Genomic DNA, 72,089 nt, shown 5'->3' with positions numbered 1-72,089 from the left:
ACAGACTTAGATTATGCAGGTGACTTAGACAATCGAAGGTCTACGTCAGGGTATGTCTTTACATTGGCTGGTGGAGCGGTATCATGGAGTTCTAGATTACAAGATTGTGTTACTCAGTCTACTACAGAGGCTGAATATGTTGCAGCATCAGAGGCATGCAAAGAATCAATTTGGCTTAATCGACTAGTAACAGATTTGGGAATCAAAGAAGAGATGCCTGTGTTATATTGTGATAGTCAAAGTGCTATACAATTGGCTCGCAATCCAGTTTATCACTCAAAGACAAAGCATGTGGATGTGAAGTATCATTTCATCAGGGAAATGCTCGAGGATAAGCAACTTCAGCTTGTCAAAGTTCACACCACAGAAAATCCTGCTCATCTACTTACAAAAAGACTTCCCTCAGAGAGCTTTGCGCATTTTCGCAAGCAGTTAGGTGTAGGGTAGTACATCACTTCTCTACATCTCTTGTATATTAGCTTGTATAGTAGCTTCTCTCACACTTAAAGTACCACATTGGACTTTAAGTGGGAGGTTGTTGGGGTATAAAGCCCAATGTGGTCGCCCAGGTAAGTGGGCGGGCCGCCAGGTATGTACACATATTCTTTTGTAAAAACCTAATAAGAACTCACTATGCTCTACACATTACAGTAGAGCGAGTTCACCATATCGTCGTGCTCTTCTTCTCGCACTCTCTCTCGCGTCGCACTTCTGCTCGTACTCCTTCACTCTGCCCCAAACCATCCATGGTAGTAAGCATAGTAGATACACTTCATTCACACACTAATCTTTAAACAATAGAGATAGCTTCTTTAAATAAGTCTAGCTTGCACAAGTGGTGGACCTTCAAACAACCTTGGACTAAAACCTTTATAACACAATGGTTAGTAGGTTGATCAAGTGGTGGAGCTCTGCCCCAAATCATCTAGGGTAGTAAACAAAGTAGCTACACTCCATTCACACATTGACCTTGAAACAATAGAGACAACTTCTTTCAATGGAGCTAGCTTGAACAGGTGGTGGACCTTCAAACAATCTTGGGTTAAAACCTCCATAAAACAATGGATAGTAGGGTGGAAGGGTGGTGGACCTTTTCCCCAAACCATCCATGGTTGTAAACAAAGTAGATACACTCCATTTACACATTGACTTTGAAACAATAGAGATAGATTTTTTCAATAGATCTATCTTGGATAGGTGGTGGACCTTCAAACCAACATGGGCTAAAACCTCCAGAATACAATGGATAGTAGGTTGGAAAGATGGTAGACGTCTGTCCCAAACCATCCATGGTAGTAAGCCTAGTAGCTAGACTCCATTTGCACATTGACCTTCAAACAATAGAGGTAGGAATTTTCAATAGAGCTAGCTTTGAGAGGTGATGGACCTCAAACCACCTAGGGCTAAAACCTCCATAAAACAATGGATATCAGTTTGGACAAGTGGTGGACCTCTACACCAAACCATCCATGGTACTAAACATAATAGCTACACTCCATTCACACTTTGACCTTCAAACAAAAGAGATAGGAATATTCAATAGAGCTAGCTTGAATAGGTGATGGACAAACCACCATGGGCTAAAACCTCATAACACAATGGTTAGTAGGTTGGACAAGTGGTGGACATCTTACCCCAAACCATCTACATGATCAGACTAGAGACATGACTATTAAATAGAGCTAGCTTGGATAGACGGTGGACCTTCAAACAACCTTGGGCTAAAACCTCCATAACACAATAGATAGTAGGTTGGACAAGTGGTGGACCTTTGCCCCAAACCATCCATGGCAGTAAAGAAAGTAGCAACACTCCATTCACACATTGACCTTGAAACAATAGAGATAGATTCTTTTAAAGAAGCTAGCTTGGACAGGTGGTGGACCTTCAAACAATCTTAGGCTAAAACCTCCATAACACAATGGATAGTAGGTTGGACAAGTGGTGGACCTTTGCTCCAAACTGTTGTTGGTAGTAAACAAAGTAGCTACACTCCATTCACACATTGAATTTGAAACAAAAGAGATAGCTTTCTTCAATAGATCTAGCTTGTATAGATGGTGGACCTTCAAACAAACCTGGGCTAAAACCTCCAGAACACAATGGAAAGTAGGTTGGACAAGTGGTGAACCTCTACCCCAAACCATTCATGGTAGTGAACATAGTGGCTAAAATCCATTCATAAATTGACCTTCAAGCAATAGAGATAGATTTTTTCAAATAGAGCTAGCTTGGACAGGTGGTGGACCTTCAAACCACGTTGGACTTAAACCTCCATAATACAATGGATTGTAGGTTGGACAAGTAGTGGATCTCTACTTAAAACCATCCTTGGTAGTAAACATAGTAGCTACATTCATTCACACATTGACCTTCAAACAATAGAGATAGCTTCTTTCAATAGATGTAGCTTGGATAGGTGGTGAACCTTCAAACCACCTTGGGCTAAAACCTCCTTAACACAATGGACAGTAGGTTGGAAAAGAGTTGATCCTCTAGCCAAAACCATCCATGCTATCAAAATAGAGATAGAACTATTCAATAGAGCGAGCTTGGATAGGTGGTGGAACTTCAAACCACATAGGGCTAGAACCTGCATAACACAATGGCTAGTAGGTTGAACAAGTGATGGTCCTCTGCCAAAACCATCCATGGTAGTAAACAAGGTAGTTACACTCCATTCATACATTGACCTTCAAACAATAGAGATAACTTCTTTCAATAGAGCTAACTTGGACAGGTGATGGGCCTTCAAACCACCATGGGCTAGAACCTCTATAGCACAATGGTTAGTAGGTTGGACAAGTGGTGGACCTCTACCCCAAACCATCCACGTGATCAAAATAGAGATAGGACTATTCAATAGAGCTGCTTGGACAGGTGGTGGACCTTCAAAAAAACTTGGGCTAAAATCTTAATAAATAGTAGGTTGGAGAATTGGTGGGTCCCTGCCCAAACCATCCATGGTAGTAAAAAAGGTAGCTACACTCCATTCACACATTGACCTTGAAACAGTAGAGATAGCTTCTTTCAAAGGAGCTAGCTTGGACACGTGGTGGAGCTTCAAACAATCTTGGACTAAAACCTCCATAACACAATGGATAGTAGGTTGGACAAGTGGTGGAACTTTGTCCCAAACCGTCAATGGTAGTAAACATAGTAGCTCTACTCCATTCACACATTGACATTCAAACAATAGAGATAGCTTCTTTCAATAGATCTATCTTGGACAGGTGGTGGACCTTCAAACCACATTGGGCTAAAACCTCAATAACACAATGGATAGTAGGTTTGACTGTGCTAGACCTCTACCCCAAAACATCCACCTCATCAGACTAAAGATAGGACTATTCAATAGAGCTAGCTTGGACATGTGATGGGCCTTCAAACCACCATGGGCTAAAACCTCCATAACACAATGGTTAGTAGGTTGGACAAGTGGTGGACCTCTACCCCAAATCATCCACATGATCAAACTAGAGATAGGACTATTGAATAGAGCTAGCTTGGACAGGTGCTGGACCTTCAAACAACCTTGGGCTAAAACTTCAATAGCACATTAGATAGTAGGTTGGACAAGTGGTGGACCTCTGCCCAAACCATCCATGGTAGTAAAAAAAGTAGCTACACTCCATTCACACATTAACTTTGAAACAATAGAGATAGCTTATTTCAAGGAAGCTAGCTTGGATAGGTGGTGGACCTTCAAACAATCTTGGGCTAAAACCTCCATAACACAATGGATAGTAGGTTGGAGACGTGGTGGAGCCTTGCCCCAAACCATCCATGGTAGTAAACAAAGTAGCTACACTCCATTCATACACTGACTTTGAAACAATGGAGATAACTTTATTCAATAGATCTATCTTGGGCTAAAACCTCTAGAACACAATGGAAAGTAGGTTGGACAAGTGGTGGACCTCTATCCCAAACCATCCATGGTAGTAAACATAGTAGCTACACTGCATTCACAAATTGACCTTCAAACAATAGAGTTAGATTTTTTCAATAGAGCTAGCTTGGATAGGTGGTGAACCTTCAAACCACCTTGGACTTAAACCTCCATAACACAATGGATAGTAGGTTGGACAAGTGGTGGAGCTCTACCCCAAACCATCCATGGTAGTAAACATAGTAGCTACATTCCATTCACAAATTGACCTTCAAACAATAGAGATAGATTTTCTCAATAGATCTATCTTGGATAGGTGGTGGACCTTCAAACCGCTGTGAGCGGGATGAAAACACACAGAGCGCCTCTATAACGACCCGACACACACTCTTGGGAAGATACACACACACACTATGGGGCACCACTCGGCTTAGACAACACACCTGGACGAGACAGGGAACACACCTCTAGAGTGAGAGGAGAGAGACTATCCACTTGCCCACTCCACACAGACACACACCCACACCCAAAAAACTCAGCTCAAAAGAAGAGAATTTCTGATGTTTAGATACAATTGAGCTTGGGCCAACACCAATGGGGCAAATAGATCACACAATATGGGTAAAATAAGCCAGATACAATCACAAACTAGAGCAGAAACTTCGCTCTTAGGAGAAACTTACACAGGAAAACAGCACGAAAAGAGTGAGGAATTTGGCAAAATGGACAGCGCCATCGCTTCCGGAACGGCCCAAAACCCCAGTCTACAATGTCAAAGTGCTCAAATCCGACCTCGGATGAGCAGTTTACGGCCAAAACAGGCTCCAAAATGAGCAAAAACACACCTGCGGCTGTTCCTCCTCTCTTCTCCACGTTTTTTCTGGTCTTCTCTCATTTTTTTCAGTTCCCACACTTAGCTTTTTTAGTTGGGCACGCTTGGCCTTTTAGATGACCTCAAACGGACCCCGAACAGGCCAAAAACTGATCTCGCAGTGCATAGTTGTCACCTTTTTGAATCATCCGCACACCTGGCACTCAGCTTTTTTCCAATAATGCATCTCGCCACCACGTGAAGTGGCCCCAAAAAGTGGTCCTAATGATGACTTTTTTGCGTAACTCTCACCAGAAAACACCCACGTTGTGTCGGTCCTCATCCGCGTGCAAATATTGACCTCGTTCGCCCTCCTGACACCACTAGATGCCATCTGACGCACCTGCTGACCTCACGTCGTCGGCCTACGGATAGCTTCCTCGACAAGTTTTATGCGCTACCAACTTCACTTTATTGTAGAAAAAACACACTAGTACTGATAATAGTGAAAATCGTTGCACTATGTACACCCTGTCCTACCTGTACACACGTGGGCCCCACGTAACCACCTGGCTCTGGAAAATGGGCAATTCTTTATTTGATGCACCATGCATGTATATGTACATATGCGCAATCCCTTGCTCCAAAAAACTCCTGACATAATTTGCCCATCCCCTAGCCTGCTAGATCATTCATGATCATCAGCAGCAAAGAGAGATATGAGACTCGCCGCATCACAGGTCTCCTCATCCCTCACCAACACTGCTTGATCCACAGACAGCTCATCTTGCTCCACCATCATCAATCTAGCATGATACAATTTAAGACGCAACCCATTTACCCTTGACTTATGTAGAACACCATCCAGGTTAGCCAGCTGATATGTGCCATTTGGAAAACACTCCACTACCTTGAAAGGGCCTTCCCACTTAATTTGAAACTTCTTTTGGAAGGTGTTGTCCAGCTTACTATTGTAGTGCAAAACCAAGTCATGTTTCTTGATACCCTTACTTTTAACCTTTTCATTTATCTTTGCCAAAGCCTTATCCTGCATCTGCCCATAATGCTCCAATGCGCTCATCCTATCCAACTGGACCTCTTGTAACTACAAGAGCCTCTCTTTGAATGCATCACTAGGCGACCCAAGCAACTTCTCTAACATCTTGACCGTAGGCAACTCTACCTCCACAGGCAATAGTGCTTCCTTTCCATACACCAAATGAAATGGAGTAAACCCTGTACCTGTCTTCACCGAAGTGCGGTAAGCCCATAATGCACTAGGCAATTCCAAATCCCAATTCTTTCCTTGGTTCTCTGTCACTTTAGAAAGAATTTGTACCAACTCACCATTGAATCTTTCATTTAAGCCATTACACTGCGGGTAATAAGGAGTGGTATGCTGATGCCTAATCTTCATCTTCGCGCATAAAAAGTCTAGTAGTTTAGCTCTAAATCCTGGCCCCTTATCTGAAAGTAGCTCCAATGGCACCCCAAACTTGCAACATATTTCATCATACACAAACTTTTCCACATCCTTTGCAGTGATCTGTTTTACTGCTATAGCCTCTGCCCATCTAGAAAGATAGTCCACTGCCGTCAAAATATAGCTTTTGCCCCTACTTGAGATAGGTAACGGGCCTATTGCATCAATCCCCCACTTTTCAAACACATCAAACGCCATAATATTTTTTCGTAGCTCTGGCTTCAACACTCTTTTCCCAAATGCTTGACACCTATTGCAAGACCTACACCAATGGTGAACATCCTTGTGCAAACTAGGCCATACATACCCCTCTTGCAAAATCTTATGCAAGGTGATCTTTAGAGCAAAATGGCCACCACATGCGCCTTCATGATTCTCTTCCAACACTCTGTAAAGCTCCTCCCGCCAAGGTACACGTCTCAACACGAGATCAGCCCCTTTCATGTATAAGACATCACCAATCAATTTGTACCTGTATGCTCTACGCACAAAGCCATACTTCTTAGACTTCTGAATCTCCTTTGGAATGATTCCTGCTAGCAAAAACTCCTCTTCTTGAGCCAAAATTTCCCGGCCATGATAAAGAGGTAAATTGGTCCTCAACACGAATAGCTCCCCAATCATGCCTTGAGCTGCTTCATGTGCCTCTCCATTTAGAGCACGTTCAATATGTCTGATGCTCCATGCTTCAAACTTTTTCAACAGACCTTTAATTCTGAAACACATTTCCTTCAATGCGGTGTTCTTGCTCTTCCACACACCCAGCACTTGCTTCACAACTAACAAGGTTCACCTTTTATGCTCAACCTTCAAACCCCATGCTTCAAACAAATGTGTAATCCGGCTTCCAATGTAGCATATTCAACCTAATTGTTACTATGCGCATCCAATTTGAACCCTCTCTTGCATACTAGCTTCCCCTCTGGATCATAAAGTGCTATACCCCCTGAAGCTGCATCGTGGCTCTTTCTGTATGAATCATCAAAGAACAACACATGTGCATTGCTGATCTGTGGCACTTCTTCAACTACCTTTCTCACCACCTCTTCCTTAACAATAAGGGGATTCTCCTTGTAGGTCAACAAATCAGCTAGGGTAGCCCTTGTACTATCTTCCACTAGAAAAGAGAACTCAAACTCTTGCAGCTCAATTACCCATTTCTTCACCACATTTGACATGTTAGTACCATTAATTAATTGTGGCAAAAAGGCATAACTCGTCAAGAAAACAAAAGGTTGTGGTAGCAAGTAATGACGAAATCGTCGACAAGCAAATATTACACTGGCCATCACTAGCTCTACTTCCGATAACTTTCTCTCCGCTACCAACTTCACTCGGCTTGCACAATACACTGGCCTCATATAATGGCTGCCCTTCCCCTTTTGCAATAGCATGGCTCCAATGGCATCATCCCCTACTGATGGATTTACATAAAAAACTTTCTCCCAATCAAGAGCCTGCATGGCTGACAACCCCCCTAACACCTCTTGAAACACTTCTTCACAATTGTCATCCCATTGCAATGTATCATGCTTTGCCACTTGTTGTAATGGATAAAGAAGCTGCGAAGACAATGGAATAAACCGTGCCATGTACTTCACTTTGTGTATAAAGGTTGCCAATTGCTTCGTACTCATAGGTGATGGAAGAAGAATAATAGACTTCACCTTATCTGGATCAGCCTTAATGCCATTTTCGGACACCATATGGCCCAATAATTTCACCCTTGGCTGCGCTATATGACATTTCTTTGGATTTATTTGTCCTCCACATTTATCATATCGAGCGAATACCATCTGCAGCTTCTCATGGTGATCAGCCCTACTGCTATAGACACAGAAGTCATCCATAAAAGCTTTAACACAACTACCTATGAATGGTTCCAACACCCAATTCGCTCTCTCTTGATAGAAGGAAGGTCCATTTGACAACCCAAATGGCAATACTGTGTAGCAATAGCAGCCCCATGGCGTAATAAAAGTTGTCTTTGTGCGGTCTTTAAGAGCAATCTTCAATTGAAAATAGCCTGAAAAACCATCACACACACTGTACCTCTCATAACCTGCCACTGAATCCAAGATCTGATCAATGAATGGAAGAGGATATGGGTTCTTCTTAGTGGCTGCATTTAAGGGTTTAAAATCTACACAGATCCTCCACTTCCCATCCTTCTTTGGACTGACTACTACTGGACTCACCCATTCTGTGGTCTCCACTGGAACTATGAACCCTGCCTTCAATAACTTGTCCACCTCTTCTCGCAAGGCTTCCATTTGCTCTTGACCCATCCTTCTTAGCCTTTGCCGCACTGGCTTAGCACCTTCTTTCAGCTCTATATGCATCTCTTCACCCTTGAACCCTCTGATCTCTTCATATGAAGTAATGAACAAATCAGGAAAACTAGCCAGCATATGCAAATATATATCCTTCTCCATAGTTGAGAGGTCTCCACTAATCATTTGCGTCATTAATTCCTGCTTCTTTGACAACTCAACTTTGGTTTGCATCAACCCTTCAATCACTTCATAAGGCCCTTCACTTTCATCTTCAACTTCCTTCGCAAATGCGACTAAACCACACTCCTGGATTTCTTTATCCATCAAAAGAAATGCAACATCAGCATCCTCATCACTGCTGGTAGTGCTATCACTGTCCTTATCTGTCACCGTGGAAGAGTCTTCATCACTAGACTCATCCTCATCTTCATAAAGCTCCTCTAATCGTTTCCTTGTGTCCATATTATAAAGCTTCTTGGTACCTGTCTTTCCATAGAGGCTAATCGTACCATGTCGCCAATCCTGAACAGCTCCCACTGCACGTAACCATGGTCTGCCCAGTATAATAGGATATGCTCCCAACCCTGCTGGCATCACATGAAAATCAACCACTGCCTTTGCATCATATGCCTCCACTTCTAAGCTCTTTACAACACCCAAGCATTTTACTTTTTGATGGTTTGCCAATCTGATCCGAAACCCTGACACCCCAGCCACTGTGAGACCCATCTTCTCAACGCATGAGTGTGTTATGACGCATATTTGGGCTCCGCCATCCACATAACCTTGTCCCAAATTTTTCCTTTTATGCCACACATCTACTATTGGACAAATGTCTGGTAGCTCATCCATTGCCAACACCTTTACTGAACCTCTCTCTGGCTCTTTCTCCATGGGGTTAACCATCCTCTTCCACTGTCGCTTTAGCTTAGGCACCATCTCTATAAGCTGCCCAAAAGTAACATCTGCCTTCCTGCTCGTCAGATCCTCCTTCAAGTCATACCTTAATTGCCCATCCCCTAGTGGAAAATCTGAAACATGAAACTTTCAACGAGCTCTCGTTTTCCTCTTGGCCTTGACATCCTCGCCTTCATGGCTCTTTCCTTTCTTCTTACTAGGACCTGAGGCACTTCTTCCTCCCTTATCCTCTGTGGTCCTCTTCCCAATAGGCATCACTAATGTATCCTCTAGCTTTGATGCCTTCTCCAAGGTGACTACACTTAGCACTTTTGTCTTTCCCTTTTCCTCCTGGGTCAGTCCACCGGTTCCTTCGTCTCCCTTAATTTCGATGCCATAATCATTTGACCTAGTTAGCACCTGTCTTGGCAATGGATACATGTCTCCCCCCATCCTTGGTGGCTTATCACATTGCGGGCTGATGTGACCCAACTCTCCACAATTGTAACAGGTGGGCGTCTGCCTCCAAAACCTACCATTGCTTTGTCCAACACCATTCCTAGGTCTTTCTTCACCTCCTGGCTGATTTGCATACCTCCCTCGACCTCGATTATTTCCCACTTGACCTAGCATGTTTAGACTGAGATTCTTCATCAAATCTACCATTTGCCTCATGTCTTGCCTTAGCCCATCATCTTGCACTGCTGTAGTGACCACTGCTGGCATAACTTGAGTAGTAACAGGAACCACTGGTTCATGATGAACCCCTGACATGCGCCCTTGTAAAGACTCTATAGGCTGAAATTCAGACCTCATTGGCAAAGACTCCACCCCTAACTGGCTCATTTTCCTCAGCTTCCACTCTTTGTTCCTTGCTACCTCTAGTGCATCTTCATATGTCCTAGGCTTCTTTAACTCCACTCTCCAACGTAAATTCTCCCAAAGACCAGCCAAGAACCTGTCCTTCTTCATCATGTCAGGCGGGGGTACCTGTGGTGCTAAGGCCTTGCACATTCACTCCCATGCCAATGAAAACTTACGTATGTACGCATCTACTAGCTCACCTTCCTTTTGAACCAAACCTTGTACTTCTTGCCACACTTTGTCAGGATCTTCTATTTTCACAAACTCCACTTCCAACCCATGCCGTAGATTGTCCCAACTCAATCTTATAGGTGGATCAGCCACATGCAACTCCTCTTCAAATGCTTTGGACCAAACTCGTGCATCACTCTTCAAACAAATTTGGAGAAGGTGTAACATTTGCGCAGGGTCATGAATCTGGTTGCTAATGCAGGCAACCTCCATCTTTTCCAAAAAAATTCCACATCTTCATCACTTCTTCCATGAAACTCCGGATAAGAGAAAGCCATGTCTACCCAAATTATGATTCTTTGAGACCCCCTTCGAACACACGTGCAAGAACCCAAAACTTTTCACTACCCAATCCCCAGAAAATTCAATGGAGCTCAACTTTAGATAAGGACAAACACATGCGCATCAAATGAGTTTTCATAGTTAATCATCGGAATCACAACAGGCAAAGGACATTCCAGGATCTCTCTCAATCTTCTTGGCCCAAACATAAAGACTATGCGCTGCTGAAAAAAGATCTTCCTGGACACATGAACATTAATCTGGATTCTTTGAGTTAAATGAAAAGGAGTGAACTGAGGTCCATTTTGATCATCCATTAAAGCCAACCATGAAGCTCCCAAGAAAGCACACCTGTCTTATCCTCTGATTTTGCCAAAATTTCAGCAGCATAACAACATAAATGGCTCAAAATACCAAAAAACCAGCCATCATAACTTGGGAAAATTTCGACAGAGTTTCCCCAGAAGTAGAGCAGTAGGAACCCAAAATATAGACTGTCTATGTATGCATAAACTGTCAACAATAGAACCCGAGCATCAAGTAGGACTCACTAGTACATAGCCTATGGCCAGGTCACAAAAAGGGTGCTCCAGCTACCTGTATCACCGAAAGGATCTCTACATTTGAGAATCCCCCAGTTCAATAAAAACCTCACGCTATCGACCCTCACACGAAGGCTAATGCAAATCGCACATAGTCAAGTCTCAGAAATGACTATCTTCCAGACCAAGTCTCAGAAATGGCTGGGACTACCAAATACAACCAAGTATGGCTCCACAAATGCGTACAATGGCAGTTTCCACAAGTAACGTACAATCCAGCAGACAATACGCTCAAATAGGCGCCAAGTGATGCATTCCCACAACAACTGCAAGTGACATCACTGCTAGTATATCACTGTACTCCAGCTACCTGTACCTGTGTGAATCACCTGTACCTGTACCTGTCCCTGTAACTTGTAACCTATAACCTGTAACCTGTAATCTACAACCTGCAACCTGTAATCCCGAAGCTCGAAGCTCGAAGCTCGACGCAGAAGGTACTCGAAGAAGATCCTCCGTGGGGGCGCCAAAAGAATGTGAGCGGGATGAAAACACACAGAGCGCCTCTATAACGACTCGACACACACTCTTGGGAAGATACACACACACACTATGGGGCACCACTCGGCTTAGACAACACACCTGGCCGAGACAGGGAACACACCTCTAGAGTGAGAGGAGAGAGACTATCCACTTGCCCACTCCACACAGACACACACACACACACCCAAAAAACTCAGCTCAAAAGAGGAGAATTTCTGATGTTTAGATACAATTGAGCTTGGGCCAACACCAATGGGGCAAATAGCTCACACAATATGGGTAAAATAAGCCAGATACAATCACAAACTAGAGCAGAAACTTCCCTCTTAGGAGAAACTTACACAGAAAAACAGCAAGAAAAGAGTGAGGAATTTAGCAAAATGGACAGCGCCATCGCTTCCGGAACGGCCCAAAACCCCAGTCTACAATGTCAAAGTGCTCAAATCCGACCTCGGATGAGCAGTTTACGGCCAAAACAGGCTCCAAAATGAGCAAAAACACACCTGCGGCTGTTCCTCCTCTCTTCTCCACGTTTTTTCTTGTCTTCTCTCAGTTTTTTCAGTTCCCACACTTAGCTTTTCTAGTTGGGCACCCTTGGCCTTTTAGATGACCTCAAACGGACCCCGAACAAGCCAAAAACTGATCTCGCAGTGCATAGTTGTCACCTTTTTGCATCATCCGCACACCTGGCACTCAGCTGTTTTCCAATAATGCATCTCGCCACCACATGAATTGGCCCCAAAAAGTGGTCCTAATGATGACCTTTCTGCGTAACTCTCACCAGAAAACACCCACGTTGTGTCGGTCCTCATCCGCGTGCAAATATTGACCTCGTTCGCCCTCCTGACGCCACTAGATGCCATCTGACGCACCTGCTGACCTCACGTCGTCGGCCCGCGGATAGCTTCCTCGAGAAGTTTTACGCGCTACCAACTTCACTTTATTGTAGAAAAAACACACTAGTACTGATAATAGTGAAAATCGTTGCACTATGTACAGCCTGTGCTACCTGTACACACGTGGGCCCCACGTAACCACCTGGCTCTGGAAAATGGGAAATTCTTTATTTGATGCACCATGCATGTATATGTACATATGCGCAATCCCTTGCTCCAAAAAACTCCTGACACCGCCTTCAGCTAAAACCTCCATAGCACAATGGATAGTAGATTTGACAAGTGGTGGACCTCTAGCCAAAACCATCCACTCTATCAGAGTAGAGATAGGACTATTCAATAGAGCGAGCTTGGACAGGTGGTGGACCTCCAAACCACATAGGGCTAAAACCTACATAACACAATGGCCAGTAGGTTGGACAAGGGATGGTCCTCTTCCCAAACTATCCATGGTAGTAAACATAGTAGCTACACTCCATTCACACTTTGACCTTGAAACAATAGAGATAGCTTCTTTCAATAGATCTAGCTTGGACAGGTGGTGGACATTCAAACCCTTTGGCTAAAACCTCAATAACACAATGGATAGTAGGTTGGAAAAGTGTTGGACCTCTACCCCAAATCATCCACATGATCAGACTAGAGATATGAGTATTCAATACAGCTAGCTTGGATAGGTGGTGGACTCCCAAAATAACTTGGACTAAAACCTTCATTACACAATGGTTAGTAGTTTGGACAAGTGGTGGACCTCTTCCCCAAACCATCCATGGTAGTAAACATAGTAGCTACACTCCATTCACAGATTTACCTTCAAACCACATAGGGATAAAACCTCCATAACACAATGGATAGTAGGTTGGACAAGCAGTGGATCTCTACCCCAAACCATCCATGGTAGTAAACATAGTAGCTACACTCCATTCACACATTGACCTTCAAAGAATAAAGATAGATTCTTTCAATAGAGCTAGCTTAGACAAGTGGTGGACCTTCAAACCACCTTGGACTAAAAAATGTATAACACAAGGTATAGTAGGTTGGACAAGTGGTGGAAGTTTGTCCCAGACCATCCATGTTAGTAAACATAATAGCTACACTGCATTCACATATTGTTTATATTGTAACAAGTCTCTCATAATACAAATGCCTATTGGAGGAGGGACTGGCTCCACATAAATCCCATCCTCAACTGTTGTCATGTTTTATAAATTCTATCTCTTGAAAAAGTATTGTTCATTCCAAGTTAACTAATTGCTATGCCTATGTTGTTATCTTCAATTATGTTCACCCACTATGCTCACAAAGTAATTTCTCAAAAGTGCTCTCATTAATTTCCACTATTCTCAAGTTAATAGGCCAATTCCATATTGGTATCAGAGCATTTGGTTTCTCTTTTATTTCTTAAGAAGAGAGGTCCTTAAGTAGCCTATAAATGGTTGATTTTGTTAATTATATTAGGGTAAGTGGAACTGGGATCTATTATTGGTTTTGTTGAGCCCACTATGTGGGATATGGTGCACACCTAGGGAGCTTTGGACTTAATAATGGAATCTTTTAGACTTTCCTACGGCTTAACCATTATTGAGCCATAAGAATTCCAAAAGGAGCTAACCCTCGGCAACTCTGCTATGTTAGACCTACTCCACTACTCTCTATAATAACCACTTTGAGCCATGGGTGTAGATACTTAAGAGCCAATTTTGAACGACTTAGAGGAGTGGGAACTAAAGTTTTAAATTGCCAAAGCATACACTAAGTACATACATAAATTTTGTGAACATGGCTGACAATAATCAAGAGAGTAGAATGAACATTGATATTTTTTATTTTGCACATGAAGGTGCTAATGATGATGGCCCCATGTTTGTGAATTATCTCGTTACTAGGTTGTAGCAAGCTATGGGCAACCCTGCCTTGCAAGCCAAAGCTACACAACAACTTCGCGCTTATGGGATTTCCCTTCCTTTCCACGAGAAGAGAGAGCTTAGGAGGCGTCTTGAAGAGACCCCCGAAAGAAGAGTCTCTCCCATTCGAGAGGAGGAATCCAAAGAGCAAGAAATCAATGAAACTTGAAGTTCCTCTGAATATGTGGCTCCACAAAGACGGAGGTCTAGACAATCTCCCACTCCTCCTAAGAGGAAAATATCAACACACAGTCCTTATCCTCATCATTATGAAAGGGAAGAGAGGAAACAAAGGAAGAAAAGGGCTAGAAAGAGGTCACCCTCTTATCCTTCTTCTTCACCTTCCTCCTCTTCCGACTAAAGCTATGGCTATTCTCCTAGAGAATACAAGGGGGGAGGACATCGCAAATCATTCCCTGCATGGCGAACGTCACAAAAGCTAAAGAAGTTCAAGGAGGGAGGAAAGAGTATCCCTTTTATCACCTATGATGGCACCTTTGGTGCTAGCAACAAAGTGTTGGCATTCATCCAGCAATTTGATGCATCCTTTGGGGACGAGGTTTTTACAGAGTCCTCCAAGCTACACCATGTAGCTATGCACTTTCAAAAGTCATCTCGTCAATGGTGGGCTAGCCTTCCTCGAAAGGACAAAGCTCCAAAGACATGGAAAACTCTACGAGTTTCCATCACAAAGGAATTCCTTGCAAGCAATGCAAAGGACAAAGTGCTTACCGAATGGCACAGTTTGAAGCTTCTCTCTCATGAGTCTATCGACAAGTATGTAGACAAGTTTTGGGATTCAAAAGATAGACTTCGCCAAGCAAAGGCATCAATTATTTGCTGGATTACTTGAAGATATGGCCGAATACATCAATTCTCAATGGCCTGGTACTATTAGCAAAGTAATCCATCACACCACAGTTGCTTCATGCATCAATTTCTATAAAGGGGCTAGATGGAATGTCAAGCCCATGGAAAACAAAGACAAAAATGATGCAAAGGGGAAAACCAATGTTCAAAATTCTTCCCAAGGCACTTCCAACAACAACAACAACAACAACAATGGGTACAAGGAGAAGGGATTTTACAAAGGCAAAAACAAACTCTCTTCTGAAGATCTTGAAGCTTTTAGCAAGGACCATAAGTGTTTCAAGTGTGGGGAGCAAGAACATGGCTATCATTCTTGCCCAAAGAAGAATGCTCGCAATGAGACTCCTAGGGTTTCCACCATCAAAGCTCCAAAAGAGGATTCTCATTGCAAAGGTTCATCACTTTCCTATGCTTGGGGAAACATAACAGAGCATGATGCCTTCATCTTGTTTGACCCTGGCTCTACTCACAACTTCATATCAACGGAGTTGGCCACCAATTTGGGCATTCAAGCTTTCAAGACGGGAGATAGGATAACGGCTGACATAGCTTTCAAGGGACAAAAAGCCTCCATTACTCCCTTGATTGGGAAATTGAGGCTTCATGTCCAAAGCTATGTCGACAAAGAATACTTTTTCATCTCTTGTCTCCAACATGAGGATGCTATCCTAGGGGCTCCATGGTTTGATAACATGGATGCCAATATGAAGTTCCCTGAAAGGAGAATCTACTTCACCTATAGGGGAAAGAACATGTATATAGATGCTAGTGAGCATGGTTGCACTATTCCACTTTTAAATCCTCTTGCTTTTGATAAGTCAATGAAGAGCTCAATTTTTGCGTACATGATTTTTTTCAAAGAGTTTCTAAAAGATCCTAATGTTTCATCAAATGTAAATGGTAGGAATGAAGAAAAGTTAGACTTGTCTAATTTTCTAAAAGTATTCCAAGATGTGTTCATCGATGATATACCTAAGGACTTACCTCCAAAACAAGGGGATGATGACCATCACATTGAGCTCCTTCCAGAAAGCTCACCTCCTAACAAGCCTCTTTATTGAGTCTCACAAGCTCAACAAGAGGAGACCATGAGACAAAAACAAGAATTGGTAGACAAAGGGATGGTGAGGCCTAGTTCCTCTCCCTTTTGTTCTCCAGTCCTTTTAGTGCAAAAGAAAGATGTTACATACCGTATGTGTGTGGACTATCGAGCACTACACCATATCACTATCAAAAACAGATTTCCTGTGCCTTGGATAAAAGATCTGTTTGATAAGTTACAAGGCTCTACCTACTTCAGTAGGATTGACCTCAAAAGTGGCTATCATCAAATAAGGATAGTGGATGAAGATATCCTAAAGACCGTGTTAAGTTCGCACCACGTTTGGTCTTTATGAATATCTAGTCATGCCTTTTGGCTTGACTAATACACCAGCTACGTTCAATCATCTAATGGAGAAATTTTTTAGATCTTATCGTAAATTCACTTGAGTGTTCTTTGATGATATCATCATCTACTTCAAGTCTTTGGAGAACATAAGCAACATCTCCAAGTGATTTTGCAAGCATTGAGGGAGAATAAGCTTTTTCTCAACCAAAAGAAAAGCGAATTTTTCCTTCAAGAGATTCAATACCTAGGTCATATTATCTCTCAAGATGGTATCCATATGGATCCATCAAAGTTAGAGGTAATAAAATCATGGCCTAAACTAGAGAATCTACATGAGCTAAGAAGATTTATTGGTATGTGCGCATACTATAGACGCTTCATAGCAAACTTCTCTCAAGTAGCAGGACCACTACATGACTTAATCAAGAAGAACGTTAAGTATGTATGGACTGCTAAGGAGAAAAATTCTTTTGAAAAGCTCAAGCAAAAGCTTACCTCTCAACCAGTCCTCATGCTTCGTGATCTCTCAAAACCATTTGAGGTCCAATGTGATGCTTGTGGTGATTGCCTTGGAAAAGTTTTGCTTCAAGAAGGGCATGCCATAGCATATGAGAGACGAAGGCTCAATACGGATGAACGAGTCTTGGGCATTTATGAGAAAGAGCTTTTATTTTTTCTACATGTCCTAGACACATGGAAGCACTACCTATTGGGGACTCCATTTATTCTACAAACCGACCACCAAAGTCTCAAGTAATTTATGACGCAAACCAAGCTTTCCAACAAACAAATGAGGTGGGAAAGTTTTCTTTCGCAATTTAATTTCCATATTGCTCACATAGTTGTTAAACACAATCAAGTGTCCGATGCACTTTCAGGACGACCAAAAGTTAATATGGGGCCTATAGCTACTCACAATGCTCTATCCTCTATGATAGATGAGTATGCTACCGACCCAGACATTAGAGACATAATGTCAGCCCTTGCTTTGGGGAAGAAAGGGAAGCCATTCATCTTGCATGATGGTTATCTTCTCCACGGCAATAGGCTATGTGTTACACATTCCCTTTGTGAGAAAGTTATTTATGAATCCCATGCTCCTCCCTACATGGGGCATAGAGGTATTCAACCTACTCCTCAAGGAGTAGAGACGTATGTCTATTGGCCTACCATGAAAGTGGACATACAAGAGTATGCATGTTTCAAAATGTGTAGTATGCCAAAAGACCAAGTATGATAGAGGGAAGAAACCTGGATTACTCCAGCCATTTCCTATCCCAAATTCACCATGGGAGAGTATATCCATGGATTTCATCTTTGGATTGCCCAAGTCTATCCATGGGAATATGAGAATATGGACAATAGTCGACAAGTTTAGCAAGCAAGCACACTTTATTCCTGTCAAAAAGACTATTAAGGCACACCAAATGGCAACTCTCTTGATATCACAAATTTTCAAACATCATGGATTACCAACATCCATCGTGTTAGATAGAGATCCTAGAATGATGAGTGATTTCTGGAAAGGTCTCTTTGAAAATCTAGGAACAAGATTGAATTTCTGTTCGGCCTATCACCCACAAACGGATGGCCAAAGTGAGATAGCCAATCTTATGATACTCGATTTACTCAAGACTTATGTTACCAAAGTATATCAACACTCACAATGGGAAAAATACTTACCTCTTGTAGAGCATGCCTACAATAATACATACTTCTACAGGAAAAGCACCTTTTGAGATCATTGAGGGAATACCTAAAAGTCCCTTGCTACTCAAAGTACATGGGAAGATCTTCACCGCCGATGAGTATAGCCGTGACCTACAAGAATCTTTTTAAAAGATTAAGGAGGCTATATCCATCTCTCAACAAAGGCAAAAAGCTACTGCTGACAAGAACAAAAGGGCCTTAACATTCAAGAAAATGGTTGGGTCTTACTCAAGTTTCCTAAGGCTCAATTAAGGCAAACGACGGGCAAAAATCCTACGGGCCATGAAAAGTATTATGCTAAGCTAGCAAAAGGATACTATGGCCCTTTCCAAATCTTGAAGCCCATCAGTGAGACGGCCTACCAACTCATGTTGCCCAGCCATTGGCTCATACACAATGCTTCTCATGTGATCCTACTCAAGACCTACAAAGGAGAGCCACCAAGTGAACCAATTATTGAAGACCCTCCCAAAGTTGAAGACCAAGAAGATGTGCTGCAACCCGAAGCTATCCTTCGGCATGAAGACAAGGTACTACGACATGGTAAGATTATCCAATGGTATCTTATTAAGTTAAAAAATTATCCTTTTGAAGATGCTAGATAGATGAAAGGAACATAGATTAAGGATAGTATGAACCTTGTCAATGCTTACAGTGCTACATTAGAGTAAGCAAATGTACAAATTTCTTTTAAATGACCCATGTTTTTGTCTTATAAGACTAGTTCTCTTTTTAATTGTGCACAAACTTAAATAGTATGCATGCTTAGAATCATGTTTGTGATGACGACATCTCTCAAACACTAAGTATAATTTTCCACTCTACTTGCGGAGTATAATAGACTAAAGAGCACACATGCTTGCACCAGCTATGTCTCCCAAGCACCAAATGGATTAGTCATCCATCTTGGAAAGATATCGTAGGGTAAAAAGAGATCCTCTACCCGGTATGTAAGATTGACTAATGACTAAGGCTTTCTCTCTTCTACCAAATAGTGGAGGACGACTATGATTTCGAGAGAGAGGTAATGTCATAAAATATAATATCTAACCAACCCAAATGATTTTCTCATATTAAACTAATCACTTAATGTGGGAGAATAAACGGGAACAAGGGTTAAGATATAGACATGTGCTTATAGATCTATTTCAACACGGGGCCAATGATAAAGGGACCCAAATGAGAGAAGGTATATCAAATAGCAAGGCTAACCAATGGAGCATAAGACCTTAGGGTTAGCTTCATTGAAGACCTCCAATAATGTGTATAAAATTCCTTTGACCTTAGGTATGCTAGGGTTGAGCTTGAGGTGGGAACCCAACCAAGATCGAGGTGCTTGTCTTGCTTGAGGTACTTGTCGTGCTTGATTAAGGTTCTTGAGGTGCTTGTCCTGCTGGATGATTAAGGTGATTGAGGTGCTTGTCTTGCTGAATGACTAAGGTGCATGTTGTGCTTGCTTGATATGCTTGTGGGAACACCCCCAAGCTAGAAGTGCTTTGTCATGCTTGATGAGTAAGGTGCTTGAGCACCTAAAGTCAAAAGAATCCCTACATTAGAGGGGGCGAGCCCATATTGTAGGCGCTAGTGAGAGAACAGACACACACACACACACACACACACACACACACATACACACTCTCAAGGTAACCCCAAGCCTTAAGAGGCAGCAAGGACATATGTCAAGTTCCTACCCATGTTACCTCCATGAGGTGCTTGAATCCTATTGGCTAGGCTTAAAAGGGGTCCAGTGATAAATTACTTGATTTATCTAATTGTTTTTTCATTTATCAAGTCTTCTCTCTCAAAGGGGAAAGGGGGACACTTGTCCCAAGACTACCCCTATTGCTAGAAATGACCCAAGCTTGTGATTGGCTAGGCTTGGCATGAGCCAATGAGCATCAAGCATGAGCTAGAAGAGGGGGTCGACTAAAGCAAGAAGAGGCCTTAAGGGCTTGCAGGGCATACTCACCCCCCCCCCCCCCCCCCCCCCCCCCCCCCCCCCCCCCCCACACACACACACACACACACACACTCTCATTATGCAATGTTCAAAGTGCAAGAGCTCCCTCTCCTTCTCCAAGCAAGTAGAGGTTGAGAGTCTACACCAACACTCTTGGCTATGGAGTGCAAATCCAACCAAGAGCCATGCTTGAATGCTTAAGCTTTCCATCTTCTCCTTCTTCATTACTATGCTATTATGTATGCTAGCAAGAGTTATGATAACTGAGGAGCTAATTCTTTCTCCTATGAAATGTTTCTCCTTCCTTTTCCCTACCCTCATTCCCTGCTGGCTCTCTCCAACTTCGAAGGTGTTTGAGGTTTTGGGAGTGAGGCTTGGGATAGTTAAAGCTTTCTTCAAAGTTTATGTTATTTTTGTGATGCATGAGTCTTTCCATCTTCATTGCATCACCTAGGTCACAAGGAACACAAAGATTGCATTGTAACAAGTCTCTCTTAATGGGAGAAATCATAATACAAATGCCTATTGGAGGGGGGACTGGCTCCACATAAATTCGGTCCTCAACTGTTGTCATGTTCTCTAAATTCTTTCTCTTGCAAAAGTATTGTTCATGCCAAGTTAACTAATTGCTATTCCTATGTTGTTATCTTCAATTATGTTCACCCGCTATGCTCACAAAGTAATTTCTCAAAAGTACTTTATTAATTTCCGCTACTCTCAAGTTAATAGGCCAATTCCATTACATTGGTTCTCTTGGTGGTTCTCCTTTGTAAGACTTAAGTAGGCTCACATGAAAATCATTGTGTATGAGACAATGATTGGGAGACTTTAGTTGATAGGCCATCTCATTGATTGGTTTTAGGATTTGAAAAGGATCATAGTATCTTTTTGCTAGCTTAGCATAATACTTTTGGTGGCCCATAGGATTTTTGCATGTCGTTTGTCATCATGGGGATAGACTATATGACTAGATGGGCAGAGGCTTGCTTCACTAGAATAATCATTGCCAAATATGTGGTTGACTTCATGTTTGAATGCATCTGTTGCAGGTTTGATACATCCTTGGAAATCTTATCGGATAGAGGGCCTAGGTTTTGAGCAGATCTAGTAGGAGAACTGATGGACAAACGAAATATCAACCATAGGCACTCTACTCCTTATGATCCTCAATGTAATAGGCTGGTGGATAAGGTGAATGGCTTTATTTGTAAAATTATCACTAAGCAAGTGCACGTACACCCAAAGGCCTGGAACAAACACTTAGATGAAGCAATCTGGGCCTACAAGACATCTTTGGGGTACACTCCTTTTCACTTATGGCTCGTCTTCCCATAGCAGTAGAGCTAGCAAGTCTGAGTGTTCTAAGGGCCTACCATGAGAATGACCAAGAGAAGAAGGTGGAGCAGCGAATTATTGACCTAGAGTGGCTAGAACTAGACAGAGAATCTGCAATTCAACACTATGCTGCACATACGGAAAATCATCGAAGGAAGTCCAATCGCCAGCTGATAAAGAAGGACATCATGGAAGGTTCTCTGGTGCTATGATATGACAACCGCTTTGATCATTGGAAGGATGATAAGTTTTTGCTAAAATGAAAAGGACCATTTATGGTGGTACAAATGTTTGCAAATGGCAGTTATAGGCTAGGAGACTTGGATGGGAAGATGCATCATACCCTAGTAAATGGATGGCAGCTACAATTGCAGATTGGTTGAGGAGTGTGCTGACACTTTTCTATAAATTACTGATGACCATTCAGATTGGGACATAGACTAGGGACATGAATGTCTCTAGCCATCAGGGGAGGGCTATATGATGCGCGCTTTTCACTACCCCCCCAAAAAACTACCCCTTGTACATAGCTAGGCTAATAGACACCTCTGTTTACCCCTTTGCTCCATGTAGCTCCAAGCATGATTTTGGACACGGCCATCGCCACACCTTGGGGCAATACATGGATACTTGTACGGTTCACCCACCACAGGGAGCTTGATAGTGTTTCTGGTTGAAAGGTCAACACGGACACAATATGACATTGGGAAGTTGTCCATGGATGATGCTGGGCTGCGAGTGGCTATGGTGGCTGTTGCTTTGCAGAGCTCATGGCGAGCAAGGCAAGGTGCAGGACGAAAGCAAGAGAGAGAGAGAGAGAGAGAATTCGGTACAGTAAGCCAGAGAAAAAAACGCTATTTTTTATTGATATTTTCTTTCTAAAAACCTTACAGCATATATAACTTAGGCCATGCAAACTAGAAGTGCTTTGCATGACTTTAGGAGGTATTTCCCATGGACAGTACTGGGCTTGAAGAACCTAACAATCCCCCCCTCAAGCCCGAACTAGACAGACCCTCTCATGATACCTCGAGTTTTTGGTATACTCAACAACTGTGAGTTTTATGTTCTCTCACAACCAAGGATTTTTGGTGTATCCATAACCTGGTGCTATGATATTAGAACCCCCCCTTGAATAGATAGGGTGTAGGTCAAAAAATTAGCTACCAAAAATGGAGTTTTTGGTTCACTGCCAAACCTTGGGTTTAAGGTGTATCCAGTAACCTCATGAGAAGTGATAACAAAAATGGGACTTGAGAACAAAATCTGATAATTTGGGAGGTCCTATCACTCATGTGTGGCAGTGTCTAGAGCCCGTACAATTTATTTTGACTAAAAAACATGGAGAAAGTTTAACTAAAGAACATCATTATGAACAGAATATATTGTAGGCTTGGTGTCTTCCTCAATCATATGAACTTGATTTTTACCTTTTTGAAAACATCTGTTTGATGGACGATTTGTTTTACCACACTGAACACAAGGATTCTTCTTGAAACAGTCTTTTGTCTGATGATTGTTGCACCCACAAATGGCAGAAGATCTGGTTCCACTGAATGGTCGAGATGAAGCTGAGGTAGCAGCACATTTAGTGACTGCATATGCACTGGAAGTATCAGAAGAACTGATGGGGGATACTGCATCAGAGACTGTATATGCACTGAGAAAAACAGTAAAATAAGTACTAGGTACCCTGCGTTCTTCTTCCTCTAATGAATTGATGATACCATCCAAGGAGGGCAGCGGATCTTTCTCCTTTAAAACAGTAAAAATCTTATGAAATTTGTCAGTCAAACTTTTTAACAAAATGGCTATGAGAGCTTCTTCCGGTACTGAGGCTTTGACATAAACAAGTTGAGTTTTAATACTCTTCAATCTATTAGCTAAAGCTGCAAAGTTTTCATGTTCACGCATGCGAAGAGAATACAATTCCATTTTTAAACTCATTTTGGAATACTTAGCTTTGGCGCCGAAAAAGCTTCTCTAACTCTATCCATGCAGCACTTGAAGAATCAACATCATCCAAATAATGAATAAAGTCGTCTTCTAAGGAAGTTAGAGTGATACCAAAAGCTTGTTCGTCTTTCCTCTGTTGCTCGGCAGAGAGGGCTCGAGTTACTATAGCTGTAGTGCCTGCTTCGTCGGTTGTGAGTGGCTTGACCATGTTTCATAGGTTTTTAAGCATCAATTAACCTTTAACTTTAATTTGCCAGGTGTGAAAGCCAGTTCCATTAAATTTGTCGATCTTTGACGCCATGTTAAAGTCTTTCAAAAGCGTTTTTGACCTTGTGAAAACACCTTCAAAATCGCAATTGACTGTGTTGGAACCGTGCCTTCAAGTATTTATGAGTCAATAGGTTATTGATCCGAGCACGGACACATGTCTCGAGAGTGTAATTGGCCTACTTATGTGTGAACCTTAGCTTTAATAGGAAAATTTTAATCAAAACATAAGTGAAATAACGTGCTGCAACAGGTGGTTGGCTCTCTGGAACACCGAGTGATTACACAGGTCATGCAAGCTTCGAAAGCTTCGACCTTGTCTGGGTTGTGAGTGTGATGTAGGGGTTATTACCCATGCGGGCTTTAGTTGCCTGAGGGTCGATGGATTGATATCGAGCCTCCTGAACTCTGCATCATTTCAAAAAATCTCGCCAACGCCAAGCTCTCCTATGTGCCGCCTTGAGCATAAACCCAAGGAGCTCGGATACCAGGTGTTGGGCTGCGAACTTCTATGGTGGTTGTTGCTCTGCAGAGCTCATGGCAAGCAAGGCTAGGTGCAGGACAAGAGCGAGAGAGAGAGAGTGTTCGGTACAGTAAGCCAGAGAAAAAAAACACTATTTTTGATTGATGTTTGCTTTCTAAAAACCTTACAACATATATACAAACTAGAAGTGCTTTGCATGCCTTTAGGAGGTATTTCCCATGGACACTACTGGGCTTGAAGAACCTAAGAGATGAGGGGGGTTGCAGGACCTTGGACCATGGATACTAACCCCAAATGGGGAGCTTTATAAAATAAATACATTATGAAAAAACGTTTTTTTCTTACAGGAAGGTGGATGCCACCAACCCCCTCCTTGCTCTCGTGCTGAGAAGGGGTCACCACCCTAGACACCTCCCTTTCTCCCTCTTGCTCCACTCTCCCTCTCTCTCTCGTCCATTATCAGAAGCAAATGATGCTCTCTCTCTCTCTCTCTCTCTCTTTGCAGTTCAGCAAGGCGACAACCTTCTCTCTCTCCCTCCCTTGGACGAGTTCGATTGCATGCTTGAGAAGCTACACACACACCCCATCATCCTCCACTCAGCGCCCCTCAGTCTCTCTCATTTTTGTTCCCTCACATACTCCCTCTCTCTCTCTCTTTCCCAATAGTCCAGCAAGAGGATAGCCTCTCTTTCTCTCTCTCCTTGGCGGCATGAGCCAGGCTCGCTACACACACACACTCATCCCCTCCCCCCCCCTCTCTCATGTATTATTGCTATAACTGGCTCCCGCTCTTGCTCTCATCTATTATCAGCGTGGCGATTTTGTTCTCTCTCTCTCTCTCTCTCGTTAATTATTTGAGAAAAATCTTCTCTCTCTCTCTCTCTCTTTGGCGACAAGTAGGACCCCCTCTTTCAAACGCCCGTTCCCTCCCTCTGCATTAGAGCACGTTCCTTCTCCCAAACGCCCCTCCCTCCCTCTGCATTAGAGCACCCGAATCGCTCTTTCTCTGTGTTGAGCATTAGAAAGACATCAGCTCTCTTCTCTCTCTAGCATAAAACTTCAACTCTCTCTCGCTCTTTTTTTCTCTGTTCGAACCCCCCTGGCCGACAGACACACATACACCTCCCATCCTACGCCATGCACACTCACTCCCTCAGTCTCTCGTTGGGTCTCTCTCTCTTGACAGTTTCAGAGAAGGAAAATTCAACTTTTTTTGTCTGATTCACACAATTACACTAGCCTACATGCACACATGATTTTACGACACAACCCCCCTCACCACACTCTCATATCCACACACTCTCATCGCTTCTCATATTAATTGCATGCCCACATCACACACACTACGCACTCACTATTCACCTATACACATGCACTAAGAGCTGGGCCGCGCCCAAGGGGAGTGGGGGGAGTAGGAGGAGGACGTTTACCATTTTCAAGAATTCCAAAAATGTTTGCACAAAACTTGAACGATGTCGATAACCCTGCTATCACTTTGAAAAAGGGGGGGGCTTAAGCAAAGATTACGGGAGAGCTCCTTCCTCCTTCATCGCAGGGTTACAGGAGCCAATCAGAACAAGGCATGTGCGCTCGTGTTTTCTGCGCTCATCTTCTCAGTGCTGAAATGAAATAGGGTGCGACCCTGTGCATCCCCCTCCCCCCATTGCCCCCACTGGCACGGGTGCAACCCGGCTTTAAATGCACAAAATAATGATGGCATGGACGACATCGAATGGATACAAGCGACATTAGGATCATGCAAAGGGCATACCAAAAGAGAACGACGAAGCCGATTTCTCTCAATCAATCATTGATTCATGGGAGCTAATGTTCACAACAGCAAAAGTCAGCATTTGGAACACGTGGATGAAATGCCAAGTGCCATGACAGGGCCAAGGGCGTATCCTAGCTAGCAACAGTCATTTGTTTTCCTAGCAGTCAATCAAATGACAGGTAAATCAACACCCACCTTTTTGTGCCTACTCTCTTGTAATTCAAACATAAAAACTGTATATTCTCTCCCTCTCTCTAGTTGTGGTGGCCACCCACACACTAGGGGGAGCATCTAGCCGCACCTCCTTTCCGAAGGCACCTTGGTCATTAGCCTAGACCATGGCAAAGACAAGGGGAAGTCAAAGGTGAGTGAAGCTGATACGATGCCAATCAAAAGGGTAAGGAGACACAAATGTGATGAGATGGATGCCTCAGAGAAGGAAAAGGTGCCTCAAGAAGGATCATCACAAGCTCCCAAGGATGCAAAGAAAAGGAAAAACAGGTCTAGGAGACAAATTGTATGGGAGGATTTTCCACTTGGAGTGGGATCTTTACCATATGACCTTGTGGCAGATGTTAGTAAGCAAGGGCCAAAGATCACTTGGCAGAAACTCCTTCATCTCTCACCTAAGATGAGGAGGCCGGCTTGGTCCAAGATGGTGATCACTTGGAGAGCTAAAGGGAAGTCCGTTGGGGCCATCAGTGCCCATGGAATCAAGGATATTGTACCAGTAGTAGATGTTGAGATCAAGGACTAGTGGATCTCTAATGCTTATGTGGATGGAGGAGCAAAAATCTATGTAATGAAAGAAAAGCTTATACACAGACTTGGATTATAAGTGAATGAGCACACTTTCTTGCAGGCAAAGATGGCAAACAATGTTCATGTTGCATGCGTATGCAAGGTAAATGGACTGAGGGTGTCGGTTTTTGGGGTGAGTGTGTCAATAGATGCATATGTGATCTCTACAAGGGGGAGGGCTACCTGTTAATCCTGGGGAGTCCTTGGCTCATGGTAGTGAAGGCTAGACAAGAGTGGGAAATGAGAGCATTAGAGTTGTGGCTCAAAAGAAAGTTTGGTGGGAAGCAGAAAAAGATTGTGTATGACATGAAGTTAGGTAGGCAACAAAATCTAGAGCTAGAGTCCTCTGCGGATGAGTGGAGTACGAGTGATTACTCCTCATCTGATGAGCAAACATCCGAGGATGAGGCAAGCTCTTTAGCGGTGATGGGTATACTGCTGCGAGATCTAGAGGAGGAGAAGAGCCAAGACATCCAAGGTGAAATAGATGCAAAAGGACTAGATACCATGCTAGCCAAGGACTTGTCTCAAGAGGAAACATTCCTTAAAGAGACACACTAGCATTTTCATCACAAATTATAAGCACATCAAAGGAGTCACAGTGACACAACATTGCATTCAACTTAAAGAAGGTAGTAAACCAGTCGTGCATAAGCTAAGGAGGCTTGGAGTGGTCCAACAAGACACACTGCTAAAGGAGGTGAAGAGGCTCCTTAAAGTAGGGTTTATTTATCCCGTAGAGGATTTAGAATGGGTATCCCCAGTCGTGGTAACCCCTAAGAAGAATGGTAAGTGGAGAGTGTGTGTATGGATTACAAGCCACTAAATGCTGCCACAAAGAGGGATCATTTTTCCCTCCATTTTCAAGATGAGATCTTGAATGAGGTAGCAGGTCATGAGAGGTACAGTGTGTGTGACGGGTATTCGGGGTAATTTTAAATAATGATTGCAAATGAAGATCAGCAGTTGACCACTTTTATTACACCTTGGGGATGTTTTGCATATAGGGTCATGCCATTTGGCCTAACTAATGCCCTGGCCACCTTCCAATGGTTCATCAATTTGGTTTTTTCAGCCCTATTTTGGTAAGTCTATTAGAGTTTTCATTGATGATTTTTGCATCCATAGCTCTAGAACATTACACTTGAGCAAGATAGATGAAGGGTTTACATGACTAGCTCAGTTGGGAGGGCAACTCAACAAGGATAAGTGCCACATTGGGGAATACATGTAACTCTTTTGGGTCATGTAGTGTCCAAGAAAGGGATAGAAGCTGATCCCGAGAAAGTGAAGTCACTCCTTGCTCTGCCTTCACCTTAAAACATGAAACAATTGGTATCATTTCTGCAAAAGATACGCTATTTGAGTCGCTTCTTTCATCTCCTTTCACAGGCAATCTATCCACTGCAACAACTCACGAGGCAAGCTACCTTGGTATGGGATGGGAATAGTGAGATGTGTTTTGAGGAGGTTAAGAAAATTTGGGGATCTTTACAAATTACCTACTTTCTTGCAACCTTGTTGGGAGGAGACCTTCTATGTCAACCCTAGCCTTGGCTGCGAGGCATTGGGGGCAGTTTTGATGCAAAAGGACCCAAAGACACTCTTGATGAGACCTGTGTATTTTGTAAGTAGAGTTATGATTGTAGTTGAGAAGGGCTTCACCTCTACAGAACAATTGGTCTTGGCATTTAAATTACGGTGGAAAAGTTTAGGGCTTACTTGTTACCGGAAAGGTTTGTTGTGCTTACTACTGAGGATGTTTTCCCATATGCTTTGCAACACATGGAACTATCCCTAAGGATAGAAAAATTTTGAAATCTCGATTCATGTCCATATGTACAAATTTACAAAAAAAGGGGTGTCAAAAATCCACCCAACATACTTTGCCACACCCCAGCGTGCTAGATCATTCATGATCAGAACCACAAATGAGATCCTATAAACCGCATGAGGGAGTATTCATTTCATCTTCATCATTAGCCACACGATAAAAAAATTCCTTAAAAGAAGGCTCATCCTCAATTACACTCATCAACCTTGCAATATACTTCTTCAACCTGTAGCCATTCACACCATCTAAGTAAACAAGCTGATTTTGTGCCATTTAATAACCTTGCCACTTGATTTGGAAATTCTTTTGTCGAAAAGTGTTATCAAGATTACTATTGTAACAAAGCGCCATGCCACCCTTCTTGATGTCTTTGTCCTTCACCTTCTCATTTGCCTTTGCTTGATTGTTCTTCAGAACTTGCTCATATTTCTCAAAAGCCAGCAACCTATACAATTGTACACGTTGAAAATATAGAAGCCTCCCCTTGAATGCATCATTAGGATCTTGTTCAAGCTTTAGAATCAACTTTAATAAAGCTGGTATCTCCACCTCAATAGGAAGTAATGCCTCTTTGCAAAAAACTAGATGGAAGGGAGAGAAACCAATACCTGATTTAATGGAAGTCCTGTGTAACATTTAATCGCTTAGTAACTTGTGTGTAGCAAAAAATAACATGAACATAATGAACATTTCATTAGAATAAGTTCCTAATAAATATAACATGAGTGCTTGGGTGGAGAGAGAAACAAAAAGCATAACACCTAGTTAGATAGGCATGAACAATACTTCAAAAGAGAGAGAAATTAAGCATTTGACAACAGTTGAGGGCCGGATTGGATTTACATGGAGCCAGTCCCCCCTCCAAAAGCTTTGTATTATAGGTTCCCCCATCAAGGGATACATTTTACAATACTATTTTTTGTGTTCCTTCAATCACTAGCTAGTGCAATGAAGATGGAAGCTTCAAGCACTCAACAAACACTTATAAAACACAACATCAATTCCTTCACAGTCTCAGACCCAAGACCTCACACACCTTTGAAGATGGTGAGAGCTAGCGGGGTATGAGAGTAGATTGAGAGGAAGAAGGAGAATTATTACGAGAAAGATGTACATTTCCTCAGATAATCACTCATATTAGCATAGCATAGCTTAGTAATTAGCATGATAGAGGAGATAAGCATGCATTGAAACTTGGCTCTTGGTTGGTTTGCATCACAAAGCAAAGAGTTGTTGGTGTAGGCATCCCTTCCCACAAGCTTGGAGTAGGTGATAAGCTTTCCATTAAAGCTTGAGAAGGAGAGAGAGAGTCTTTTTGCTTCACACATGATCTAGTGTCAGTGTGTAAGTGATAATCCTTGAGAAATTTATCCCCCTCTCTCTCTTGGTCGACCCCTCATGCTTTTCCTCTTGTTGGCTTCCCATTGGACCTCTCCAGGTTTAACCAATGAAAATTAAGTAGCATAAATGACAGCCTTCTGACATGTGCCCCCCTTTTCCCTTTTGTGAGAGCTTTAGCTAATTAATTAATGCAACTAGACTCTCATTGTACCCCTTTGTCTCCTGGGCAATAGGAATCAAGCAAGCCATTGGACTGCTGAATGCTCATTGGACCCCTTGGGAGACTGTCGAATAGTCTTCTAGAGAGCTTAATTCTTATTGGTTCTTTTATCAAGTGCTTTTAAATAGATTAAACTAGATTGGAATTGGAGTTGATCTCTTGAGACAGCTAATTCCAATGTTAGAAGATTTGGGCTACTGATGATGTGTTAGTTTAGACAGTCGACTAGTCAGAGAATCAGAAACTGAAATGGAATTTATCTATTGGAATGAGAATCAGACTCTGTACTGAGAATAATGTTCAGATTCAGATTCAGAGTACTGGACACAGAGTAAGTGTAACTGGAATATCTGCCGTGATTGGAATTACAGATAAAAGATTACAGTGAGCATGATATGATTTACAGAGAGAGAGTACAACCGACAACAACTGCCAACGATTGAAAACTCAAGTACAAATGCCGCCGAAATGCTAACCCGAATGCCAACCAAATGCTAACCCGATTACAATGTAACAGGCCCTATTTATACACCTTGGGTTTACCATAGTAGTAGTAATTACTAACTAATTTTCTGCCCATCTCATAAGAGAACGTTCCCACTTAGTGAAACTGTTTTAGCCATCTACATCCTTCCCTCCTTTATTTAATTTTGGCAAGATTCCAAAAAATTTGAAAAATTCCCCTGTCTTATTATGATTTGAGACTAAAAAATCCACCGTCTGGTTCTGATGTTGGGGATTGAACTTGACCAATGATAGAGTGGCCATACAAAGATTGCGAGAGGCAGCTAAAAAGGCCAAGGTATTGCAAGAGGCAGTTGAAAAGGCGAAGGTATATCTCTCATCGTCTACACAAACTGATATCAACCTTCTGAGATGGAACTACCCAGTCGCCACTAAATTCTGAGATGGAACTATCCAGTATCCTTCCATTGGACCATCTTTTGTTTGCCCTTTGACCTAGATGGTGTCTGAGAAGTCCCAGTACCAGCATTCTCCTTCTGAATCAGTTGGTAAATGGTCTCCTACTCAAGCTGATCTCGTCTTTCTGTGGTCATCTCTACTTCATAAGGAGTGAGGGAATGATAAGTTTTGGTGTCAGGATCATAGAGTGTGAGTCTGCCTTTGGTGATCCTGGTTCTGGCTAGCTTATGACACTGCAAAGCAGTATGAATCCATCCTTCTGGAAGAGGCTGATTAGTTTTGACCCTAGATTCAAAAAGAATCTCAGCCATCTCCCTATACTGTGGTGCCAGGCCCGCCTTAGCTGTAATATCTTTTTCAGGAAATTTAAAAGATTCGATAGTAAGTTGCAGCAGATAATTAGTGATCTTGGTCAGGCGCCTGATCTGAATCTTCCACTGACCCATACACATCCAGATCCTATGCATCTCCTCTTTCAGTGCCTGAATATCATTGAGTTGGAGAGCATCATTGAACAACGTTTGCCAAGTTTTCCATTCCACAGTCGATCTCTCATACCAATCCTGGAGCTCATCAATTATCTTGAAGTATGTAAGTTGATCAATTGGTTCTGGATGTTGAGGATAAAGTGCTGGAAAGAATCTTGTCAGCTCCGTCTGTCTTGCTGGAAAGGCATACAAGAGAACTGGAGAATCAGACACAAATTCTAAAAAATTGAGAACAGCCTGGTTCTCTTACTGCATCATCTTTCTGGTGATTCTCACTAGCTGGAACAATTTGCGGAGAGTAGTTGCCTGTGCTCCAACTGACATTCTAGTCTGAGGTCCTTTACTAGTGGCTATCTGATCCTCAAGAATGGCCCTTACCCTCAGATCCAAGACTCCTCTGGCAATTTGCATCTGCACCAAAACCTCCTTTAAATGTTCGCTAACATCCTTCATATATTTGTAAGTTGGTTTGTTTCCCAACAGAAGTTCTAATTCAAGGGCAAGAGAGTGACAATCTGCAGTAGACTGTCTTTGCAAGTGTGGGCTGGTGACTCTCTCTTTAGCAGTGATTATCCATTCAGGAACCCTTTCCAACAGCTGGACTGTGCTGGGATGCGCAGGTAAACGGCAAGTTTCTTGATCATGAAAAGCCGCTGATTTCCAATGCTCCACCATTTCCCTGGCCCCAACATATAGTCTCTGAAATCGTTCCAGAGAGACAAGAGATCATCATCCTCCAGATATTGTCTGGTTATGGAAGCCTGCTGATGTCTCAATTGCTTGTTCAGGGTAATAAGCTATAAGGAATGCTGATGATCAGCAGCTGATCCCTCATCGTGCACTTTTCTTTTCCCTTTAGCCTCCCTAATGAGCTGGGACTGATTAGCTGGCTGATTCCCAGTGTGACTGGGCTGCTGTTCTTCAGACTGCTATCCACCCAACTTCTGCCCTTCACTCTGGCCTTTATTATGGCCTGGCTAGCCTGGCTGTGACTCACCTCCATCAATTGGCCCTATAGCACCATTACCAGGTCCTGGAGGTGGAGATGGCGGTGGGGCATCATCATCATCATTTGTATGCCCTTCTTCTTGGTCATCCTCCTCCTTATCAGCTCCTTCGTCCTTATCTTCTTCTTCCTTGTCTTCTTCTGCTTCATCCAAGGAATTTTTCTGCTCAATATAATCCAGTATTTCTTGATTCATCAGAGCATTATTATACTCAGTCACTTTGTCCTATAAATCACTCTCCATACTCTCCATCAAAGACTTCAAATTTTCTAAATCAAAGACAGCATTGCCTGCTCGGTTTAAAATTTCATCCAGGCTGTTATAAATGTATCTGTCAGTGAGGGAAGCCTTCAGAGCTGTATGGCGAATAAACAAGGACTTGAATTCAAATCTCTTCATTTTCAGCATTGTTTCAGCCCGTTCTGCAGCTCTGAGCGCTTCATTCCTTTGATTCTTGATGATCATTATCTCAGACTCCGCCTTAGCTAGCTTTTTGTTTAAGAGCTCAATAGCCCTATTTGAATAAGATTCAAGTAGCCTATGTTGTATATTCTGCTCATCTCGTGCTATCTTGAGCTTCTGAATCTGGTCTTCAGCTTCCTTCAAGTCAGCTTTAGCCTTTTTCACTTCATCTTCTTACCCTGCAGCATCCAACATTTGTCCCATACAGTTGACAATAGTATTCCAAGAAGACTGGATGAGGATTGAACATTTGTCCTTTACTGTAGCTGGGTCAGAATGAGTAGGCTCATATACTGTCACTGGAGCCATATAAGGTAAAGCTGCATAATCAGCTTTCCGTAGAAGAAGATGCCCTTTCAGTTGATGGGTCTGCATTTGCTGCAACTTGTCCTATTTTACCAGGTGTAAAATTTGTTCAGTATTTGGAATAGATACACCACCCAGTAAAGTTGAAGAAGCTAGGCCTTTGACTTTGTCCACTTGGCCTTTGCCTTTGTCCTCCGCCGACTACTCTGTTACCTTCTCAAAAATTGCTGCCTTTGCCTGATCTTTGCCAGAACCAGTAGCAACTGCACTATGTCTTACTGACTTGTTAAGCACAGTATTTTGAGCAGGTTCCTTCTCAGTTTGTCTCACTATAGCCTTTTCAGTATTCACAATCTTGATCTGACTTTCTATTTGCTTCAGAAACGCACTGCTCTTCGTCAATGTAGTCTTTGGCTTTTCTTTTCAGGCGAGTTGGAGTAGTTTGACTGTCCGTGGCTTCTTCATCTGAGGACAGATCAATGTTCTTGGACTCTAAAATCGGCTTCTCACTCCAAGCCTTTTTTACTTGCTCATGAGCATCTGCAGTAGTGACCCAATACAAAATTTGCCAAACATACCAAGCTTTAAAAACATTCTGGGATTTTAACTTGGCAATTTTTTGGAGCACATTGTGTGATAGGATTTGACAAAGGTTAATAGAGACCTTTGAATCCAATGTCTTGGCCAACAACATAGCAAAGAGTTTCTCAGATACATACGTTGGATTATTTTTAAGGCTCACTGCTTCAGCCACAAACCTGTAAGCAGTAGAACCTTCCGCTCTTGCTACTGGAATACCTTGACCACGAGCCTTGCGCTTACGCTTAGCCGCTTCATCCTCCTTCATGACTATACTTATCTGATGTGGGGTTGCCACAGATGGTTTGGGCTCATTGGGCATCTGGAATGCAAAATCTATGGCCTCTAGGTTAACCGACACTTTTTTACCATTCACCATGTCACTGCTATCTTCAGCGTCAAAAGAATCAAGAACTTGCTTTATGATGTCTGCGTCGAAACTGATTCTTGTGGCTTGCAGAACAACTCGGAGATCCCATAGTTGCAGCAAAGCTATTGCTTCGTCGGTGAATACATAGCGCTGAATCTTATTGTACGGAATGATGGGAAGGCTTTCCTTTGCAGCAGTAACTATGGCTTGGGTTTCCTCAAGAGACTCCTGCATCTTGTCTGAGCGTTTCCTTCTACCCATACACTGTGAAGACGACGAAACAGGTGAAGGAGAAGAAGACTTACTTGATGCGTCAAAGCCGTACCCTGGTGTCGCTGGCAAAGCTAGTTGACAGTCAACTATCTGTTCAGAGGATGAGGTCTGCGACTGTAGCGAAGAAACCTCGGATCTTGGTGATGGCGAATGAATAACGCGAGGAAATCGTCGCGCAAGGGATTTGTGAGAAAAAATGCCCACTCTCCTGACTGTTATACGTGTTCGCGCCATAAAAGCTCCACCACTCGCCGCTCCTAGACTTGTGTGCATCGCTGCTGTCGTGGCAAACATGCATTGGACAAGACTGCTACCCATCCTTGAAATGATTACTACTAGCGTGCCATTTGACCGTTGGGTGCTTAAAAATTGAAAAGTGTGTTCCCACTGATACTGATTCTAAGATCAGTCTGGTTGATTCTATTGGTACTGGTTCTGAAATTGGAACTCGTTGCACATGTAAAAGCCCAAAAATATACGATTCTGGTATCTCTTGATATGAAGTTCCCAATTCCTTAGTACCTTGTTCTTGCCCAGTCTCTCTAGCTTCTGAATAGTAAATCTTGATCTTTGCACTATTATATACTCCTGGCAACAATAATCCAGATAAATCTTTTAGTCTTGCTGTACCATTGGAGAAGACCCAATCTACCTCAAATGGTCCTGCCTAGGCAATCTTCAGGTTTGGCTTCTTCAGACCCAGTCTAGAATGATAGAGAAGCACCAAATCTCCTTTCTAAAATTCTTGGACCTTAATTCGGCGATCATGCCAGTGCTTCCTTTGTTGTTGACCAATTTCTTGTTCCAGCATAGCCCGTTGCCTGAGTTCATCTAACTGCATCAGTTCATCTAGGCGCTTTTTCAGATTGTGGTTGAAGTCTAATCCATACTTCACAGCCATTCTCAGACTTGGGATAACAAATTCCATAGGAACCACAGCTTCAACACCATACACCATTCTGAATGGTGTCAACCCAGTAGTGACCTTGTAAGCTGTCCTATATGCCCATAGAGCAGTCTGGAGTTTCAAATCCCACTAGTCTGGTTTCTTCTGCACCACCTTAGTGAGAATAGTCTTGATTGTCTTGTTGCTACTTTCAGCCTGTCCATTGCATCTGGGATAATATGGAGTAGATTTCAGATGCTTGACTGAAAGCATATCTAGTCGAATTTTCATAGTGTCATTGATAAAAATGTGTGCCTTGGTCTGACACAATCTCTACTGGACATCCATATCGGCAGACAATATTCTCAAATAGAAACCTTGCAACTGACTTGGCTGTGTTGTCAGGAAGACCTTTAACTTCCACCCACTTAGTGACATAACAAGTAGCCATTACTATGTACTTGTTCTTCCTGGGGGTAACCTTCTTAAAAGGTCCCATAAAATCTAATCCCCATTTCATGAACACGCCCACTGGTTGTACTGGTGTCAAAGGAGTCATATCTGCAGCTGTTGGTCGACCCATTCTTTGGCATATGTCACAAGTTTTACAAAAACTTCTAGCATCAGCAATCAGTGTTTGCCACCACAGACTAGCTTGCAGAATCTTCTTGTAGGTTACTTCGTTGGAAAAATGTCCACCAGATTCACCATTATGTGCTTCTGAAATCACTTGCATTCTTCCTTCCACAGGCACACAACACCAAAGTATACCATCAACACCCAGTCGATAAGGTGATCCTCCGATGATAGTAAATTTCAAGCTTTTTATGACCAGAGCTTTCTTCTGGTTTTGCTTCCAGTCCTCTGGAAAGGCACCTTGAGAAAGAAACTGATAAACATCATACCATTCAGGATCAACTGATTCCTGCCTCTAGCTGGAATAAGTCAGCATCCACTGGTTCATCCCTCAAGGATGATTCTAAATAAACTTCCGTACTTCTTGACAGAAAATCAGCTTGTTAAACACACTGAATTTTTTCATTGGCCATTTCTATTCCATTTCGGGAAACCACATGTCCCAATAGCTGTCCCTTCCAGACTAGGAAAACAGATTTGAATGGATTCAAACAAATCCGTTGCTCCTGACAGCGTTTGAAAACTATTTCTAGGAATAGAAGGTGCTCTTCCTCAAATGAATATACAGTAAAGTCGTCCATAAAGATAGCGAGGAACCGATGAAGGAATTCATTAAACATTTCCATTATACACCGCTGAAAGGTAGTTGGTGCATTGCACAGGCGGAAAGGCATCACTAGATACATGAAATCTCCCCACTCGGTGATGAAAGTGGTCATCGCTCTATCTTCAAGAGCGATTTTTAACTAGTTATAGACACTGTAACCATCCATAAAGCTATACATTTCATATCATGCGATCTCATCAAGCAACATGTCAGTAAAAGGCAATGGAAATGGATCTTTGATAGTTTGGGTGTTGAGTTTCCTATAGTCAACATAGACTCTGAATTTTCCGTTTTTCTTGGGAACTACGACTATGGGAAATAGCCAATCGCTACTGGCCACCTTTGTGATGAACCCAGCTTTGAGAAGATTATCAATCTCCTCTTTGACCTTCTTAGCATAGTTGGGGTTCATTATGTATCTTTGTAGTCGTACTAGCCTAGCATCTGGATTCAACGGTATTCGGTGCTGACATACTTCAGGATCCACTCCCTTCAGGTCTGTGTGTTCCTAGGCAAACACATCTTTGTAGTTTTGGAACATCCTGCGTGTCTTTTCCTTCATTGCCGGGTTGAGATGCTTGTTAACCTTGATCATCCTAGGACTATCCTCCGATCCTAGGCTCCATTCCTCCACTTCTTGGTCATCTAGAAGCAACCAATTAGGCCCGCCTCCTTTTCATTTGGTTGACTCTTCAGCATAATCCAATGATGGCCCATTCAGTTCTGAATCAGCATTCTGATTCACTATGTGTTCTTTAGAACATACTGGCTCCTCTACCATACCAGTATCAGCTGATTCCACCAACCTCCCAGTTAACTGAACTGCTCTTTCCCCTGTGTTGATTTTAGTAAACTGATCAGGTAATTGATTTTTCTGCTTGTCAGCGTGCTCTTTATTCAGTAAGGCTGCATTCAAGTCAATCTCTGCTAAAGGGAATATGTTCATGGACGCTAACATTCGTTCGATCTTCTTGGCCCTGTACTTCTGGCATAACTCCTTCGGCCTCAGTTCTTTTCTCCAGCTCCTAGTATTGTTCGTCTAGATCTGAATTCTGCCGTTGACCCCTTCTATGGTTAAGGTGTTATTTGCATAGTCATGAACAACATGTGCTGTTCTCAACCATGGGCGCCCTAGCAACATCCCATATGCCCCTTGCACATCCAAAACTAAGAAGCTGGTTTTAAATTTTTCCCTGCCTACTCTTATCTGCATATTTTCAATCATGCCCATAGCTTGTACCACTCTGTGATCTGCCATTCACACTTTAAATGGTGCTCGCTTTAAATTCGTGATAGCCATTCTCTGCTGGAGATGAACTCCCATTATGTTGACTCCTGCTCCTCCATCCAAGATAACACTTGAGAGAGGTTCCCATTGCTTCCTAACCTTGTAGTCCACCTGAATGAGCGGAACTTTATAATCTCGGACGGCCGTCAAGTCCACTATTCTGGCCTCCACCTCAGCTTTCCTGCGCTGTCTGATGAAGTTTGCCACTTCTGGCAAGGTTTTTCTGATATCCTCCAACTCTACAGTCAACTTCTGAATTCTATAAAAAATTTTAACATGGATTTCTTCTCTCTCTTGGTCAGACTGATTGTCAAAGCTTGAAGGACTGGTATCTTCAGACTGCAATTCCTCTTTTGCAGTGCTTCCAATCCTTCCATCAACTCTCAATCCATCAGCCACTCCTTGTACCGCAGCCAGCATGGTCTCAGGTATGGCCGGTATTAACTGATATTTATCAGTTAATTGGGCTGGTATCCTCTAAATGACTCGAGCTTCAAAAATTTCTGGCTGCTCTGGCAGCTTCTTGGCCAAATTGTCTGTGATTTTGGCCGCTAGTTCCCTCTGCTCTTGCCATTCATCTACCACCTTCTCTTTACCTTTGGCCTTCCAAATTTCTCTTTGTTGAGCCCACTTACTGCTGTCAGTATAGTGACTGATGTTTCTGAAGTATCCGAAATTTCTTCAATCACTAGACCTTTGCTTCTTGTGACTACCCGTACTGGGACTGGATCTGGTGCCTTAGCCTCAGTAGCAGTAGGTACAGGTGCATATGGGCATTGGGCTACGAAATGGCCGTACTTCCCACAAGTGTAGCAATTCATGCTCCAACTCTGGAAGTTGCCACACCCTCTGCCTCGGCCCATACCTATTTGGAATCGGCCACATCCTTGACCAGTACCACTGATACCTGGCCTCTCCTCTTGAGATACTTTGGCAGGTTCTACTTTCACTGGTTCAGTATAGGCTACCACTGATAGGTCTTTGCCCTTCTTAAAGTGATGAATCTTGATACCAAAATTGTTCCATAAGTGACCAAAAGCCTTACAGTAAGTACATTGCGGGCACTCATTGGAGATATGGTCCTTGGATTTGCATTTCGAACACCAAGTCTCCATCTTCCGAATTGGCTGTCTGGTGTGGTTAATTTTGGCAATCTGTCTAGCCATTTCTTCAAATGTCTTGGTCCAAGATCCCTTCTTTGACTTCTCCTTGGATTGTTCATTAGAGCTGCTTTCAGAGCTGCTGGACACCTCGTTGGAATCAGAAATCTCAGTAGCAGAACTACTGCTATTGGACCTTAGCTTTTTGTGGCTCTTTTCCTTCTTGGCCTGCTGTTATAGCTTCAGTGCCTGTTGAGCCAAATCATTGAATTTCTTGGTAGGAGCCGGTACCTCCGGCTCCCTAAGCTTTTTGCTTCAAAAACCATTCAGAAACCATGCCCTCAACCTCTTCCTAGATGGCGGTTCCTGGAACTGCCCGGTTAGCTCCTTGATCTTTTCCACATAACTTCGGACTGATAGATTCTGTTTCTTGATTCTATCCAGTTCACAGAGGATATCTTCATCCCCTCTGTTGTCGGAATACTCCAGTCTGAAGGCTTTAAGCAACTTGTTGTAGGATCTGAGCTGACAGGCGTGGTAATGGTAATACCATTCCCTTACTGCCTCCTTCAAGGTTTGCGGGAAGTATTCCCCCCAATCATCTTCATCAATATTTTTCAGTTCAGCATACTACTCAAAAGCCTGTATGTGAACGTCTGGATCATCCTTCTTACCTCCCTTGAATATTGGAAAAGAAATTTTCAAGGAAGCGGTGTAATCATTCCGATTACCACTGATTCTGTTGCTTCTCTTCTTGGATGCAGAACGGCATTTGGAACTCTTCTTGCAATTGTCAGTGTCAGCATCCCACTCAATCTCGGTTTCTGTCTCTGTATCAGCGGTCTCTTTGGCCTGTCGGCTAGAAGTGCGGTGACTGCCTTTAATTCCCTTGGTACCCTCATCCCCCTGTCGGGACCTAGAACTCTTGGCTTTCCGTGCTTCCCTTTCTGCCCGTCTACGTCGAGAATGACTGGACTGCTGTGAGTCCTGCACCTCATCAGCCTGACTATGCTCCTCCTGAGCCTCAATGACAGTCATCTTCTCTTGCTTAGGGTCAGAGTCTCTTCGTGACCCCTCAGGAATAGGATCAACACGGATGGTGGACTTCCGACCACGACTGGATTTGGGTGCCATTGCTGAAAATTTCCAACTGGGAGAAGAGTCTTTCAGTCAACGAGCTTCAACTCGAGCCACCGTGATTGCTGGAGCTGATCTCTTGAGACAGCTAATTCCAGTGTTAGAAGATTTCGGCTACTGATGATGTGTTAGTTTAGACAGTCGACTGGTCAGCGATCAGAAACTGAACTGGAATTTATGTACTGGAATGAGAATCAGACTCTGTACTGAGAATAATGTTCAGATTTTGATTCAGAGCACTGGACACAGAGTAAGAGTAACTGGAGTATCTGCCATGATTGGAATTACAGATAAAAGATTACAATGAGTATGATATGATTTACAGAGAGAGAGTATAGCCGACAACAACTGCCAATAATTGACAACTCAAGTACAAATGCCGCCGAAATGCTAACCCGAATGAAAACCAAATGCTAACCCGATTACAATGTAACGGGCCCTATTTATACACCTTGGGTTTACCATAGTAATTACCGTAGTAATTACTAACTAATTCGCTGCCCGTCTCATAAGAGAGCGTTCCCACTTAGTGAAACTATTTCAGCCATCTACATAGATTTACTCTAGCCTAATTCTCATTGGTCAACCTCCATGGTCATCCAATAGGATTTGAGTGCACCTTGTGGGCACCTGGGCTAGGGAGCTGACAAGTGTCCCTCATTCCCTTTGTGTAAAGGAAGCTTGTGAGTGTGTGTGTGTTGTTTCTCTCTCATCCCCTACTTGCAAGGCTTGTCCCCTCCTTTGTAGGAGTTATTGAAGACTTTTGTACACACACAAAGCATCCAATTTTTCTATGCTTTGACCTTTGGACACAACCTTTGAATTTTTGAACCTTAGCATTTTGGAAGTCTTAATGGGATGAGCCTTAGGGTCTCTAAAGCCCATTGTTGCACATTGCTCTTTTGCAGATGGACCCTCGTTTGGATCCCTTTTTTCCCTTCTTTGGATCCCTACTATGGCCGGTCTGCCAGCTTAACCAATATTCTAGCTTTTTCTCCCGGGCACTTGCCCATATTAAATGATCAGTTTAACATGAGAAAATCATTTAGGAGAATTAGAAATTAGTTATTATGACATTACCTCTCTCTTGAAATCATAGTCGTCCTTGACTATGGGATAGAGAAGATAAAGCCTATTCATTAGTTCTTTTTCTAGCAGGTAGAGGATCCCTATGTTACCGACATCGTTCCAGAATTCATGACTAATCCATTTGGCGCTTGAGAGCCTAAGCTGCCGCTGCAAGCATGTCTGCACATTAGTAATATCAATCTTCCATAATAGAGTGAAAAGCTCTACTTCTTGTTTGGGAGATGTCGTCTCCGTAAACTTGATTCTAAGCTTGCATATTTCTTCACATTTGTGCACAATAAAGAAAAAGAGAGTCTTATAAGACAAAAACTTTGCTCATTTTAAACATTTGTACATTTGCTTACTCTAGGGAAGCATTGTAAGCATTGAAATTTTTTAGGTTATCCTTTAATTGTATTTATTGCATCCATCTAGCATCTTCAAAAGGATAATTCTTAAACTTATAAGAGATTATCGGATAGTCTTACCACCTCTTAATACCTTGTCTTCATGTCGGAGAATGGACTCGGGCTGCAGCACCTCTTTTTGGTCCTTGATCTCCGGTGAGTCTTCAATAGTTGGTTCTTGAGGTGGCTCTCCTTTGTAAGGCTTTAGTAGGCTCACATGACAAGCATTGTGTATGAGCCAATGCCTGGGCAACTTGAGTTGGTAGGCCATCTCATTGATTGGACTAAGAATCTGGAAGGGACCATAGTACCTTTTTGCTAACTTAGCATAGTACTTTTGGTGTCCCGTAGGATTCTTGCCCATCGTGTGCCTTAATCAAGCCTTGGGAAATTTAAGTAAGACCCAATCATTTTCTTTAAAGGCTTGGGCTCTTATGTGCTTATCAGGAGCAGCCTTTTGCCTTTGTTGTGAGATAGAGATAGCATCCTTAATCTTTTGGAAAGATTCTTGTAGGTCTCGGCTATACTCATCTGCATCGAAGATCTTCCCGTGTAATTTGAATAGCAGGGGACTTTTTGATCTTCCCTCAATTACCTCAAAAGGTGATTGTCCCATGGAAGTATGTACATTGTTATTGTGGGCATACTCCACTAAGGATAAGTACTTCTCCCATTGGGATCTTTGATCTACTTCTGTTACATAGGCTTTTAGTAGATCAAGAATTGTTAGGTTATATATTTTACTTCGGCCATCCGTTTGCGGGTGATAGGCCAAAGATAAATATAGCCTTGTCCCTAAATTTCTCAAAGAGACCCTTCCAAAAATTATTGGTCATTCTAGGATCTCTATCCGACACTATGGACATTGGAAAGCTATGGTACTTGAAGATTTGTGAAATGAAGAGGGTTGCCATTTGATGGGCTTTGATAGTATTTTTGACATGTATAAAACGAGCTTGTTTACTAAACTTGTGTACTATCGTCCATATTCCCGTATTCCCATGGATAGACTTAGGCAATCCAAAGATAAAATCCATGGATATGCTCTTCCATGGTGAATTAGGGATTGGCAAACGTTGAAGCAATCCAGGTTGCTTCTCTCTATCAAACTTCATCTTTTGGCATACCACACATTTAGAAACATACTCTTGTATGTTTGCTTTCATGGTAGGCCAATTGAAATATGTTTCAATCCCTATTAGGGTAGACTGAATCCCTCAATGCCTCGCATAAGGAGGAGCATAAGATTCATACATTACTTTCTCACGTAGTGAGCATGCTCCTCCTTATGCCCCGCATAAGGAGGAGCATGAGATTCATACACTACTTTCTCGCGTAGTGAGTTAGTAACGCATAGTCTATTGCCATAGAGAAGATAACTATCTTGTAAAGTAAATGGTTCCTCTTTCTTCCCTGATGAAAAGGCTGAAATCACATCTCTAAAATCGGGATCAATAGCATACTCATCTATCATAGAAGATAGATCATTGTGAGTTGCTATGGAAACCGCATTCACTCTCGGCCATCTTGAGAGTGCATCGGCTACTTAATTATGCTTGCCAGCAATGTGAGCAATATGAAAATGAAATTGCAAAAGGAAAATTTCCCACCTCCTTTGTTTGTTAGAGAGCTTGGTCTGCATCATGAAGTACTTAAGACTTTGGTGATCCGTCCACAGAATGAAAGGAGTCCCCAATAAATAGTGCTTCCATGAGTCTAAGGCATGTACAATTGTGAGGAGTTCCTTTTCATATATGCCTAGAGCTTGCTCAACACAGTCAAGCCTTTGACTTTCATAGGCTATGGCGTGCCCTCCTTGGAGCAAAATAGCTCCAAGGCAATCACAACAAACGTCACATCAGACCTCAAATGGATTCGAGAGATCCGACAGTGTAAGCACAAGTTGAAAGATAAGCTTTTTGAAAGCATCGTTCTCCTTGGCAGACCATGTATACCTAACATTTTTCTTTGCTAGGTCATGTAATGGTCTTGCTATTAGTGATAACATTTCTATGAAGTGTCTATAGTATTCACACATACCTATAAATCTTACTAGTTCATGAAGATTCCTTGGTTTAGGCCATCCTTTTATTACTTCTAACTTTGATGGATCCATTTGGATGCCATCTTTAAAGATAATGTGACCTAAATACTGAATCTATTGTAAGAAAAACTCACTTTTCTTTCGATTAACATAAAGTTTATTCTCTCTTAAGACTTGAAATATTACCTGGAGGTGTTGCTTGTGTTCATCTAGTGAATTAGAGTAGATGATAATATCATCAAAGAACACTCTAGTAAAGGTTTGGTGAGGCTCGAATAGCTTCTCCATCAGGTGGTTGAATGTTTCTAATGCATTGGTCAAGCCAAAAGGCATGACAATGTATTTGTAAAGACCAAACATAGTGAAAAATGCGGTCTTTACAATATCTTGATCAACTATCCTTATTTGATGGTAGCCACTTTTTAGGTCAATCCTACTGAAGTAGGTGGACCCTTGTAGCTTATCAATAGGTCTTCTACCCATGGAACGGGAAACCTATCTTTGATAGTGATCCTATTTAGTGCTCTATAGTCGACACACATATGATATGTGCCGTCTTTATTTTGTACTAATAACACATGTGAGAAAAATGAGATGAGCTAGGCCTAACCATGCCCTTCTCAACTAACTCATGCACTTGCCACATAATCTCCTTTTGTTGAGCTAGAGAAACTCTATAAGGAGGTTTATTAGGCGGTGAACTTCCTGGAAGAAGCTCAATTGCATGGTCACCATTGCCTCGTTTAGGAGGTAGTTCACAAGGGATGTCGTCAATAAAGATATCTTGAAACCCCTTGAGAAAATTGGATAGCTCTAATTCCTTGGGATTGTTTATATTTTCTTCTGCTAAAGATTATGTTCATTTTGAGAATCTTTAACAAAAATCATGTACACAGAAATAGATCTCTTTATTGACTTATTGAAAGCTTGCGTATGTACAATGGGTATGGTGTTACCCATTTTCTTATCATCTATGTACATATCTTTTTCCCTGAACCTAGATTAAGTACATTCTCCTTTTAGGGAATTTAACATTGGCAGCCATGTGATCAAACCATGGTGCCCCTAGGATAACATCCTCATGCTTGAGAGGAGAGATAAAGAAGTCCTCTTTGTCCACATAGCTTTAGACATGGTGCCTCAATTTACCGATTAAGGGAGTGACTGAAGCTTCTTGCCCCTTGAAAGCACCATCTGTGGGTACGACATCTGCCATCTCATAGGCTTGAATGCCTAGGTTGGTGGCCAACTTTGTGGATATGAAATTTGTGAGTAGAACCAAGGTCAAAGAAAATAAAAGCACCATGTTCTCTTACCTTTCCCCAAGCATGGCATAGAGGAGATCCTTCGTGGTGGGCTTCCTCTTCTTGGATTTTGACCAAGGTAGCTCTAGGAGACTCATGGCAGTTGTTCTTTTGGGGACAAGCGCGGCACGCATGCCCTTGCTTGCCGCACTTGAAATAGTGGTTATCTTTGCGATAACGCTCAAGCTCTTCAGGAGAGAGTTTGTTTTTGCCTTTGTAAACTCCCTTCTCCTTTGCTTTCTTGATATTGGAAATGCCCTTAGGAGACTTTTGGACATTGTCCTTCCCCTTAGGCTCATTGGAACCCTTGTTTTCCGTGGGCTTATAATTTCTCTTAGCCCTTGTTTGAAAATTGATTCGAGAAGCCACCATAGTATGGTGTATAACCACGGATATGGTGCGTGGCCTTTGAGAGTTGACATACCTTGCCATTTCTTTAGTTAAGCCCGCACAAAATTGTTGTTTTTTCTCTCTAAAATCCATCTGTTTGAAGACAGTGGCTTTGAGATGTACGTCCCAAAACTTGTCTCCATATTTGTGAATGGATTTGTAGGGAGAGAGCTTCAATCTTTGCCATTCGGTGAGTACTTTGTCTTTGGTGTTGGTGGCCAAAAACTGCTTCATAATGGAAGCTCTTAAAGCTTTCCATGTTTGTGGAGATTCACCGTTGGCATGTAGGCTAGACCACCATTGCCTAGCAGAATTTTGAAAGTGCATGGCTACATGGTGTAGCTTAGAGGACTCCGTGAAGCCCACATCTCCAAATGCTGCATCGAATTGTTGGATAAAAGCCAAGACTTTGTCCGTAGCACCAAAGGTGCCATCGTAGGTAAGGAAACATATGATCTTTCCTCCCTCTTTGAACTTCTTGACCTTGGATGACCTCTTCCACGTGGAATAGGATTTCCTATGGACTCTTCTTTTTGATGGTTCAAAAGTTGCACCATCGCTTTCTTCAGAAGATGAAGAATTTGAGGAAGAGGGTTCCCTCTTTCTTGACTTTTTCTTGCCTTGGTTCTCTTTGTCTGCACCTTCACTTTCTTCATAATAGGAAGAGGATGAAGAAGATGGAGAAGAGGGTGACCTCTTTCTCGTCTTTTTCTTCTCTTGCTTTGTGTAATCCCTCTTTGAATTATGGTGTGGAGAAGTGTGCAATGGTCTTCTCCTTTTTGGAGGTGATGGAGAGAGTTTAGCCTGCCATCTTCGAGGAGTCAAGTCTACCGAGGTGGCAGAAGACTCACTTCTTTCTCGTTCCTTCGGTGGGGGCTCTTGAGTTCTCCTTTGAGAAGGAGATGCACCATCAAGAAGCAAAATTTTGAGCCCTTTGTATGGATCCTCTTCTTCTTCCTGAATCGGAGAGAGGCCTCTTTTGGGAGTCTTGCAAGGAGGCTTCCTAGGTACTCTCTCGTCATGGTGGGGAGTTTGGAGAATCCCATGAGCACGAAGATGTCGTTGCACTTCACTTTGGAGGGATGGATTGCCCATGGCTTGTTGAAGCCTAGAAACAAGGTAGTTAACAAGCATAGGGGCATCATTAGTAGCCTGCTCATTAGCAAAATAAAAGCTATCAGCATTAATTTCACTCTCTTTAATTACTATTGTCAGCCATTCTAACAACTTTTAGGTGTATACATTTTTTAGGTATACTATTGCACTTCAATCCCTAGTTGCTACTCCTCTTTACCCCTTTAGAAAAACACTCAAGCTATTGTACCTGTAGCTCCAATACCATTAATTTCAAGGAATAGAAGAGAGGGTCTTTCAACACCAAAACAACACCGGCTCCTGTCAAGCTTCTAATAGTTCAATAGTGGTTAAGACGTAGGCAAGCCCTGTAGGACTCCACTACTAACACCATAGCTCTCGACGGTGATGCCCCCTTATCTGCACGAAGGCAGGCAGACTGCAAGGCTGAAAAATCTCTATTCTACTTACTTAATTGCAATTAATAATACCAACCATTTATAGCTAGCTTGAGGACCTTCCTTCTTGAGCAAGAAAAGAAAAACCTTGTGCTCTGATACCAATGTAACATTGAATGGCTTAGTAACTTGTGTGTATCGGAAAATAACATGAACATAGTGAGCATTTAATTAGAATGAGTTCTTATTGAATATAGCAATAATGCTTGGGTGGAGAGAGCAACAAAAAGCATAACACCTAGTTAGATAGGCATGAACAATACTTCAAAAGAGAGAGAAATTAAGCTATTAATAACAGTTGATGACTGGATTCACATGGGGCCGGTCCCCGCTCCCACAGGCTTTTTATTATAGGTTTCTCCCATCAAGGGATACATTTTACAATACAATTCTTTGTGTTCCTTCAATCGATAGCTAGTGCAATGAAGATGCAAGCTTCAAGCACTCAGCGAGCACTTATAAAACACAACATCAATTCCCTCACGGTCTCAGACCCAAGACCTCACACACCTTCGAAGATGGTGAGGGCTAGTGGGGTATGAGAGTAGATTGAGAGGAAGAAGGAGTAGTCATCTAATGTACATCTCCTCACATAATGTCATAATAATCAATATCTCATGTTAAACTGATCATTTAATATGGGGAAGTGCCAGGGGAGAAAAAGCTAGAATATTGGTTAAGTTAGCAGACTGGCCACAGTAGGGATCCAAAGGAGGGAAAATAGGGATCCAAAGGGGGGTCCATCTGCAAAATATCTATGTGCAACAATGGGCTTAAAAGACCTTAAGGTTCAGCCCATCAAGACTTCAAAAATGCTAAGGTTCCAAAATTCAAAGGTTGTGTCCAAAGGTCAACTTTAGGGAAAATTGGATGCTTTGTGTGTGTCCCAAAAGTCTTTGTCAAGCCCTACATAGGAGGAGGCGAGCCCAAGAAGTAGGGGATGAGAGAGAAACTCATACACACACACACACACAAGCTCCCTTTATACACAAGGGGAAAGAGGGACACATGTCAGCTCCCTAGCCTAGATGCCCACAAGGTGTACTCAAATCCTATTGGCTGGCCTTGGAGGTGGACCAATGAGAATTACGCTAGAGTAAATCTAGTTTAATTAATTTAAAAACACTTAATAAAAGAACCAATAAGAATTAAGCTCTCTAGAAGACTATTGGACAGTCTCCGAAGGAGACCAATGAGCATTCAGCAGCCCAATGGCTTGTCTGGCTCCTATTGTCCAGGAGGCAAAGGGGTCCAATGAGAGTTTAGTTGAATTATTAAATTACCTAAAGCTCTCACAAAAGGGGAAAGGGGGCCACATGTCAGAAGGCTATCACTTATGATGCTTAATTGTCATTGGCTAAGCCTGGGGAGGTCCAATAGGATGCTAGCATGAATAATTAGCAAGGGGGGTCGACCAAGAGAGAGATGGGGCTATTTTTGCAAGGCATTATTGACACACACACTCACACAATCAATGTGTGGATCAAGAAGACTCTCTCTCTCCTTGTCAAGCTTTAATGAAAAGCTTATCTCCTACTCCAAGCTTGTGAGAAGGGAGGCCTACACCAACAACTCTTGGCTTTGTGATGCAAATCCAACCAAGAGCCAAGCTTCAATGCATTCTCATCTCATCTACCATGCTAATTACTAAGCTAAGCTATGCTAATATGAGTGATTATGTGAGGAGATGTACATCTTTCTCATAAGAATACTCCTTCTTGCTCTTAATCTACTCCATACCCCGCTAGCTCTCACCATCTTTGAAGGTGTGTGAGGTCTTGGGTCTGAGACTGTGAGGGTATTGATGTGTGTTTGATAAGTGTTTTGCATAGTGCATGAAGCTTCCATCTTCATTGCACTAACTAGTATTGAAGGAACACAGGAAATTGTCTTGTAAAATGTCTCTCTTGATGGGAGAAACCATAATACAAAGCCTTTTGGAGGGGGGACCGGCTCCATGCAAATCCGGTCCTCAATTGTTGTCAATTGCTTAATTTCTCTCTGTTTTGAAGTATTGTTCATGCTATCTAACTAGGTGTTATGCTTTTTGTTGCTCTCTCCACCCAAGCACTCTTGTTAATCTCAATAGGAATCTATTCTAATGAAATGCTCACTATGTTCATACTATGTTCATGCTATTTTTCGTTACACACAAGTTACTAGGCCATTAAATGTTACATTGGTATCAGAGCACAAGGTTTCTCTTTTCTTGCTCAAGAATGGAGGTCCTCAAGCTAGCTATAAATTGTTGGTACTATTAATTGCATATGAGTAAGTAGAATAGGGATTTTTCAGCCTTGCAGTGTGCCTGCCTTTGTGCAGTTAACGGGGCATCACCGTCGAGAGATATGGTCTTAATAGTGGAGTGCTACGGGGCTTGCCTACGGCTTAACCACTATTGAGCTATTAGAAGCTTGACAAGAGCCGGTGTTGTTTTAGTGTTGAACGACCCTCTCTTCTATTCCTTGCAATTAATGGTATTCGAGCCACAGGTACAGTAGCTTGAGTGCTTTTTCTAAAGGGGTTAAGAGGAGTAGAAACTAGGGCTTGAAGTGCCAAAGTACACCTAAAAATTTTACACCTAAAAGTTGTTAGAATGGTTGATTAGTAAAGAGAGTGAAATTAATGTTGATAACTTTGATTCTGCTAATGAGCAAGCTTCTAATGATGCCCCGATGCTTGTTAACTATCTTGTTTCTAGGCTTCAACAAGCCATGGGTAATCCATCCCTCCAAAGTGAAGTGCAACGGCAACTTCGTGCTCATGGGATTCTCCAAGCTCCTCACCATGACGAGAGAACACCTAGGAAGCCTCCTTGTGAGACTTCCAAAAGAGGTCTCTCTCCGATTCGGGAAGAAGAAGAGGATCCCTATGAAGGGCTCATAAATTTTCTCCTTGATGATGCATCTCCTTCTCAAAGGAGAAATCAAGAGCCTCCACCGAAGGAACGAGAAAGAAGTGAGTCTCCAGCCACCTCGATGGAGATGGCTCCACGAAGACGGTGGGCTAAACGCTCTTCATCACCTCCAAAACGGAGAAGACCATCTCATACTTCTCCACACCATACTTCAAAGAGGGATGCCAAAAAGCAAGAGAAGAAAAAGGCGAGAAAGAAGACACTCTCTTCTCCATCTTCTTCATCCTCTTCCTCTTATGAAAGTGATGGTCAAGACAAAAAAGATCAACGCAAGAAAAAGGCGAGAAAGAGGTCACCCTCTTCTCCATCTTCCTCAAATTCTTCATCTTCTAAAGAAAGTGATGGTGCAACCTTTGAACCATAAAAAAGAAGAGGTCATCCAAGCTCAGTAAATTCAAAGAGGGAGGGAAGAGCATCTCTTCCCTTACCTACAATGGCACTTTTGGTGCTACGGACAAAGTCTTGGCCTTTATCCAACAATTCGATGCAGCGTTCGGAGATGAGGGCTTCACGGAGTCCTCTAAGATACTCCATGTAGCTATGCAATTTCAAAAGTCCGCCAGACAATGGTGGTATAGCCTATGGGCCAACGGTGAAGCTCCACAAACATGGAAAGATTTAAGAGCTTCCATTATGAAGCAGTTTTTGGCCATTGATGCCAAAGACAAAGTACTCACCGAATGGTGAAGCTTGAAGATCTTTCCCTATGAATCCATCCACAAATATGTATTTTGGGACCTACAACTCAAAGCCGCTGTATTCAAAAAGTTGGATTTTGGAGAGCAAAAGCAACAACTTTGTGCGGGCTTAACCGAAGAAATGGCGGAGTATGTCAACTCCCAAAGGCCACGCACTATATTGGCGGTAATACATCATACTATGGTGGACTCTCGAATCCATTTCCAAAAAGGGGCTAAGAGGAATTCTAAGCCCCCTGAAAACAAGGGTTCCAATGAGCCTAAGGGGAAGGACAATGCCCGAAAGTCTCCTAAGGGCAATTCCAACAAAGCTAAGGAGAAGGGAGTTTACAAAGGCAAAAATAAACTCTCTCTTGAAGATCTAGCTTGAGCATTATCACAAGGATAACCGGTGTTTCAAGTGCGGCGAACAAGGGCATGCGTACCGCGCTTGTCCTCGAAATAACAACCACCATGATCCTCCTAGAGCTACCTTGGTCAAAATCCAAGAGGAGAAAACTCGCCACAAAGGATATCCTCTATGCCATGCTTGGGGAAACATAAGAGAACATGATGCTTTTATTCTCTTTGACCCCGGTTCTACTCATAATTTTATATCTATAGAGTTGGCCACCAAGCTAGGCATACAAACCTACAAAATGGGAGATGTCCTACGCACAGACGGTGCTTTCAAGGGGCAAGAAGCTGCAGTCACTCCCTTAATCGGGAAATTGAGGCTCCATGTCCAAAGATATATGGAGAAAGAGGACTTCTTTATCTCTCCTCTCAAGCATGAGGATGTAATCCTTGGGGAACCATGGTTTGATCGCATGGCTGCCAATGTTAAATTCCCTAAAAGGAGAATTAGCTTTAAGTTCAGGAAAAAAGATATGTATATAGATGCTAAGTAAATGGGTAACACTATACCCATTATACATACACAAGATTTCAACAAGTCAATAAAGAGCTCTATTTCCGTGTACATGATTTTTGTTAAAGATTCTCAAAATGAAGCTAATGTTTTAGCAAAAGAAAATATACACAATCGAAAGGAATTAGGGTTATCCAGTTTTCTCAAGGGGTTTCAAGATGTCTTTATTGACGACATCCCTTGTGAGCTACCTGTCTAAACGAGGTAATGATGACAAACCGCCTAACAAACCTCCTTATAGAGTTTCTCTAGCTCAACAAGAGGAGATTATGTGGCGAGTGCATGAGTTAGTTGAGAAGGGCATGGTTAGGCCTAGCTCATCTCCATTTTGTTCTCCTGTGCTACTAGTGCAAAAGAAAGACGGCACATATCGTATGTGTGTCGACTATAGAGCAGTAAATAGGATCACCTATCAAGAATAGGTTTCCCGTTCCATGAGTAGAAGACCTATTTGATAAGCTACAAGGGTCCATCTACTTCAGTAGGATTGACCTAAAAAGTGGCTATCATCAAATAAGGATAGTTGATCAAGACATTGTAAAGACCGCATTTCGCACTACGTTTGATCTTTACAAATACATTGTCATGCCTTTTGGCTTGACCAATGCACCAACCACATTCAACCACTTGATGGAAAAGCTATTCAGGCCTCACTGAACCTTTACTAGAGTGTTCTTTGATGATATCATCATCTAGTCTAATTCATTAGATGAACACAAGCGACACCTCCAGGTAATATTTCAAGTTCTAAGAGAGAATAAACTTTATGTTAATCGAAAGAAAAGTGAAATTTTCTTTCAAGAGATTCAGTATTTAGGTCACATTATCTCTCAAGGTGGCATCCAAATGGATCCATCAAAGTTAGAGGTAATAAAATGATGGCCTAAACCAAGGAATCTTCATGAGTTAAGAAGCTTTATAGGTATGTGCGCATACTATAGATGCTTCATAGAAAAGTTCTCACTAACAGCAGGATATTACATGACCTAACAAAGAAAAATGTTAGGTACATATGGTCTGCCAAGGAGAACAATGCTTTCAATAAGCTTAAAGAAAAGCTTATCTCTCAACCTGTGCTTACACTACCGGATCTCTCAAAGCCATTTGAGGTCCAATGTGATGCTTGTGGTGATTGAGTTGGAGCTGTTTTGCTTCAAGAAGGGCACACCATAGGCTATGAAAGTTGAAGGCTCGACTCTGTTGAGAAATCTCTAGGCATATATGAAAAGGAACTCCTCGCAGTTCTACATGCCTTAGACTCATGAAATCACTAGTTATTGGGGACTCCTTTCATTCTGCGAACCGATCACCAAAGTCTTAAGTACTTCATGACACAGACCAAGCTCTTCGACAAACAAATGAGGTGGGAAAATTTCCTTTTGCAATTTCATTTTCAAATTGCTCACATTGCTGGCAAGCATAATCAAGTAGCCGATGCACTCTCAAGACGGCCGAGAGTGAATGCAATTTCCATAGCAACTCACAATGATCTATCTTCTATGATAGATAAGTATGTTATTGATCCCGATTTTAGAGATGTGATTTCAGCCCTTGCACTAGGGAAGAAACAGGAACCATTTACTTTACAAGATGGTTATCTTCTTTATGGCAATAGACTATGTGTTACTAGCTCACTACGTGAGAAAGTCCCTTGCTACTTAAGGTACAAGGGAAGATCTTCGCTGCAGATGAGTATAGCCAAGACCTACAAGAATCTTTCCAAAATATTAAGGATGCTATCTCTATCTCACAGCAAAGGCAAAAGGTTGCTGCTGACAAGCACATAAGAGCCCAAGCCTTTAAAGAAAATAATTGGGTCTTATTAAAATTTCCCAAGGCTCGATTAAGGCACACGATGGGCAAGAATCCTACGGGACACCAAAAGTACTATGCTAAGTTAGCAAAAAGGTACTATGGTCCCTTCCAAACTCTTAGGCCAATGAATGAGATGGCCTATCAACTCAAATTGCCCAACCATTGGCTCATACACAATTCTTTCCATGTGAGCCTACTAAAGACTTACAAAGGAGAGCCACCTCAAGAACCAACTATTGAAGACCCATCGGAGATCGAGGAGCAAGAAGAGGTGCTGCAGCCCGAGTCCATTCTCCGACATGAAGACAAGGTACTAAGAGCCGGTAAGACTATCCGATGATATCTTATAAGGTTTAAAAATTATCCTTTTGAAGATGCTAGATGGATGCAAGGCATACAATTAAAGGATAACCTAAACCTTGTCAATGCTTACAATGCTCCCGAACATCAAGTAGAGACGACATCTCCCGAACACCAGGTAGAGCTTGTCATCTACTATGAAAGATTGATAGGACTAATGTGTAGACATGCTTGCAGCAGCCTCAGGCTCTCAAACGCCAAATGGACTAGTCATCCATTCTGGAACGATGTCGTAGGGTAACATAGGGATCCTCTACCCGCTAAGAAAAAGGACTCATGAATATGCTTTATCTTCTCTACACCATAGTCAAGGACGACTATGATTTCAAGAGAGAGGTAATGTCATAATAATCAATATCTAATTCTCCTAAATGATTTTCTCATGTTAAAATGATCATTTAATATGGGGAAGTGCCAAGGGAGAAAAAGCTAGAATATTGGTTAAGTTAGCAGACTGGCCACAATAGGGATCCAAAGGAGGGAAAATAGGGATCCAAAGGGGGGGCCATCTGCAAAAGAGCTATGTTCAACAATGGGCTTAAAAGACCTTAAGGTTTATCTTATCAAGACTTCCAAAATGCTAAGGTTCCAAAATTCAAAGTTTGTGTCCAAACGTCAACTTTAGGGAAAATTGAATGCTTTGTGTGTGTTCCAAAAGTCTTTGTCAAGCCCTATATAGGAGGGGGCGAGCCCAAGAAGTAGGGGATGAGAGAGAAACTCAAACACACACAGACACACAAGCTCCCTTTGTACACAAGGGGAAAGAGGGACACATGTCAGCTCCCTAGCCCAGATGCCCACAAGGTGTACTCAAATCCTATTGGATGGCCTTGGAGGCGGACCAATGATAATTAGGCCTGAGTAAATCTAGTTTAATTAATTTAAAAGCACCTAATAAAAGCAACAATAAGAATTAAGCTATCTAGAAGACTATTGGACAATCTCCCATGGGGACCAATGAGCATTCAACAACCCAATGGCTTGCCCGATTCCTATTGGCCACGAGGCAAAGGGGTCCAATGAGAGTTTAGTTGAATTATTAAATTACCTAAAGCTCTCACAAAAGGGGAAAGGGGGACACATGTCAGAAGGCTATCACTTATGCTGCTTAATTGTCATTGGCTAAGCCTGGGGAGGTTTAATGGGATGCTAGCATGAGTAATTAGCAAGGGGGGTCGACCAAGAGAGAGAGGGGGACTGATTTTTGCCAGGCATTATTGACACACACACTCACACAATCAATGCGTGGAGCAAGAAGATTCTCTCTCTCCTTCTCAAGCTTTAATGGAAAGCTTATCTCTTACTCCAAGCTTGTGAGAAGGGAGGCCCACACCAACAACTCTTGGATTTGTGATGCAAATCCAACCAAGATCCAAGCTTCAATGCATGCTCATCTCCTCTACCATGCTAATTACTAAGCTAAGCTATGCTAATATGAGTGATTATGTGAGGAGATGTACATCTTTCGCGTAAGAATACTCCTTCTTCCTCTCAATCTACTCTCATACCACACTAGCTCTCACCATCTTTAAAGGTGTGTGAGGTCTTGGGTCTGAGACCGTGATGGAATTGCTGTTGTGTTTGATAAGTGTTTTGCGTAGTGCATGAAGCTTCCATCTTCGTTGCACTGGCTAGTATTGAAGGAACACAAGAAATTGTAATGTAAAATGTCTCTCTTGATGGGAGAAACCATAATACAAAGCCTTTTGGAGGGGGGACCGGATCCATGCAAATCCGGTCCTCAATTGTTGTCAATTGCTTAATTTCTCTCTCTTTTGAAGTATTGTCCATGCTATCTAACTAGGTGTTATGCTTTTTGTTGCTCTCTCCACCCAAGCACTATTGTTAATCTCATTAGGAATCTATTCTAATGAAATTCTCACTATGTTCATGCTATTTTCCGCTACACACAAGTTACTAGGCCATTAAATGTTACACATAATTACTCATATTAGAGATTAGAAGGAGGAGGAAGAAGAAATATGTACATCTCCTCACATAATCACTCATATTAGTATAGCATAGCTTAGTAACTAGCATGGTAAAGGAGATGAGCATGCATTGAAACTTGGCTCTTGTTTGGATTTGCATCACAAAGCCCAAAGTTGTTGGTGTAGGCCTTCCTTCTCACAAGCTTGGAGTAGGTGATAAGCTTTCCATTCAAGCTTGAGAAGGAGAGAGAGAGTCTTCTTGCTTCACACATGAGCTAGTGTGAGTGTGTAAGTGATAATCCTTGAGAAGTTCAGCCCCCTCTCTCTCTTGGTTGACCCCTCATGCTATTTCCTCTTTCTGGCTTGCGATTGGACTTCTCTAGGCTTAGCCAGTGAAAATAAAGTAGCAAAATTAATAGCCTTCTGACATATGTCCCCCTTTCCCCTTTTGTGAGAGCTTTAGCTAATTAATTAATGCAACTAAACTCTCATTGGACCCCTTTGTCTCCTGGCCAATAGGAATCAGGCAAGCCATTGGGCTGCTGAATGCTCATTGGACCCCTTGGGAGATTGTTCAATAGACTTTTAAAGAGATTAATTCCTATTGGTTATTTTATCAAGTGTTTTTAAATGGATTAAACTAGATTTACTCTAGCTTTATTCTCATTGGTCGACCTCCATGGCCATCCAATAGGATTTGAGTGCATCTTGTGGGCATCTGGGCTAGGGATCTAACATGTGTCCCTCATTCCCTTTGAGTAAAGGAAGCTTGTGTGTGTGTGTGTGTGTGTGTGTGTGTGTGTGTTTCTCTCTCATACCGTACTTGCAAGGCTTGACCCCTCTTTTGTAGGAGCTATTGAAGACTTTTTGTACACACAAAAAGCATCCAATTTTCCTAAGCTTTGACCTTTGGACACAACCTTTGAATTATTGAACCGTAGCATTTTGGAAGTCTTAATGGGCTGAACCTTAGGGTCTTTAAAGCACATTGTTGCACATTTTTCTTTCGCAGATGGCCCCCCCTTTGGATCCCTACTGTGGCCGGTCTGCCAGCTTAACCAATTAATATTCTAGCTTTTTCTTCCCTGGAACTTCCCCATATTAAATGATTAGTTTAACATGAGAAAATCATTTAGGAGAATTAGGTATTAGTTATATGACATCCTCTAAGTCCATAGAGGACAATGTATCTCTAAATACCAAGTCTTCACATTATTTCTTGTCATCTTTGTAAGAATACTTATGAGTTATCCATTAAACCTTTCATTTATTCCATTGCATTGGTGATAATATGGAGTAGTAAACCTTCGATGCACATGAAGCTTCTCACATAAATAATCCAACCTAGACCCTTGCCAGAAAGTAACTCTAATGGCATGCCAAATTTGCAAAAATATCTTCATAAACAAATTGAAAAACATATTTACTCATGATTATTTTAACAGCTTTGGCTTTGATCCACCTAGATAAATAGTCAACAACAGCAAGTATGTAACTTCTCCATGTAGCTATCATAGGGAGAGGACCTTTTCATCAATACCCCACTTCTCAAAAACATCATAAGCCACAATTGTGTCTCTAGTTTTGGATTTGAGAACCATTTGACATTCTTTGGCACTCTTTACAAGACTTGCACCAATGATGAACATCACATTGCATGTTGCTTGGACACACATACCCTTCCTGTAAGATTTTATGCAAAGTGGTCTTTGAAGCAAAGTGACCACCACAAGAACCCTCATGATTCTCCTCTAAAATTTTGTAAAGTTCCTCTTTCCAAGGCACTTTTATCATCACAAGATAAATCCCCTTCATAAATAAGGCATCACCAAGTAGCACATACCTTTTGGCACGATGAAGGAAGGCATACTTCTTTGATTTTGAACTTTGATGGAAGCATACCTATTTCTAGAAACTCTTCCTCCATCTCCAAAGCTTCCCTTCCCAAATAAAGAGAAGAATGATCCCTTATCACATAAAATTGGCCAATTGAAGCTTGTGCTGCACCATGTTCTTCTTCATTTTGAGACATGTCCACATGCCTTAAACTACAAACTTCAAAACTCTTTAGTAGATTCTTCACTTGAAAACACATTTTGCAGCCTTGGATTCTTACTTTAGCACACCCCAAGTACTTGCTTAACCACCAAAAGAGTATCACCTCTTACCCTCACATGATGGATGCCAAGCTCAAGGCAAAGATTGAGTCCTTTCTCCAAAGTAGCATACTCAGCTTCATTGTTGCTTTGTGCCGTAAGCTTAAAAATCTCTTTAGTTACCAAAGTACCTCGAGGATCATAAATTATAACATCTCTTGAAGCTTCACCATGCGGTTTCCTAAAAGAGCCATAACAAAACAATAGATAGGCATTGTCTATATTAGGAGCTTCCATGTGTTGCTTCTTCATCATATCCTTCTTGATAAGAAGAGGGATTTCCTTTTAATTAAGCAAATCAGCCAATGTAGCCCTTGTACTCTCTTCAACAAGAAAATAGAATTGGAATTTGTGTAGCTCCACAATCCACTTCACGAGCCTCTTTGACAAAGTAGGGCTATTCACCAAATTGAGGTGAAGAGTGTAGCTAGTGAGGTAAAGAGTGTAGCTATTCACCAAATTGAGGTAAAGAGTGTAGTTAGTGAGAAATGTGAATGGTTTGGGGAGAAGGTAGTGCCTTCTACAAGCATAAATCACACTCACCATGATGAGATCCACCTCAGTAGTCTTTTTCCACCTCTAGCTTCACTCTATTAGCACAATAGATAGGCTTCATGTACTGGGAGTTATTACCTCGTTGAAGAAGCATAGCTCCAATAGCATCCTCACCTACTGATGGATTCACATAAAACTCCTTATACCAATTGGGATCTTGCGTAATAGGAAGAGAACCAAGAACCTCTTTGGTACCTTGAAAAACCTTTTCACATTCATTTGTCCGTTGTAGAGGATCTAGCTTTGCTAATTGTTGTATAGGATAAATAAGTTGAGAGGACAAAGGAATGCACCTTGACATATACTTCATCTTTTGAATGAAATTAGAAAGTTGATTTGTATCCTTAGGTGATGGGAGGAGCATCAAAGCCTTCATTTTTCTTATGATCCAACTCAATCCCATTCTCTAAGATCATATGCCCCAAAAACTTTACACTTGGTTGAGCAAGATGACACTTATTTGGGTTGAGTTGACCTCCACTTTCATCATATTTCTTCAATGCCAGTCCAATATTTACACAAAAATTCTTTCTAGAGCTATAAACACAAAAGTCATCAATAAGATCCTTCAAAAACTTGCCAAGAAAGGGAGAGAACATCTTATTGACGCGCTTTTAGTACCACACACAACCATTCATAAAACCAAAAGGAAGCACACAATTACAAAAGCATCCCCATGGTGTGATAAATGTGGTATTTTTTCAATCTTCCAGATCCAAGGTGAGCTGATAATATCTAGAGAATCCATCACATACACTAAACCTCTAATGCCCTGCAATAGAATCAAGTATATCATCTATGAAAGGAAGAGGGTACAAATATCTCTTCATGTTTAGAGGCTTAAAATGTCCCCCTTTGGATCTTCAATTTTCTCATAAGGAACACATATATCATCATTCTCCATAAGGCCAAGAAATCTTTGTTTCTCATCATGCTCTGCTTCAAGAAACAAGGAAGAAACATCTAGATCACTATCGTTGCTATCTTCCACCTCACTGCCATCACCCCCATTGTCTTCTTCTTCACTTGAGTACTCTTCTTCATCACTTTTCTCATCAAAATTAGCATCCAAATATTTGTTTCTAGCCATGTCAAACCTCTTTTTATCACCCCTTCTATTGTAGAGAGTGATGGTACCATGTCCCCAATCATATACAACTTTGGTTGCCTATAACCATGGTCCTCCAAGGATGAGAGGGAAAGCACCAATACCCATGGGCATAACATGAAAATTGACCATCACTTTAACATCAAATACATCCGCCTCCAAGTCCTTTATAATTCCCAAGAACTTCACCCTTGATTGGCTGGCAAGCTTTATGCAAAAACCTACATTCTTCACCATTTTGAGTCCCAACTTTGATACACAGGCTTGAGTAATAATGTGTACCTATGCACATCCATCAATATACACCTCCCCAATGCACTTTCTCTTATGCCATGTATCCATAGTAGGGCATATATCAGGTATCTCATTCAAAGAGAGGACTCTCATAGTTTGCAGGGTCCTTCTCATGGGGTTGACTACATACTTTCATTGCCTCTTTAACTTAAGACACATCTCCATGAGTTTCCCAAAGGTAACATCAGCCTTTCTACTCACTAAATCAGCCCTTAGAATATAATTTGGTTGCCCTTATCCCAAAGGAAAGTCGGATGCATTGTAATGCTGCTTGGGTTTTCTCTTCTTCTTCTCTTTACCTTTACCCATTTCAACCTGTTTCCCTCTTTTATGGTTGGGACTTCCATCACTCATGTCACGATCTCTTGTAACCCTCTTACCTACATGAATGAACATAGATCCCAAACCATCCTCTTTCTTGTCCAAACAGATTATGCTTACCACCTTTGTTCTACCCATCTCTTCAACTGTCAAACCGCTTGGCCTTCCTTCCCCTTTAATCTCAATACCATAATCTTGAGATCAAGAAAGAATTTGCGTTCATGTATATTATGTGGTTTTTGTTAACAAACAGCAACCCTAAAAGGAACCTAAGTTAGGGACCTAATGCACATGCAAAGAGGGAACATATCACCGCCCATCCTCTTTGGCTTGTCACATTGTGAGCTTTTATGACCCCATTCACCACAATTGTACATTGAAAGATATCCCCTCTCCTAGCAATGCCTCTTCCTATATCACCTGTAAACCCCTCATTACTTCCATAGCCACGTCCATATCTATAGCTTTGACCTCTTCCACCTCCCATCATATGAACACTAAGATTCTTCATAAGACCTACAACCTCTTGCATCTTCTTGAAAAAAACACCCACATCATGAGAAGCTTGTTGATCATAACCTGTCTCCTTGGGACCCTTGGTTGCTCTATATATTTCACTTCAACCTTTGACACTACATTGATTCCAAGTTGATGAAGTGACTTTGGTTTCCACTCTTTATTCCTTGCAATTTCAAATGCCTCCTCAAAGGTCCTTGGTTGCTTAAGCTCCACCTTCAAGCGTAGACTACTCCTCAAACTTGCAAGAAACTTATCCTTCTTCAACATGGATAGAGAAATTTCATCCCCCAAAGATATACACCAATTTGTCCACAAGGCATTAAATTTCTTCACAAAGTCTTTTACGGTTTGGCCTCTACCCTGTACCAAGCCTTGAATTGTAATAGAATTGATATATTACTATTTATTGTAGAAGCTGACAGGTGGAGAAGTATTAGCCAATGGACTATGTGAAAGGATATGGAATTTTATGAATATTTTATTATTCAAGTGCTCTTTATGAGCTTTGGCCATTTATGACCGGCTAGCAAGTTTTGTACTCATTTTTGAGCATTCAAGAAATCTATAGATAAATACGTGCAAGAGGAAAATGCTCACTCTTGCACGGGGGGAGATTGTACCCAATGCTTGTGTATTTTCCCCTCCTCTTCTATCTTCTCTCTCGTCATGCCGGTGTAGAACTCTACTCTAGGAGGTGCACTTGCATGTGCTCTGTGTGTGTGTGTGTGTGTGTGTGTGTGTGTGTGTGTGTTCGCGTGCAATTTTGATTATGTGCTATGCAATTTGTCAGGTATGCAAATTAATGGTTTTATTGCTTGTAGCATGTTGTTTTTGATATTTTGCAGAGCTTGTGATGCTTCCATTTGTAGCAGCATTGATATCAGAGCCTCAGGCTATGCTCTAACAATTTTATGCCTAGCAATTTGATGAAAGCTAAGTTTAGGCATAGCAATTTGATTAAAACTGTGATGGGATTCATGTTAAACACATAGATAAGCCAAAGTTTTCTTTTTAACTAGTTGGAGTACATATGTTGATAGTAATACATCAAAATTAGTGCTAAAAATATTGATTGATAGTAAGAATCTAGTTTTATTTATTTATTTAAGGTATGAGTGCATTCATTAGCATGACTGTTTGACATTATGATTGGACTAAGAATATCAATGTCCATGTGTCTCAATACTTGAAAAAACAAAACAAAACAATCGACCATTTCATGAGTCTAGGGAAAAGGTTATTAGAGAGATATCGGAAGGCTTTGACAACATAGGACACACAACTGATTGGGCCAAACTGCTGATAGGCATTTTTTGGCTCTCCATAATTGCCATAGTGAGCTACCTCACCCTACCAAAATCACCTAAACACTGTGGCTATTCTTACCTTTTCATTGTACATAGGCGTGTGTGAGTCAGGGGACTCTTCCCATATCTTCTTAAAATCCTTAGCTAACTAGTCACTAGGCTAGTTGAGCCAAATAAATAAATAAAAACAAAAGCCAAAGTATATCATTGCCCATTGGTGTGTAAATATTTTATTATATATAGGGCCTAAAAATAGGAAATTTTCATAATTATTTTGGTATTCATTTAAATATTTCTACCTAGGTGTGCGTTATTTTCCTAAACTGTATGCTATGTATATTTACTCACATTACCATAATCTTTCTTACCTATGTATTCTATAAAAAATCATTTCATGTAAGCTTCTCTTATCTTTGGTGTGAATCCACTCCAAGGAAAAACGTGAAAAAATATCTTCCACAACCAGTCATTGCCTTTCACTAAATTTCTATTTTCTACAAGTATTTCTTCTTACCTCTTGTAAATAAATATACATCAATAAAAACAAATGAGAGCCCTCCTCATTTGATTCTCTATATTTTTATATATTTTTATATAGCTCACACTATTTTAGATTCCATAAATTGTTTATATATACTAGCCTGTTTTTTTCATCATATCCATATATTATATTTATGAATAATCCACAACCATGCATATTTTCAAACCTCTAAGAATCAATTAGGTCATGCTCTAATGCAAGGAGGGGCTCACCTTTGGCTGAAGACTTTTTTCTAAAGAAAAATAGGCATTTTAATGCGATTTTTTATATTCCTCTCCACTCAAAATTTGAAGTGGTGGTTACATGAAAAAACATGGAACAAGAGCTGAATAATCACCTCAAACATTTTCATAATTTTTGGAGCTACCAACAGTGAGGTATGATTTTTTGATTGGACCCCAGTCTGCTGCCCACTTTTCTCACAAGTAGCCCATAGTCTTCTCTCACCTCTTTCCACACTTCTACACACACACATACACATACACTCATTCCTCTCAATCCCTCACTCAAACCTGCACCTTCCATGGTTTCTCTCACCTTGTTCACCATTAACCTCCCCTCTTACTTCCATAGCTCTCATATGAGCTCTACATGTACATAAACCATCTCTATGCCTCTCTCTATTACTTCCAAAGTACAATTCCATCTTACCCCTTCTCTATATACATAAAATTCAGCATGTAAAGCATGCTTAACCTCTGCAGTACAAAATATCTCATCAACCGAATTGCTATTTTCATCGCGGTAATGAACCTTGACGGCGGTGGCATAAAAAAGAGAAGAAGAAGAAGAGGATTGATAGCCATTTTGAGAACCTACATAAGTAATTCCAAAACTTCTTCAAGTTTCACCATCACAGGGATTTTCTCACTTCATTCAACCATCTTACTTCAGCCATCCACCTAATTCTACCCATTGTAAATATATCATTAACTTTCTAGTGATTACTAACACTAACATACTAACACAAAATAGCCATTGACCTAACCATAAAAGACACCTCACCTCAAGAGATGTGCATAGTAGCTCTCTCTCTCTCTCTCTCTCCTTCCTTAAAACTCTAATTTCACCTTATCTACCATCAATAATGCTCTCTTTTGAGCCCACACCCATGACTCAAGCATACAAAGAAGGCACGCAATGTTTTGATATTCACAAAAAATCATAATCTTGCTTTGTTAGCTTTTAAATTAGGATTTCCAAATAATCTTAATGATGGTCTCCAACCTATAAATAGGAACCTCTCCTTCTTGTAAAACAACCTGCAATATCTTACATAGCACCCCAACACTCTATGAATGAGGAGAGACTTAGGCGTAGCAACCACTTTCTGAGCTTCACTTTTGGTGTGATAGAAGCTTTGAAGCTACACATTTCAAGTGAGAGAGTGTGAGTTCAAAATCTCAAAACCACTATTGTATATGTTCCTCCATCATCAATAAATTGAGGTTTGGTGCATCAAAGGCGTGATTCAACGTTCAAATCTTCGTCCTTTCACTTGTGCAATACGGTTTAGTGAATTCAAGGTGACTTGTGTATTTTGAGTTTCTATTGTTTGATCTTGTTTTAGAAAGTGTTTTTATTGCCAATTTTGTCTCCATTGTAAGAGGGTATTGTGGTGAGAGGTCTCCCACACCCTAAGATAGTGTGTGTGCATTGGCAATGTTTAGCATTCACTAAGCATTGATTTAGTTTTTTACAAGCTCTACGATAGCATCATAATGAACCATCTCCATTTGCAAGTCTTTAAACTTCACTACCTTGCCGATCTGGCCTCCAATTGACATGCTCGATGAAAATTTAACCGCTCATATCTTGGTCGTTTCAGCTCCGATTTCCGATCCAAAAAGACCGACGTGATCTTCAAGATTAGCACTTTATGCCCATGCCCTCATCTCATCCTTAGCCCTTTATATACAACTGTCCAATCAAATACAGATCTGCAAACCAATCCATGATCTATAACATTTTTGGAAACCCCCATAGGCTATACATTTGCCTCATTGTAATTTACATTCGAACTTCCATCACTGAAAAGAGGCAACAAAGTGTCATAAATGTCCTGTGAGCTTACATTACTGTCTCTAGTACATGACAACAAGGATTGAACAGAATCTTCCACAAACAATACATCCCATGAAACCACAATACACTTTGTTTGCGGATGATACAACCTGTAACCTTTTCTTTCAGCACTATAACCAAAAAAAATACATTTGACAGCCTTATCATCCAATTTTCTACGTTGCACTTGTGGCACTAAACCATAAGCCAAATAGCCAAAAACACGCATGTTCTCAATAGATGGCTTTCTATCATGCCATGCTTCATATGGAGTCATAGACTACAACACTTTCGTAGGACACCTGTTGAGTACATAAGTGGCACACATGACAGCCTCGAGCCAAAATGAATGTGGTAAAGCTTGACTGTTGACCATACATCTTGCCATTTTGTAAGAGACCTGTTTTTCCTCTCAGCAACACCATTTTGCTGAGGTGTATACGAAACTATACATTAGTGTTTTATCCCATGAGTAGCCAGAAATGCATTCAACTCATGAGACATATACTCCCCCCCTCGATCGAAATGATGGGTGCCATAGTACATTTAAGCCATAGCAAAAAAATTTTTGATGCACATAAAAACTTTGGACTTTACTTGAAGCGTAAATACCCATGCATGCCTGGAGTAATCATCAATGAAAGTCACGAAGTATAGGTAATTGCCCAAGGACGGAGTTTGCATGGGCCCAGAAACATCACTATGCACAAGTTGCAACTTGCATGTGGCCCTAACTGAACCATCCTTTGGAAACTTAGAACGCTGCATTTCACCCAAAATATAGCCTTCACAAACATGTTTGACAGGTGCTTTAAGAGGTGGCAAAGAAGCAACCATATCAGAATTCTGCAAACGCAGCAAACTGGCAAAATTCAGATGCCTAAAACATGCATGCCAAAGTTTTGCATCTGAAATAGCCCTTGAATCTGCAATTTGCAAAATTTTGCCCACACTTTTCATACAAAGTGAGCTTATATAGCCTACGGCACAAAAGGCCAAATGCAACAATTTCATCACCAAAACTAAGATCATGAATTGTACATCTGTCATCCACAAATTTGACTACAAGTCCAAGTCTAGCAAGTGCGGATATAGACAAAGGCTTCTTCTTAATCCCAGGTACATAAAGTGCATCAACAAGTGTGAAAGAATGGCCATTTGTAGCAGTAAGCACAATATTTCCAACCCCTTGAACTAGATAAGAGGCCTTCTTGGCACAAGTGATTGAATTCCCATGAGGGACAGACTCGAGAGAGGTGAACAATTCACAATGTGAGGTAATGTGCTTTGTAGCACCACTGTTGAAATACCACACATGTGAATCTGCAGTAATTGACAAGCATGTATCATGGACAGCAGGATTGTAAGTGCACTCTGCGCTAAAAGCCCATTCTGCATCAACATCAGCATCATAGTCTCCTTTCATAGAAGACTCAACAATGGCTGCATTTGTAGTGGAACCAACATTTGCAATGGAACCACCCTCTTAGCCTCTTTGGCCTTCAACTTAGGACACTACTTGATCAAGTGATCATTTGCTTTACAATAATGGCAACGCATCTTCTTTTTGCCCTTATCGCCAAAATTTCCAGAAGAATTTCTGCCAGCAGAAGCATTAGGAACAGAAGTTTTGCCACTCGCAGCAGAACCATAAAAAGTGGCTGCATTACTATTACAACCATTTCTTTGAGAAGCAATAAAAGCCTCTTCAACAACACGCTATCTAGTCCTATTTTTTCTGGAAAGTGACTTGCAAACAATAGCAATGTGCATAATGCATCAAACTTGAAAACTTTAAGATTTCCTTGGGTCATAAGTCTCCAAGTACTAGCAAAAGTCTGGTAAGAATCTAGTAAGGCATCAAGAACAGTCTGCACAAGGGAGCTATCTGAAATGACTTCGCATACAAAAATAAGATGCTCATTGATATCCTTGACACCAGCAAGGAAAGTGTCCATATCATCTTCCTCATGCATAATCTTCGACTCCAACTCTTTACGCAACAAAGCAATTTTAGCCTCATTGCGACTTGCATAAAGACCAGCCAAAATATCCCAAGCCTGTTTTGCAGATTTTTCTGAACGAATGTGAGGAACAATGGTGCGCTTCACAGATAACACAATCAATGCATGAGCTTGTGCATCCTTTACATCCCAACGAGATTGTTCTATTGTAGGCAAAACAACTCTAATAGTAGCAATTCTTACAGCAAGACCTACAACATCCTCAACATCGTCTGCATCCTAAGAACCAAGATGTACATAGATGCCCTACACAATATTCTAGACACCCTTTAACACAAGAACATCTTGCATCATGTAAGCCCACATAGGGTAATTGTCCCCATCCAATCTGTCCTCAAAAACAAACATCTTGAACACATCTGTGTTGTTGTCAGCCATGGCAAATGCTTCACCTGATGTGAAAGCTTCTTGAAAAGAGGAGAAACGAAGGAGGAACAACACGTTCTATATAACACAAGCCGTAGTAGACTGTAAGACACCTGTTATGCAAAAAATGGCACTAATAAAAGTTCTACACAAAATGACAAAATAGCATGTTCAGTACTACCTGTAGTGGAAACACAGGCCGAAATGAGCCCAAATCAAAAATCTAACCAGACCTGTGAGCGCTCGCCAAAGCTTGCCGAAATCGAAGAATATGAGTAGGCGTGTGCTGGAGCTGCTGGCAACTAAGCTCGGGAGGATGCAACCTGCTCTGATACCAATGGTTGGAATTAGGGTTGCAGAGAAATACACACAGCTTGGAGAAGATGAAGGAAGCTCAAGGCACATAATAGAGAGTGTGTTACTTAGTGTGCAATGGAAAGATAGATATCCCTAGAATGATGAGCGTATATACATGCACGGGGAAAAAATCTCCGAAAGAGGGAAAAAATACCCGGGCGGTCCTAGTGTGTTCACACACATCACTGCCACATGTATATGGTACGAATACATACTTTGGAGGCCCACACCATCAATATAACGCCACTCCTAGCACGTTCAGACCTACCATATCAAAGAAAAGACCAGAAATGAGAAGATTGAGTTTGGATAGAATGAGATTGAGTGAATTGAAATTTTTAGTACCTAGACCAATGGGATCCTTGGGTTCAAGGGTTTCAATGACTACTTATAGGGGCACTGGATCTCCTAGCATAATCTATACAACTAAAGTTTTAGATATGTGGACAAAAGCAAGAGATGTGCGTCTTGAGGAGAGAGCCACAGAGAGAACTCCAACTAGATTTCTTAGTGGCGGTTATGAGGCTAGAGATGTCCTCGCAAGAGAACCTAGAATTGTGAGAATGGTTACCAAAATACGATGCATGCGACCATCAAAAGTAGAAAGTGTGTGGTCAAGAAGTGCATATGGATTGAGAGATCCATATGTCAATGTTTCACTATTCAAAAAAGTTTTGAGAGGTGAATAATTGGTAAATTTTCACACTCAGTACGAGGGTTTTGGGTTGACAATGGAAGGAACAAGTTTGGCATGAACATCAAGGATTTTACAAACATATAGCAACTTTTGCTTGAATTTTTTGAAAAATTATCTAAAATGGGAATCAAGCACAATATTGTGTCCCAAATTTACACCTTCAAGCAAAAAGAGAACGAGAAAGTGAAGGAAGCTTTGCTTCGCTTCAAACAATACATAGATAGATGTTTGATAAGAGAGGTATCACAACATGAGATACTATCAGTTTTCTTAAAAGAGGTCTTAAGGAACAAGACTCTCAAAGAGGACATGCACTTGAAAGATTCTTGCACCACACTTGAGCAAGTCAATAGAGAAGCATTGTATCTAGTGGACAATTGTAAGATTTACAAAGAGGTAACGGAAGATGCAGACAATATGACCATCAGTGCCACTTCTACTACAAGTGAATCCACAACCAAGTTAGGCTCCAATAATGCTGAATGTTGATCAAATGGTCAATGAAGTAATCAAGAGAATGAATCAATACAATGACCAAACCCAAATATACGACAACAATAGACAAGAAGATGTGACCCATGTGGAGGGGATCATCCCACCCCACGGCATAAGACTCATCCCAAACCAATAGCAAATACACCATGTGTCTTGAAGTGGTGTGTAGTCAAGAAAACGTTTACCAATCATGAGATTAATGAGTGTTTTTACAATAGGAATTATGTGAGGGAAAGGGCATCATATGGACCACCGGGGATGCAACCATTGCCACCACCATCGAGGTACCAAATAGGCCCAAATAACATTTTTCTAAGAGGAGAAAAGCCTCAACCACTTTGGACAGCAGACTCCATTACCTCAATAGAACTAAGGAATTGTTCGATATATACAGCCTATAGAAACACTTGCAAATCAAACAATGTTTCCACCAACTTCACATTACAAAGAACCAAGCGAGACTTATGAGAGAGAACTTGAGAGTAGCATATATGTTGACAAAGGTTATACTTATTGGGGAAATACAGATGATACTATAGAGCCATCATATGTTCCAGAATCAATGAAGAATCACTATACGATGGATAAAAACATACTTAGTGTCCATAGCAAATCAAAATTATAAACCTAGAGGTTAACCTCCTAGGTTAGAACGGCCAATGAGGATGCCACAAGCATCCTAACCAAACATTCCTTGCTTATAATGTGGACATGATCATTGGGTAAGGGTGATCGTAAAAGGATGTTTGGATGTGGAATAGATCATGTCCTTCCAAATTGTCCGAAAAATCCTAATAATAAAGGGAAGCTACAATGAAAATCATAGGAAATTTACCTTGATTAAATGGATCAAAATTGCACCTACAATTCTAGTCAATGTGGTAATGTGAGCTCAAGCTCAATAAGTTGCAAGAAACACATCGGTTGAGGACGAAAACAAATTGCCCATTCAAACAAAATTCGAGTGCTTGTCAATAAGGACTCAAAGATAATTGTGCAAGACAAAACAAGAAAAAATGAAAGCAAAGAGAAAAGAGAAAACTACCTTAAAAACCGAGCTGCAACAAGCCAAGGAGCGGCTTAAACATGAAAAGGAAAATAAGGAACAAAAAAAGGAGCAGTGTCATCCAAAATATCATAATGAGGTTCAATCTTGGTAGAAAAAGTTCCTAAATCTTTAGAGGCTCTATTACAAGCTTACAAGGCTAGACTAAAAACCAACTAGATATTGGAACAAAGATGGTTGACATATCCTCATCTTGAAGTTGAAAAATAGTCTAGAAATGCACAAAAGGCTCATAGAGACTGATCAATCTCTAATGGAGCTAGAAAAACCAAACATCCCTAAACGCGAAGTTTTAATCCACAAAAGGGATGGGAAAATTGAGCAAAAAAGAAACAAAATGAATGATAAAATGAAGCTTGAGACTGAAACACCATTAGACACAAGGGTAGTAGTGGCAAATACCAGGATGACTCTAGGTCACAAGCGATGATGCCAATTCCAAAAGTGGAAGAGTCATGTACACAAGACTTATGAGAAATGATACAAAATAGAAAGGATAGTGTAACTTTCAAGTCTTCACCTATCAATGAGATCAATATGGAATACAAGTTTTACCCTAGAGACATACAATCTCTATTCAAAGATGCAAAAATAGAAGCATCTGCTGAGAGTAAACCTGAGATTGAAGAATTTTCTGTCTTTCATAGGAAATCAATCGAAGGTCAAGGTAGTGCATTCTCAATGGAAGCCAATTCCAAAGATGATGGACACCAAGAGCCTACATGAAAACTGATGTCAACTCCTATAATGCACGATAACTCTTTCAATGTTGTTACAAATTAGACCACATCTATGGGGGAAAGTGGACAAAAACTTGGAAAATATGGGGCTGAAAATTCCTCATCAAGATATTCTCACCAAAAGGATAAACGGACACCAGATAAACCAAAGGCTAAACAACTACCTATAAACAAGTTGGGATTAATATGAAGGGGAAGAGGGAAATACCACCTTGCCATTGGAACACAAAGGAGTTAAGACAATTGTCATACTAGATAGCGGTGCTAGAGTGGCCATTGCCATAAAAGAGATATGGGAGAAATGTGGAAGACCAGATCTCAGAAAAACAAGAATGAAACTACAACTTGCAGATGGATATGTTGGAACAGATTATAGTGTCCTCATGAGGGATAGAGTATGAGCAAAAACTTTGATGTCATTTTAGAGACATCGTTTATGCGTCAACCTGAAATGGTACAAGATTGGTGCTATGACCACACCTACTTATGATATAAGGGGATTACTCCAAGGATCATCATGAAGGACCATAGCTACATATATGTTAGTTTAACTCTTGTAGAGGAATTTGACTCAACTACAATCAATGAGAAGGAAATACCTACATGGTTGTAGACCAAAGCACATCTTTGGATGTGTAGAGATTTTGAGCCTGGCTAGAGAGGATTTCATTTTAAAGGCCAATTGAAGACAAAGATTACATTCCAAATCCAATTTCCAAGGAACTATTTGAATCTTTTGGATGGACTTAGATACAGGAAACTCTAGACATATGTGTGAACGTAGTAACCCCAATGAAATTTGGTGATGAAGAGGCTATGACATAGCACCCTTCCAAATGGTGAGTGTTATTTTGGAAACTTGGACAAAAATAGAGGACCTAGATGCCCAAAAAATGTGGAATGCAACCCATTAGATTTAAGCGACAAGAACAAAGAAGAGTTCAAAGATTCACGAGACAATATTTTTCTTGATATAGATGTCGAGGATGAGCTATCAAGTAGCTCTAAAAATGAAACAAAACCAAATAAAAAAGAGGAAATCTTCTATGATTTCCCTTACCAAAAATCCAGAAGACAAGAAACATATCATGCAAAACGAGTAAGGAACAAAAGCAACTACAAAGAAAACCTATGTTTGTTGTGGAGAGCACAACAAGATTACACGAGGATATACAAAACCTTCTTCAACAAAGACCAATCCAAAAAAATGAAGCCAATGAAAAACCAAAGACACAATTGGAGCTTCATCAAGGATGACCAAAACTGAGCAAAACCAAGAGTATCAAATAATTTGAAACAAACTTTGAAAAAAGTTTGGACGACTGAGATGGAAAGTGATGAGGGCTACGACGTGGATAAATTTGATGCACCTTCATACTACAAAAGGTACACAATACAAGATTGGAAGATTGTGGTTCAAAAATTAATGATAGAACTTAAAGAACAAGGACACCTTACAATGGACCTGAGAAGG

Source organism: Adiantum capillus-veneris, chromosome 8 (assembly GCF_014529385.1).
Source record: "Adiantum capillus-veneris isolate H3 chromosome 8, ASM1452938v2, whole genome shotgun sequence".
In the NCBI taxonomy this organism is placed as follows: domain Eukaryota; kingdom Viridiplantae; phylum Streptophyta; class Polypodiopsida; order Polypodiales; family Pteridaceae; genus Adiantum; species Adiantum capillus-veneris.
Note: the sequence above shows the minus strand (reverse complement) of the source record.